Raw genomic sequence first — 72,089 nt, 5'->3', positions numbered from 1 at the left:
ATTGATACAGTTGAACAATAGCTAATGAAGGAGTTTTGCTGAGGGGCCCAGAAACATTATTTCAACTTAGATTCTTTCTGTCTATAATTTCCCGAATTTCTTTTCCTCTAATTTTATTCTGTTAGAAGTCCCTAATATTACTAAGCAGCATAAGATCGAGTCTAATGAATCCTCCTATTATCATTTTACTGTAACTTAATTACATTCACTTATTTAAATTTTTTTTTTTTTAACAATTAGAATGTTTTCAAAATACAGGAACTACTACCATGCTAAGATTTGACATTAAGTGTTTTGGCGGATCTTTTATCATTATTATAAAGGTTTTAGATCAGTTCAGTTCAGTCACTCATGTGTGTCCGATTCTTCGTGACTCCATGGATTGCAGCATGCTGGGCTTCCCTGTCTGTCACCAACTTCTGGAGCTTGCTCAAGCTCATGTCTGTTGAGTCGGTGATGCCATCCAATCATCTCATCCTCTATCATCACCTTCTCCTCCTGCCTTCAATCTTTCCCAGCATCAAGGTCTTTGCCAATGAATCAGTTCTTTGCATCAAGTGGTCAAAGTACTGGACTTTCAGCTTCAGCATCAGTACTTCCAATGAATATTCAACACTGATTTCCTTTAGAATTGACTGATTGATCTTGCCATCCAAGGGACTCTCAAGAGTCTTCTTCAACACCACAGCATCTTTTTATTTCATGGCTTCAGTCACTATCTGCAGTGATTCTAGAGCCTAAGAAAATAAAGTCTGTCACTCTTTCCATTGTTTCCCCATTTATTTGCCATGAAGTGATAGGACTGGATGCCATGATCTTAGTTTTTTGAATGTTGAGTTTTAAGCCAGCTTTTGATTGTAAATAATATACCAATAGACATAGGTATGAAAAAACAATCATCCCAAAACTCAATGTCTAGAGGTATGATGTTTATGTACTTTTCAGTTTGAAATCCTTCTTTCTTCTGAGACTGTGAGTGCACACATTCTACTTTTCATCCCACATACATTCACACATACAAAGTGAAATCTAAGTTATTTTATTAAAATATTTTATGCATAGTGGTGGAGAGGTAAATAATGTATAAAAAAACATGAAAGTGAAAGTGTTAGTTGCTCAGTGGTGTCTGACTCTTTGCAACTCCAAGGACTGCAGCCCACTAGGTTTTTCTGTCCATGGGTTTCTCCAGGCAAGAATACTGGAGTGGGTTGCTGTTCCCTTCACCAGGGGATCTTCCCGCCCCAAGGTTTGAACCCAGTTCTCCTGCATTGTAGGTAGATTCTTCACTGTCTGAGACACTAGGGAAGCTATATACAAGAAATATAATAATATATAAAGAATAATAAAGCATTCACTGCTGGATCTACTACTTTATTGAAGAAATAAAACTACCCATATTGTTGAAGTCCCCTGTGTGAATCTTCACAGTTTAATTTCTGTCTCTAACCCCAGGGTTAAGAACTATTAAGAATTTGTGGATATTATTCTCTTGGCTTATATTTTTAATCAGGATACTGTCTAGAATCTGTAGCTAAACTTCATTTATTTTCCATGTCCTTGGATGCTATTGTATAATTACTCCACAGTCTACTTATCCATTCTCCCATTTCCTTGCTGATTTTGTTTGTAGGACAGTGGATTTTTTAGTTTATTCTTTCAGTGACTATGTAGCTTTATGCAGTCTGCTTTCATATAGAATCTCAGGCTCAGCCAGTTACATTATAGGAATTCTAGGCCTGGTGATCATTTCTGCACCAGGTCATGAGTAGTTGGAGCTCCAGAGTCTTTGGTTTACTTCTCACCTGAGGGACGCCCTACTCTCCATAGTTACCAGTGCCACAGTGAATGGTCATGCAGATTGCAGGTATCATACAGCTCCATGAGATGTCATACACAAAGGTGCCTGAAAGTCAAAGTCCTTCAGTGATGTCCGATTCTTTGTGACCCTATGGACTGTACAGTCCATGGAATTCTCCAGGCCAGAATACTGGAGTGGGTAGCCTTTCCCTTCTCCAAAGGATCATCCCAACCCAGGAATCAAACCCAGGTCTCCCGCATTGCAGACAGATTTTTAACCAGCTGAGCCACAAGGGAAGCTCAGGAATACTGGAGTGGATAGCCAACCTCTCCTCCAGTGGATCTTCCAACCAAGGAATCAAAATGGAATCTCTTTTATTGCAGGTGGATTCTTTACCAATTGAGCTATCAGGGAAGCCCAAATGTGCTTACTAAACTTTAGTGATCTTCTATTTTTTGGTCCTTGACATCCTTGGGACTTCAGCAATACATTTAAAATAGCACTTTGTGTTTATCTGGTTAAAAGTCAGTTCACAGCAAGAAATTCGAGAGTATCTAATCTTTATGGCCTGATGTGATGTTATTTTGTTCTGCTTTCCAATTCACAAATTTTTTGAACATCCTTTTGTGACATAAGTCTGTTTCTACTGTTTATCTTCAATTGTTTAAGTGCATTGCACAGATACAGTCTTTTAATATAACCAGCGTCATACTCTCAGATCACACACATGGGATTTCTAAATTTTGTTTATTGTCATAATTTTACAAAAATTCACAATTACTTAGGATAAATTACCAGATTATCTTCTGGAAACTTTTAAACAAAGTTTTAACATTAAATTAATTAAACATTAGAATGAAATTTAACTATTCTAAACTCTGACCAACTATATATGAAAGATTTTCCCCTAACCTTCCCCCACACTTTATATTGTCAATCTTGTCAATAATTATGCAGGTATCAGTTCAGTTCAGTTCAGTTCAGTTGCTCAGTCGTGCCCAACTCTTTGCGACCCCATGAATCGCAGCATGCCAGGCCTCCCTGTCCATCACCATCTCCTGGAGTTCACTTAGACTCATGTCCATCGAGTCCGTGATGCCATCCAGCCATCCCTTCCTCGGTCGTCCCCTTCTCCTCCTGCCCCCAATACCTCCCAGCATCAGAGTCTTTTCCAATGAGTCAACTCTTCGCATGAGGTGGCCAAAGTACTGAAGTTTCAGCCTCAGCATCATTCCCTCCAAAGAAATCCCAGGTTTGATCTCCTTCAGAATGGACTGGTTGGATCTCCTTGCAGTCCAAGAGACTCTCAAGAGTCTTCTCCAGTACCACAGTTCAAAAGCATCAATTCTTCGGCGCTCAGCCTTCTTCACAGTCCAACTCTCACATCCAGACATGACCACAGGAAAAAACACAGCCTTGACTAGACGGACCTTAGTCGGGAAAGTAATGTCCCTGCTTTTGAATATGCTATCTAGGTTGGTCATAACTTTTCTTCCAAGGAGTAAGCGTCTTTTAATTTCATGGCTGCAGTCACCATCTGCAGTGATTTTGGAGTCCCCCAAAATAAAGTCTGATGCTGTTTCCACTGTTTCCCCATCTATTTCCCATGAAGTGATGGGACCGGATGCCATGATCTTCATTTTCTGAATGTTTAGTTTTAAGCCAACTTTTTCTTTCTCCTCTTTCACTTTCATCAAGAGGCTTTTTAGCTCCTCTTCACTTTCTGCTATAAGGGTGGTGTCATCTGCATATCTGAGGTGATTGATATTTCTCCTGGCAATCTTGATTCCAGCTTGTGTTTCTTCCAACCCAGCATTTCTCATGATGTACTCTGCATAGAAGTTAAATAACCATGGTGACAATATACAACCTTGACATACTCCTTTTCCTATTTGGAACCAGTCTGTTGTTCCATGTCCAGTTCTAACTGTTGCTTCCTACCTGCATACAGGTTTCTCAAGAGGCAGGTCAGGTGGTCTGGTATTCCCATCTCTCTCAGAATTTTCCACAGTTTATTGTGATCCACACCGTCAAAGGCTTTGGCATAGTCAATAAAGCAGAAATAGATGTTTTTCTGGAACTCTCTTGCTTTTTTGATGATCCAGCAGATGTTGGCAATTTGATCTCTGGTTCCTCTGCCTTTTCTAAAACCAGCTTGAACATCAGGAAGTTCACGGTACACATGAACTGAAGACTGGCTTGGAGAATTTTGTGCATTCCTTTACTAGCATGTGAGATGAGTGCAATTGTGTGGTAGTTTGAGCATTCTTTGGCTTGCCTTTCTTTGGGATTGGAATGAAAACTGACCTTTTCCAGCCCTGTGGCCACTGCTGAGTTTTCCAAATTTGCTGGCATATTGAGTGCAGCACTTTCACAGCATCATCTTTCAGGATTTGAAGCAGCTCAACTGGAATTCCATCACCTCCACTAGCTTTGTTCATAGTGATGCTTTCTAAGGCCCACTTGACTTCACATTCCAGGATGTCTGGCTCTAGATGAGTGATCACATCATCATGATTATCTGGGTCGTGAAGATCTCTTTTGTACAGTTCTTCCATGTATTCTTGCCAACTCTTCTTAATATCTTCTGCTTCTGTCAGGTCCAGACCATTTCTTTCCTTTATTGAGCCCATCTTTGCATGAAATGTTCCCTTGGTATCTGTAATTTTCTTGAAGAGATCTCTAGTCTTTCCCATTCTGTTGTTTTTCTCTATTTCTTTGCATTGATCGCTGAAGAAGGCTTTCTTATCTCTTCTTGCTATACTTTGGAACTCTGCATTCAGATGCTTATATCTTTCCTTTTCTCCTTTGTTTTTTGCCTCTCTCCTTTTCACAGCTATTTGTAAGGCCTCCCCAGACAGCCATTTTGCTTTTATGCATTTCTTTTCCATGGGGATGATCTTGGTCCCTGTCTCCTGTACAATGTCACGAACCTCATTCCATAGTTCATCAGGCAGTCTATATATCAGATCTAGGCCCTTAAATCTATTTCTCACTTCCACTGTATAATCATAAGAGATTTGATTTAGGTCATACCTGAATGGTCTAGCGGTTTTTCCTACTTTCTTCAATTTCATTCTGAATTTGGTAATAAGGAGTTCATGATCTGAGCCACAGTCAGCTCCTGGTCTTATTTTTGCTAACTGTATAGAGCTTCTCCATTTTTGGCTGCAGAGAATATAACCAATCTGATTTCGGTGTTGACCATCTGGTGATGTCCATGTGTAGAGTCTTCTCTTGTGTTGTTGGAAAAGGGTGTTTGCTATGACCAGTGCGTTTTCTTGGCAAAACTCTATTAGTCTTTGCCCTGCTTCATTCCTCATTCCAAGGCCAAATTTGCCTGTTACTCCAGGTGTTTCTTGACTTCCTACTTTTGCATTCCAGTCCCCTATAATGAAAAGGACATCTTTGTTGGGTGTTAGTTCTAAAAGGTCTTGTAGGTCTTCATAGAACCGTTCAACTTCAGCTTCTTCACCGTTACTGGTTGGGGCATAGACTTGGATAACTGTGATATTGAATGGTTTGCCTTGGAAACGAACAGAGATCATTCTGTCGTTTTTGAGAATGCATCCAAGTACTGCATTTTGGACTCTTTTGTTGACCATGATGGCTACTCCATTTCTTCTGAGAGATTCCTGCCCACAGTAGTAGATATAATGGTCATCTGAGTTAAATTCACCCATTCCAGTCCATTTTAGTTCACTGATGCCTAGAATGTTGATGTTCACCCTTGCCATCTCTTGTTTGGCCACTTCCAGTTTGCCTTGATTCATGGACCTGACATTTCAGGTTCCTATGCAATATTGCTCTTTACAGCACCAGATCTTGCTTCTATCACCAGTCACATGCACAACTGGGTATTGTTTTTGTTTCTGCTCCATCCCTTCATTCTTTCTGGAGTTACTTCTCCACTGATCTCCAGTAGCAAATTGGGCACCTAATGACCTGGGGAGTTCCTCTTTTGGTATCCTATCATTTTGCCTATTCATGCTCTTCATGGGGTTCTCAAGGCAAGAATACTGAAGTGGCTTGCCATTCCCTTCTCCAGTGGACCACATTCTGTCAGACCTCTCCACCATGACCCGCCCATCTTGGGTTGCCCACAGGCATGGCTTGATTTCATTGAGTTAGACAAGGCTGTGGTCCTAGTGTGATTAGATTGACTAGTTTTCTGTGAGTATGATTTCAGTGTGTCTGCCCTCTGATGCCCTCTTGCAACACCTACCATCTTACTTGGGTTTCTCTTACCTTGGGCATGGGGTATCTCTTCACAGCTGCTCCAGCTAAGCACAGCCGCTGCTCCTTACCTTGGACAAGGGATATCTCCTTACCGCCACTGTTCCTAAAATATTCTGTTGTATACATAAGTCACATTTCCTTATATATATGTACAAGGAATGTGTGTGTGAATGTATGGATGCACTAATAATATTCAGCTTTTATATTTACTTTTTAATAATTTATATTTTTTCTCATTGAATTATATTAATATCTTTACCAGGTTTTCTACTGATATTTTTATCTTTCTCTGTAAAAAAATAGTTCTTGTACATAAAATATAATTATAACTCCTTATCTCATTTGTAGTTGCCATATTTATCTTGATCTTGATTACACAGGAATTTAATTTTTTCTGGGCAGTTCTATTAAATTTTGCCACTATGTGCTCAGAATTGGTTCTTCTATTAACTAGCTGTTTATTGAGACTAGCTTTCTATGTCTAGAAAGGTGCTAAGTGTGAGATGCTGGGTTGGAATAAAGTAGATACAAAGTATTTTTTTCTGCATGCCAATATTTCACACAGTTCATTTACATTTAATCTATTATTTTCTGTCATATTTTAATAAATTTATATATTGCCACTATACTTTGATCTTTAATCCATATTTAATTTATTTTGGTATAAAGCATAAAATAACCACCAGAGTTATTTTCCCCCATAATCATATCTAGTTGTCCCAGTAATATTTACTTTTTGATTATTTTCCTATCCATTTAATGCCTCAATTTTAAAATATTCTTAGATTTGCCATTGGAGTGTCCATGTTATCAAATAGGTTTATCAATCAGTTCTTCCACCATCATCAAATTAATTTCATTATGTAACAACATAATAGCTTTTATTTCTTATAGAGCAAATAGCCCCTGTTCCACTATTCGTTTTTTAGAATTATCCAAGTTGTTCACATCATATGTTTATTATTCTAGATGAACTTCAGAATCATCTTCAAGTTAAAAACCCATGGGACTTAATTGGCTTTATGTTACATTTAGAAACTATGTTGTGGTTAATTTATCATTTGTGCAATACAGTCTCCCTTTGCCTCCCAAGATCCAATCTTCCTCTTTTTCTGTTGTATTACACACCCTAGAGACTGACCTCTGTGAACTACATCCAACCCTAAGGTCCATTTCAAACGTGTTTAGGTGGTGGAAGATGCTAGCAAGATGTCAGAAAGCAAGGAATGAGTGCGCTCTGGTTATCTCTCCCCTCCTTTCCTTTCCCTCAGGCCATCACGTGCTGATGGCTACATCTCTTAATCCTCATTGGACAACCCTTTCCTGCTTTCCAATCTACCTTCATATAATTGCTTCTTCCTCTTGGCCCTTCAAGGCTATGGGAGCTGATGGCTCTGTCCTTGCTAAACCCAGGGTGATTCATTTGCTCTAATCTGGTCCTTTTAATGTTACCCTCAGTCCTTTCAGTTATCTCTTTAAATGTGCCTTCTGATTCTTGTCAGGACCCTGCTTGATACCTCATTCAAAAACAGATGTTTTCCCACTTTCATTTCATTTTTATCTTGTGTTCCTCAGCAGAATTATAGTTTTTATTGATAAATTTGTACACTTTTTCTCAAATTTAAGATTTCTTTAAATATGGAAGCTGCTGCATGAATACTGCTCGACAGTCACTGCTTCCTATGACTTCCTGTTTTGAAAGGTGGTCAGCTACGTATTTGGGAATATTCACATGTGGTTCTCAAAACCATGAGTGATTTACCAGATAGAAGAAACAGATAAGGAGAAAGGTATTCTAATAAGAATGAGAAGAAGGAAAATCTAATATTGTGAGTGTAGCTTAGATATTATATTTTGCATTACTTCATCTAAGCAGATGATTCATTGAACACTCCTCTTTTTTGAATACTAGAATGGTGATAATCAAATGCCCAAAATTTTAAATTGAAAAATGGAAGCTTCCTCATTGACCTGGCCTGGCACATGTTAGGAAATGATTTTCTTTCTGCAACTCTGGCTGTTCCTCTGTCCCCTGTACTGTATTCTTTACCTACTCAACATCTAATCATTAAAGTTCTTCACAGTTAGCTCTCACCTCTCTTACTTAGTGACTTTCCTGGTGGTTCAGATGGTAAAGAATCTGCCTGCAATGTGGGAGATCTGGGTTCAGTCCCTGGGTGAGGAAGATTCCCTGGAGAAGGAAATGGCAATCCACTCCAGTATTCTTGCTTGGAGAATTTCATGGATAGAGGAGACTGGCAGGCTACAGTTCATGGGATCACAAAGAGTTGGATACGACCGAGTGACTAACACACACTCTCTTAGTAGCATTCTCTTATGACCTACCTTACTTCCTTACTTCTGATTTCAGCTATGATCATGCTGCAGAAACAACCTCAACTTTACTTTCTTCCCTGAGACTTTTCCTGACCTTGTTGTGGCGACCTGCCCATTAAGCACTGAAGGTCAACCTGGATATTTCGGTAAGTAACATTTCATCCTTTCCAGGGAGCCTCAGCTTCTGGAGGACAGGAGCTGATGGATAAAGTTTTCTCCCAGTCAACCAGTCCTCAGATAGGACAGCACTGTGAAGCATTTGAAACGATTTTCAGAAGGCTCTAGTAGATCATCTGATTGCATAAATTCTCCTTGCCTAAGCCAGGCACTAGTGAAAGTGAAAGTGAAGTTGCTCAGTCATGTCCGACTTTTTGCGACCCCATGGATGGTAACCTACCAGGCTCCACGGGCCATGGGATTTTCCAGGCAAGAATACTGGAGTGGGCTGCCATTTCCTTCTCCAGGGGATCTTCCCAATCCAGGGATCGAAACCGGGTCTCCTGCATTGCAGACAGATGCTTTGCCATCAGAGCCACTGAAGCCAGGCACTAACTCTATAAAATGAGGCAGTATTGGCTTTTCTTCCTTCCTTTTGCTCTCCATGAGCTTCCATCCTACTCATGGAGACTCCCTCTTGAATAAACCACTTGTCCATAAATCCTAGTTTCAGGCTCTTTTCAGGGGAACCCAGACTCAGACCAGACAGTGCTTTCAAGCAATTGCATGAATTAAGTATTATTTAAAAGCTGATAAATTCCAAATGTGTGAATGCTCATTGTGTGCTTGGTTGTGGCTGGACCAGACAGTGATTTCAAGCAATTGCATGAATTAAGTATTATTTAAAAGGCGATAAATTCCAAGTGTGTGAATGCTCATTGCGTGCTTGGTTGTGGCTGACTCTTTGAGACCCCTTGGACTGTGGCCCTCCAGACTGCTCTGTCCATGGAGTTTTCCAGGCAAGAATACTGGAGTAGGTTGCCATTTCCTCCTCCAGGGGATCTTTCTAACCCAGGGATTGAACCCAAGTCTCTTGTGTCTCCTGCATTGGTAGGTGGATTGTTTACCATTGCACCACCTGGGTTTTTCTACTCAAAACCTTCCCCTTAGACGCACATTTGTGTATTTAACTTCTTACTGGACATTTCCACTTGGATATCTAGTTGTTCCACTCAGGCTTATGAGTACCAGGGGAAAAATACTTTTGCATGCACAGTACACATCAATGAAAAATAATAAGAAAAGTTACTGAAACCACTATGAGAGCAGGAGGGCTAATAGCATAATACAAATCTTCGTAACATCAAAGGGAATTTTTCACTTGGGACAGACTTGGGCAAAGACTTTGCCTTTTATGAATTTTCCAGATGAAGTTAAAGAGAACAGATGCCCCCAAACAAATGGTCCTCTTTTTCCTATTTGACAGAAAGATTTGCTTTGTAATAAAGCCAAATATCATTCCAACTTCCTGCCTTGGTGGAAATTTGGTGTGTATCAGAGTCTTAATGAATGTTTGTCACCACTCGCAAGAGTTGACCTTGACAGTTTAAGTATCAGTTTAGCATATCAATATGCAATTCATAATTATGACTATAATAACATCATTACAGTGTTGCTTTATATCTTAGTATCTAATTAAGGAATGTGACAAAGTAAGTTTTGCATTATTCAAAAACAGATAGTGGTTAATTAGCAACACAAGTGCCTGGACTTCAGAGGGTATAGTGAAGGTTTAATGAAACATAGGTCATTAAATAGTTGGAGAGGCTCTACCTTACAAAAATGTTGTAATGCAACAATTCCAAGAAAATTTAACTCAGAGCATATCAATAGATCTATATTATCACAGAACAAAGTTTAAATCTCTAGCTTTCTATATGCATGTGAGTGAATATAAAATTTTTTTCATAATGCAGTTAAATTTTCCTTAATATGTAAGAATAACAAAAAGCATGCAATATTAAAGTTTTAACAGTAGGAGAGTTTGTCTGATTTATAATTTTAGTCACCTACATAAAAGCAATAATAAAAATTTAAAAATCAAGGCTATTTTTCATGTTGTATTATGAGTCTGTTGACTGTGATATTCCCAAATATCATATGTGTATGCTTTTATATACACATATCCACACACACTAGCAGTATAATTTATCTTTCCTGTGTTAGAAAATGCAATGAAAGGAACTGACACTTTGGACTTAATTTTCACCAATAATGATGATAAACTAGTTAGTGAGGTGAAACTATTGGAAAATGTAAGAAAAATCATGTTGCCGTGGTAGACATTTGAAATAATAAATAAGATTTTACACATTCAGATATTTTAGTTTTACATGAAAATTTCTTGGAAATTTTATAGAAAAAAAGAGATTTGGTTACAGACTGTAAAGTAAAACATGGCACAAGAATTAAGGGACTTTTAATAAAACACTTTGGTAACACAGGTGATTCCAATAAGAATGAAAATGGGAGAATTACAAATATGTATTTTCTAGGGAGTTGATGATGGACAGGGAGGCCTGGTGTGCTGTGATTCATGGGGTCGCAAAGAGTTGGACATGACTGAGTGACTGAACTGAACTGAATGACAATTAATAAAAGGACAAATAATATCATAAGAAAATGACCAAAAATAGTCTATACAAGTCAAAAAAATGAAAACGTGAAAAGTTTTAGGAAAATATCTATATGCAGCAAGACTAAACTTGCTAGGAGTTGGTGGCAGTAATATCAATTAGGCAATTCTATTGAACTTAAGCTTTTCTTAATAGAAAATTATCAACTAGAAGACTATGACTAAAAAACGAATGTAAATCAAGCTGTTCTAAAGTACTTCAGGTCTGCATTAAATTCATCAGAGGAAACCAAAGAGTTTGGTGATTCAATTATTTAACAAATGACATATCCTGGTTGGTGGACATTGTGACATGGAAAGCCAGGTGACACTTGACATTTGCCACAGAGTCTTGAACTCTGGGGCAACATAAGCAGAACCTAATGCTTTCAGGACCTGGGCTAAACACAATGTTCCAACAGGCTGATTTGACTAAAAATTTATCATGTTCTGCAATAAGCCTTATTTTCTTTTCTTTCTGGCAGGAAAATCTTGACTTGATGAATTCTGTCTCAAACCTACTGAAATGTGAGAGAATCAGAATGATCATTCATGAATATTTCTGAACCACTTCTGAAAGTTCAGAAAAATCTATTAATAGAATGAAATGTCAAAAAAGAAAAAAAGACCAACAGCAGTCATCTCTTCATCCCTCTTCAATATCTATAAATAACACTACTTGATTTGAAAATTAGCTTCATTTCAGTGAGCTATAGAACATGCCTTACCTTTATAACACTATATCTTTGGAAAGCTTGAAATATTCTTTCCAAATAAAGGGACTAATTGAATGTAAAGTGAGAATATAGAAAAATGAGAGTTTTTTTTCTTAAAAAAGACTGAAGGTTTAAAAACATTTTTTTCTTACTTAAAAGTTTAGAACCTTAGTGGGATAAAAACTCTAAGAATGGATTTCAAAAATAAACATTAATAATTGTCAACAACTATCTCAGAAGACTGTGGCCTGACACACAGCTGTGTGTGTGTGTGTGTGTGTGTGTGTGCATTCAGTCATGTCCAACACTTTGAGACCCCTTGGACTGTAGTCCACCAGGCTCCTCTGTCCATAGAATTTTCCATGCAAGAATACTGGAGTGGTTTGCCATTTCCTCCTACAGGGGATCCTCCAGATCCAGGAATCAAACCCACATCTCTTGTGTCCCCTGCATTGGCAGGCAGATTCTTTCCCACTGCACCACCTGGGAAGCCCTGACAGGTACATATATCTAAACAAATACTCCACCTTAAGGTTTAAACAAGGACAGTTAAAACAAGTAAGACTGACTGCTAGAGAAGGAAGGACATTTTATTTTTCAATGAGCTCCAGCTTTTTTTCAAGACATTCCTCTTTTGTGCCACTCTTTCCCATCATAGGCGGAGAATCTAGATGAAACTTATTTCTCTTTCTTTTTTTATCACTCTATTCCTTCCGCCCACTTCTCCTCTCTTTTCCTTCCTCTGCCTTCTCTTTCTCCTCTCCTGCCCCTCTCCCTATTGCTTCGCCCTTCCCCCATCCTTTCCCCTTCTCCTCTTCCCTACTTACCTTTCCTCCTCTCTTTTCTTCTCTTTTTGATAAATCTGTTGAAAGACATTCTTTCATTTGGATGACACTTACTTCTGCACCCTCACTCCCTCTTAGGGACTTTGCTTCCTCCTTACCACATTCTGGCAGTGAAGGTAGGCAAGACCCCCTCCACCCACTCCCACACGATTTTGAAGTGCCCATGCTTCTCTCTGTCACATCAAAAAGTCACTAAGAAGAACTTTAATTTGGGAGTGAAAAAGTTGGCTTAAAACTCAACATTCAGAAATCCAAGATTATGGCAACTGGTCCCATCACTTCATGGCAAATAGATGGGGAAATAGTGGAAACAGTGACAGAGTTTATTTTGCAGGGCTTCAAAATCACTGCAGATGGTGACTACAGCCATGAAGTTAAAAGACGCTTATTCCTTGGACGGAAAGTTATGACCAACATAGACAGCATATTAAAAGGCAGAGACATTACTTTACCAACAAAGGTCTGTCTAGTCAAGGCTATGGTTTTTCCAGTGGTCATGTATGGATGTGAGAGCTGGACTGTGAAGAAAGCTGAGCATCGAAGAATTGATGCTTTTAAGCTGTGGTGTTGGAGAAGACTCTGGAGAGTCCCTTGGACTGCAAGGAGATCCAACCAGTCCATCCTAAAGGAAATCAGTCCTGAATATTCATTGGAAAGACTGATGCTGAAACGGATGCTCCAATACTTTGGCCACCTGATGCGAAGAACTGACTCATTTGAAAAGACCGTGATGCTGGGAAAGATTGAAGGTGGGAGGAGAAGGGGACGACAGAGGATGAGATGGTTGGTTGGTATCACTGATTCAATAGACATGAGTTTGAGCACGTTCTGGGAGTTGGTGATGGAGAGGGAAGCCTGGTGTGCTGTGGTCCATGGGGTTGCAAAAACTCAGACACGACTGAGTGACTGAATTGAACATCGTCAAATGTCATTTTTCTGGTTAGGAAACATTTTTTTTTTCTTCTTTGTCTTTGAATGATTGTGTCAGCATCATTATTAAAATGGGTTTGTGCTCAGGGAAGGGAGCAGCACGTGTGGGAGTATATAGGATAACCTCTGACTCTATAGTTGAGAACTTCCAATGACTACCTACCCAACGACTGTCTCTGTGGAGGTACTTACATACCTGAGGATTTTCCCAGGTTCCCCAGAGCAGCCCAGCTGCCTGGGCTATTGTCTAAAGGGGAATGAATGATATCTGAACCCTGAGAGTATAACAACTGGCTTCATGCCTGAAAGGTACTATGTGCAATTGCCTTTCCTAACCTCATGATATGTTATTTTGTTGTTGTTAATCTCTGAGGAATGCCATCAATTGCAGAGTAATAGAAAACAACATTCATCTTACTTTTCTTTCTTTACTGCTGGCTAGTTTACTTTTGTGTAAATACATCTTTCCAAACAAAGACCAGTTATATTCTGTCCAGAGAATGTTAGTTCTCCTTAGACAAATGCATAACAGAGGCTTGAAAGTATCATCCATCTCAGCAGCAGAGTCTTGATAAAACACTTGTGGTGGCAGGTTTGTGGTTGCTGCCCATTCCTCAAGCCTCCTGTTTTTTCATTTAACTCCTCATATTATTCCAATAAATTATACTTAAGCCAGAATCATATTTTGTTGCTCAAACCTAAGCAGTTATGTTAGAAACTATGCTTCAATTGGAAATTTGACTTGCATCAAATTATACGAACCCCTTACCATCTATACTGAGCTTTTATCATGTGAATATAAATTGTATGTCATTAAATATTATGCTGTCTGAATTTTCCTGGATTCAAAATTATACTTTATAGCTTGGTCATCTGGTAGTCAGTTCAGTCAGTTCAGTCGCTCAGTCGTGTCTGATTCTTTGTGACCCCATGAATCACAGCTCATCAGGCCTCCCTGTCTATCACCAATTCCCGGAGTTCATCCAAACTCATGTGCATCGAGTCGATGATGCCATCGAGCCATCTCATCCTCTGTTGTCCCTTTCTCCTCCTGCCCCCAATCCCTCCCAGCATCAAGGTCTTTTCCAATGAGTCAACTCTTCCCATGAGGTGGCCAAAGTATTGGAGTCTCAGCCTCAGCATCAGACCTTCCAGTGAACACCCAGGACTGATCTCATTTAGGATGGACTGGTTGGACCTCCTTGCAGTCCAAAATAACTCTCAAGAGTCTACCCCAACACCGCAGTTTGAAAGCATTAATTCGTCAGTGCTCAGCTTTCTTCACAGTTCAACTCTCACATCCAGACATGACCACTGGAAAAAACAGCCTTGACTAGATGAACCTTTGTTGGCAAAGGAACGTCTCTGCTTTTTAATATGCTATCTAGGTTGATCATAACTTTCCTTCCAAAGAGTAAGCATCTTTTAATTTCATGGCTGCAATCACCATCAGTAGTGATTTTGGATCCCTGAAAAATAAAGTCTGATGCTGTTTCCACTGTTTCCCCATCAGTTCCCCATGAAGTAATAGGACTAGGTGCCATGATCTTAGTTTTATGAATGTTGAGCTTTAAGCCAACTTTTTCACTCTCTTCTTTCCTTTTCATCAAGAGGCTTTTTAGTTCCTCTTCACTTTCTGCCATAAGGGTGGTGTCATCTGCATATCTGAGGTTATTGATATTTCTCCCAGCAATCTTGATTCCAATTTGTGATTCTTCCAGCCCAGGGTTTCTCATGATGTACTCTGCATATCAGTTAAATGAGCAGGGTGACAATATACAGCCTTGACGCACTCCTTTTTCTATTTGGAACCAGTCTGTTGTCCCATGTCCAGTTCTAACTGTTGCTTCCTGGCCTGCATATAGGTTTCTCAAGAGGCAGGTCAGGTGGTCTGGTATTCCCATCTCTTTCAGAATTTCCCACAGTTTATTGTGATCCACATAGTCAAAGGCTTTGGCATAGTCAATAAAGCAGAAATGGATGTTTTTCTTGAACTCTCTTGCTTTTTTGATGATCCAGTGGATGTTGGCAGTCTGATCTCTGGTTCCTCTGCCTTTTCTAAAACCAGCTTGAACATCAGGAAGTTCATGGTTCACGTACTGCTGAAGCCTGGCTTGGAGAATTTTGTGCATTACTTTACTAGCATGTGAGATGAGAGCAATTGTGCAGTAGTTTGAGCATTCTTTGGCATTGCCTTTCTTTGGGATTGGAATGAAAACTGACCTTTTCCAGTCCTGTGGCCACTGATGAGTTTTCCGAATTTGCTGGCATATTGAATACAGCACTTTCACAGCACTGTCTTTCAGGATTTGAAATAGCTTAGCTGGAATTCCATCTCCTCCACTAGCGTTGTTTGTAGTGATTTTTTCTAAGGCCCACTTGACTTCACATTCCAGGATGTCTGGCTCTAGGTGAGCTATCACATCATCATGATTATCTGGGTCATGAAGCTCTTTTTTGTACAGTTCTTCTGTGTATTCTTGCCACCTTCTTAATATCTTCTGCTTCTGTTAGGTCTATACAATTTCTGTCCTTTATCAAGCCCATCTTTGCAAGAAATGTTCCCTTGGTATCTGTAATTTTTTGAAGAGATTTCTAGTCTTTCCCACTGTGTTGTTTTCCTTTATTTTTTTGCATTCATCACTGAGGAAGGATTTCTTATCTTTCCTTGCTATTCTTTGGAACTCTGCATTCAAATGGGAATAACTTTCTTTTTCTCTTTTGCTTTTTGCTTCTCTGCTTTTCACAGCTATTTGAAAGGCCTCTCCAGATAACCATTTTGCTTTTTCTCATTTCTTTTTCATGGGGATGGTCTTGATCCCTGTCTCTTGTACAATGTCACAAACCTCCGTCCATAGTTCATCAGGCATTCTGTCTATCAGGTCTAGTCCCTTAAATCTATTTCTCACTTCCACTGTATAATCATCAGGTATTTTATTTAGGTCATACTTGAATGGTCTAGTGGTTTTCCCTACTTTCTTCAGTTTCAGTCTGAATTTGTCAATAAGGAGTTCATGATCTGAGCCACAGTCAGCTCCCAGTCTTGTTTTTGCTGACTGTATAGAGCTTCTCCATCTTTGGCTGCAAAGAATATAATAAATCTGATTTTGGTGTTGACCATCTGGTGATGTCCATGTGTAGAGTCTTCTCTTGTGTTGTGGGAAGAGGGTGTTTGCTATATCCAGTGCATTCTCTTGGAAAACTGTATTCGCTTTGCCCTGCTTCATTCCTCATTCCAAGGCCAAATTTGCCTGTTACTCCAGGTGTTTCTTGACTTCCTACTTTTGTATTCCAGTCCCCTATAGTGAAAAGGACATCTTTTTTGGGTTTTAGTTCTAAAAGGTCTTGTAGTCTTCATAGAACCGTTCAACTTCAGCTTCTTCAGCATTACTGGTTGGGGCATAGACTTGGATTACTGTGATATTGAATGGTTTCCCTTGGAAATGAACAGAGCTCATTCTGTCGTTTTTGAGAATGCATCCAAGTACTGCATATTGGACTCTTTTGTTGACCATGATGGCTATTCAATTTATTCTAAGGGATTCCTGCCTGCAGTAGTAGATATAATGGTCATCTGAGTCAAATTCACCCATTCCAATCCATTTTACTTTGCTGATTCCTAGAATGTTGACATTCACTCTTGCCATCTCCTGTTTGACCATTTCCAATTTGCCTTGATTCATTGACTTAACAGTCAATGTTCCTATGCAATATTCATGGAGCACTGGCTGCATGGGCATAGGAGAGCTGAGAGGAGCTACTCCATGTTCAAAGTCAAGAGGGGTGACCTCATCCAAGGTTAGGAGCAGTGGCTGATTTTTGCTGGAGCAGCCGTGAAGAGATATCCCACGTCCAAGGTAAGAGAAATCCAAGTAAGATGGTAGGTGCTGCGAGAGGGCATCAGAGGGCAAACACACTGAAATCATACTCACAGAAAACTAGCTAATCTGATCACACAGACCACAGCCTTGTCTAACTCAATGAAACTAAGCCATGAGGTATGGGGCCACTCAAGATGGACGGGTCATGGTGGAGAGGTCTGACAGAATGTGGTCCACTGGAGAAGGGAGTGGCAAACCACTTCAGTATTCTTGTCTTGAGAACCCCATGAACAGTATGAAAAGGCCCAATATGCTACTAGAGATCAGTGGAGAAATAACTCCAGAAAGAATGAAGGGATGGAGCCAAAGCAAAAACAATACCCAGCTGTGGATGGAACTGGTGATAGAAGCAAGGTCCAATGCTGCAAAGAACATTATTGCATACGAACCTGGAATGTTAGGTCTATGAATCAAGGCAAATTGAAAGTGGTCGTCTGGTAATAACAACATAAATACAGTGGATACCTTCAGATACTAGTATCTTGGATGAAGTTGTGCAGGGGAAAATGAAGTCAGTTTTTTTACAGGCTTCAAGCATAGGACACAGTTTTCATTCTGGGGTAGAGAACAATTATTTTTGACTTTATTTAGGTCTTCAAACTCTTCATTATAGTTAGTTAAATCATCTGTATGGCCAGTTTATAAAATTTGGGAGAAATAACTGACATAGAAATTATTTAACTTTACAAAAGTAGTAATTATTCTCTGTGGTATTTTAGCCTGTGACATTTATTTTCCTTGCTTAATAATCTAATATTCTTTACTCAATGACATCATTTTGATATGTTCTATGGAGCTATCCTAACTACTTCATGAAATAAAATTAAAATGGAAATTCATGATTTCTCAGCAGTACACAGTTCTTCTGCATTCTTGATGTATCTTGGGGCTTCAACACAATGCAGACATTGGCTGATATATTTCAGTGAATAACTGTATGTGTACAAATGGACACCGAATTGAAACTGTTAAAGACACTCTCCACTCTTGATGATCAATCTTTGAAAGAAATTGCTTTGAAAAAAGAAGATGTGGCTACCGAGATCAAATTGCCGACATCTGCTGGATCATTGAAAAAGCAAGAGAGTTCCAAAAAAACATCTATTTCTGCTTTATTGACTATGCCAAAGCCTTTGACTGTGTAGATCACAATAAACTGTGGAAAATTCTGAGAGAGATGGAAATACCAGGCCACCTGACCTGTCTCTTGAGAAATCTGTATGCAGGCCAGGAAGCAACAGTTAGAACTGGACATGGGACAACAGACTGGTTCCAAATAGGAAAAGGAGTACATCAAGGCCTTACATTGTCACCCTGCTTATTTAACTTCTATGCAGAGTACATCATGAGAAACGCTGGGCTGGAAGAAACACAAGCTGGAATCAAGATTGCGAGGAGAAATATCAATAACCTCAGATATGCAGATGACACCACCCTTATGGCAGAAAGTGAAGAGGAACTAAAAAACCTCTTGATGAAAGTGAAAGAGGAGAGTGAAAAAGTTGGCTTAAAGCTCAACATTCAGAAAATGAAGATCATGGCATCTGGTCCCATCACTTCATGGCAAATAGATGGGGAAACAGTGGAAACAGTGTCAGACTTTATTTTTATTGGCTCCAAAGTCACTGCAGATGGTGACTGCAGCCATGGAATCAAAAGACACTTACTTCTTGGAAGAAAAGTTATGACCAACCTAGATAGCATATTCAGAAGCAGAGACTTGAGTTTGCCAACTAAGGTCCGTCTAGTCAAGGCTATGGTTTTTCCACTAGTCACATATGGATGTGAGAGTTGGACTGTGAAGAAGGCTGAGTGCTGAAGGATTGATGCTTTTGAACTGTGGTGTTGGAGAAGACTCTTGAGAGTCCCTTGGACTGCAAGGAGATCCAACCAGTCCATTCTGAAGGAGATCAGCCCTGGGATTTCTTTGGAAGGAATGATGTTAAAGCTGAAACTCCAGTACTTTGGCCACCTCATGTGAAGAGTTGACTCATTGGAAAAGACTTTGATGTTGGGAGGGATCGGGGGAAGGAGAAGAAAGGGATGACAGAGGATGAGATGGCTGGATCGCATTACAGACTCGATGGACATGAGTCTGAGTGAACTCCGAAAGTTGGTGATGGATAGGGAGGCCTGGCGTGCTGCAATTCATGGGGTCGCAAAGAGTCGGACACTACTCAGCGACTGAACTGAACTGAACTGAAGATATATTCATACGTGATTTTCTCTGGTGCCTCAATTATGGATATGTGATGGAGAATCAAAAGGCTCTAGATTTTGAAGGGATCTCCTATGGATATAGTCATACAATTCATTGTTCTACTTTCAGTTAAGTTTTACTTAAATGATTGGTATAGTTAGGCGGTTGTTTTTGGTTATGAAAGAGCTGTGATAATTTGTTTTAAATCTTAAATTATTTGTAATTATTCTAAAGAGTTTCCTTGACAAGCTCAATTCATTTTTTTTTCATTTTTAAGAATAGTGCTTTATTGGATAAGTTTTTAGTCACAGAAAAATAAGCTTTAATCTATGATGACTGCCAGATTATACAGTAGAAAGCAATTGTCTTAGTTTCCATAATGATGGAAAGGTTTCTACTAAGTGAAAACAGCCATAAAATTATATTCACAAATATAGTACTCTATCTCACACATTTCACGTGATTATTTACAACACTATTACAATGACATAAGAATCAGTCATTCTGTCCGGTTAGATATTAAGTATAAAGGTAATGCAAAATCTTCTAACAAAAATTACATTAAAGCCTTTGTTACATCAAATGAAAATGCAAATTTGTTGCTAAGTATAAACAGAAGACAAAATATATTTACATAGTCATTTTACATGATACACAAGAAGAATGTAGTAAATGCAAAAAAATCTATATGCATTTCTGCAAACTTTAGACTTCAAAATAGAATCTTAGCACTGAAACAATGTAGTATTGTACAATTTGAAGCCATATGTATTTAAGATTGTCCTACTGTATTAGTTATAAAGTGTCATTTAATATGTAGTGAATGTTATGGTATAGAATAAAGAATAGTTGAAAAAATAAACATTTGAGACCTCCCTGGAGGGGTAGCTTGAAGTTTTTCACCATCAAACTATGCCCCAGTCTGGGCTATCACTAATTAGTTATATAGCTTTGAACACATCATTTCACCATTGAGCCTCAGATGGTTCATCTTAAAACAAGGGGGATGAATTAGATACTCTCTAAGGTCACTTCTAGCTCTGACATCCTATGACTCTGTTGTGCTGCAAGTGAAATTCACATTGTGCTAAGTTTATAAGTCAAACTGAAACTGATTATAAAAGTGGGACTAAGCCAATTGTTTCTATTAGAAAAGCTCAACTAAATTTGGTAAGAATATTGTTTCAAGCTTTTAAAAAAGGAATTTAAATATTTTTAAGGATTTGACCTACTTGTGTACTGCACTTTGCATCTTAACTATGACAAACAACGAGAAAGATGAATTAAGAGTCAGTGAAAGAGTTATTATCTAAGTTTTAGCCCTAATTTCCAGAGTCAAGGCTAATCCATGGAAGCAAAAAAGTGTTAGGAAGGGAATTAACATTTATAACAAGTATTTTACACATACGGTCACCTCAACTCTTATAATTTTGTAAGACAGGTACTATTTGCATTTCATAGATGAAGAAATGGTTACCTCTTTTCTAAACTAGATGTAGCTAAAAACTATATCTGTCAAATATTCAGTCCCATTTTCTTCTTTCTCTAATGGAAACGATATACAACCTATCCTATTTCTCCAACCCCTCCACCCCTTTTCCCTGTATTCAACCAACTGGGTAATCAGGAAATAAAACAATGATTTCAGTCTAAAGGATACAATACGTGGAACTCATGCTGTGGTGGTAGTCTCCATTCAGAGTTCAAAATACCAATTTTATCCACTAAAATGAAAACCAGGAAGAAAACTACCAACATTTAAGTGAAAAAACAACAAAAGATTCTAATACACAGGGCCAAATCACATCACATACATTCACTACACCCTACTCCATCTTAGCCCCTAACACAAGGGAAAATAAACAAAAATCTAGCAGGAAAGGTAATACAAAGCCATTACTTAATAAACTGGAATTTACTTTATAAACACTAAACTCATTTCTCAAAAATTAAGACAAGGCTTTTGATTAGCATACCAGATTATTATGAAAAAAGACAATTATTTATTACAAAACAGCTTAACTCTTCACATGACTAAAATGTAGTAAAATAGGCAGTGCCTTTGAAATCTTAGAGTGAACTTTATACAGAAAAGGAAGTCTACATGGAGATACTGAGAACTATTTTGGGAAGGGGGAGGCAGAGATTTGGATCTGGCTATATTTTTGACCTTGCAAGTGATCATTCTTTGCACAAATAGATGAGAAGGATCCAGTGCTTTTTTTTTTTTTTTTTAGTCTCTCTCCCTCGTGCTTTATTTTTCAAGGCTAGGGATCATTTGGAAAATCCCATGGACGGAGAAGCCTGGTAGGCTGCAGTCCATGGGGTCGCTGAGAGTTAGACACGACTCAGTGACTTCACTTTCCCTTTTCACTTTCATGCATTGGAGAAGGAAATGGCAACCCACTCCAGTGTTCTTGCCTGGAGAATCCCAGGGACAGCGGAGCCTGGTGGGCTGCCGTCTATGGAGTCGCACAGAGTCGGACACAACTGAAGTGACTTAGCAGCAGCAGTAGCAGCAGGGATCATCTGGAGTTATTTCTTTTTTGTTAGATTTTTAAAATATAAATTTATTTATTTTAATTGGAGGTTTTTAGTGCAAACACAGGCAAACATTGATAAGTAAGTCTTTAAAAATTTGATTAGAAGTTGGAGTGCTGAGTGATTTAAGAACCTGAAGCAACAGCATTTCTAAACAATTCTTAAAATAAACTTGTTAGCCACATCAGCTTCATACATTAAATTTCACAACTGATGGGGAGAAAAAAGGTCTTACCTAAGTCTAAACATACACGTTTTAAGAGTTTTAAAGAACTGAGGCTCCCAGAACTGGAAAACCTTATGTTAAAACAATTCAGTCCTTGGACAACTAGATTGAACCAACTACCTGACTTGGAGCTGACGTGTCCTGGAAAACACATTTTTAAACCTTTAACACTTTTCTCCCCTTGTAATTTAAGTTTAAATTTAAAGCTTAGCTTATACATATAAAATTTAACTTTTAATGAATATATAACTAAATCTAAGTGGAAGAAAGTGCAAAAGTAAAGAACTGAGGATTTACATTGTACAACAAAAACAGGGTGGTCATTATTTGACTTTAAAAATTCTCATTTAAATTTGCAATGCTTTAAATGAATATCAAAGTAGTAATTAATAGAGGTTAAGAGAACATAACAATACTCTTTCTCTTAGAAAATACAACAAAAATATAACTTCTGACAGTTTTACTCTCAACCTTTTCTGTACAGTAAAATGCCTCACTCACCTCTACAACAGGTTGTTGTGAGGATCTTTGCCTGGGTGTTCTATGAAGCATTTTTAAACTTTTATCTTTTTAACCTATATTGATTCTTACCCTCTTTAATATTCAAAAAACTATTCTTCTTTTCTTGTCAGTATTTTATAATTTCCAAGAAGTTTTTAAGGATCTTGGGAGAACATTCCAGAAGTATCTGCTATTATTACTAGACAAGAAAACAAAAAACTTAGGTGAAGACTTGACATTTTATCCTATATACATCTTAAACATCCTAACGGTAAAAATTCACATGAAACTTTAAGATACAAGATAAGAGAATCTCAACATGGAAAGCTGTTACTATAACTACGAGCAGTGTACAAACATGCTTCTACTTTTACCTACATAAGCTGACATGTTTAAAATACTGGGTTAACAAAGATCTTTTAGTAAAGTGACTTAGGCAGGCTTAAACTAGCAAGGATTAAAGATGAATCCTTACTAATTAATTGGAAGATCTGAGACATATTTTATATTTCATTTTACAAAATCAGGAATATTATTTTTAAACAAGAGAAGACATGGTCTACCTGTCAGAAAACTACCACTCAGAAATATTTTTCATTCACAAAGCAGGAAAAACATATAAACATTTAAATTTCACATTGGCACCAAAAAGGTTAACTGCCCTGCCTTCTTGGATTAGGAAAAGTAAAGCTGAGCAATAAGTAGTTTTGCAGGTGTTTGAACATGCCTAAGCCTTTAAATCAGTAAAATACTTTCTAAAAATTTTGATTACAAAAGTAATAATACTTATAAAAAAATTCAAACAGAACAAAATGAAAAAAGTAGAAAGTGAAAGGCCCCTATAAAGCCCCTCTGGGACCCATCCCCCCGCCCCCTTTCAAGAGAAACCACATTTAACAGTTTGGTGCCTAGCTTTCCAATCTTCTATTCTACACGTATATAAAATACACACACCTTCACTTGGCTCATTCTACACATAGTGTTCTGCCATTTGATTTTACACTTAATACACCTCTGATGTCTTTTTATGTCAGTACATGTAGGCTAAATGGTATTCAATCATTAAATACCCTTTTAACAATGGCAAAATCATTAAAAAAAAAAAAACATCCACCCAAGTACATGTGTATAATTTAAAAGAAAATGGACAAAATCCTAAAACACAAACATCTAAAAATCATCTCCATCTTTCCACCAATGTGGAACAGTTCATTCCTTTTTCACACAAAACAAATTATGTGATTGGGGAGATTAACTCTAATCTCCATTCATACAGAATGCTCTATTTGTTAAGCCTATCCAAAATGAATGAAAAATTCAATTGATTAATTCACTTACATTTAGAAAACTAAGTCAGTGTACTATAAAACACACATTGTGATCAGTTACAATATGATGCTTCTTAGTCTAGGGTTTCAATTAAATAACAGTGGGAGAAAAATAGAACAGCTAATACAGTTAACATCCTGAAAAATCCAGAAATTCAAATTTTAGACTGCCAACTATAACATCGCAGTTTACACTTTCTTCCTACTTGGCAGCAAATGCTAATGGAATTCAATGCTGATTTCTTCAAGTCGGTTCACATCACACATTCAATCATGGTAATAAGAACATAAGACGCCTACTGTAGTTAGATTACGACATGAAAATTTTTTGCTTGGAAGTAATGACTGTGTAGCACATGGGACACTTGTCAACTGCTTCAGCACACTGTTTACAAGTGACCAGATGTCCACAAGGAATAAAGACGACAGCAATATTTCTATCCATACAGATTTTGCAAAGCTTCTCCTCTCGTAGAAGCCTTAGCTGCTCTTCAGTACTAATGTCTTTCTGTAATGAAGTCTGACTTGATTCACCTTGTGTATTGTCTTTCTGAGCACTCACTAGATCTGCAACCAGAACCTCAAGTGATTTGTAGTTGCTCCCAGATGTCTGAATTTTCCCCTCCATTGTTTTCTTAATGTCCTTGAAACTGAATCCCATTCGTATAGCTTCTTGTACCATAGGATTTTGGACTATTTTATCATCAATTCTTTCAGTTAACCAGGGTGCTTTTTCAGCAGTTCTCGCCAAAGACTCCTCAATTGAATGGGTTAAATGAATATTGTTTACATATTCTTGCCCTTTCTCTTCTAACAGATATTTACAGCCTGGAAACCACGTAGCATGTTGTTCCCAAGGGTCTTCACTGGGTTTCCAATCATTTAGCCCTCCTCCACAGGGAAAACACTGTACTTTATCACCTTCACCTAAAGCGTAAAATCCAGCTCTTGCAAGCTGCTCCTTGTTAACTGAGTACATCCACGTCCCAAATGTAATGATCCGTGCTTCGTAATCTGCCACGGCTGGATTTCTTGGAGCATTTGTTGAATTTGGGAAATTTCTATCAGAACTCACGATAGTGGATTCACTTTGCATATTAATATTCCGGCCCAAAACAAAGAAGCAATTAGGAAAGTGTCGCCTGGGTTCTGACCATGCACGATCACAAGGTTCCCAATTTTTCAACTTCCCACCACAACAAAAGCACTCTACTTGATCGTCAATACCTGTGTAGTAGAGTCCAGCACGAGCTAACTCTCTTGGGGTTAAGTGGGCATAGTTTGGCCAGTTGTGAAATGACTTTAATCTAGCTTCTTCACTACACATGACAGGGGTCCTTGGGTATACAGTGTCTGATAAATCTACAACTTGTCCAGTTCTCAAAAGATAGTGTGCATGAGTCTCAGATGGCCTTTCTAAAACAAAATGATTTCTGTTTCCCAGATAGTTTTCAGCTTTGTACTGACCATTTTGGACACCAGAATATGTAGGCTGTGCAGCATTGTTTTCCAAATAAAAGCCATTGATAAATCTGCAATTTGGGGATACTTGCCTGTGTCTTCCAATTGCTGAGTCTCCATATCGCCATCTATCTACTGCTGCATGACAACTAAAGCACCGCACAGTGTCTTCTTCCCCAGTATACAGAAAACCAGCTCGTGCTAGTGCTGATGCTGAAACAGGACTACTACTTGGAAAATTAGCAAAAGTTTTTAATCTATTAAGCTCTTCTACAAATTCTTCATCCTTATCGATGTCTGTAGGTACACAAGTTTTAGATCCTTCAAAACTGTTAAGTCATCTTCTCTTGAAAATAGGACTTGTCCACCTTTTCGCGCCAGGAGAGCCGGCCTAGTTCGCCCGAGGCGCCCCGCGCGGTGCTGAGGGGAGGGTCCTGGAGGAGGGGCGGCCCAAGCCCCAATCTGGAAGTGCCAACTCCTCTCGGCGGCCAGGCCCCAGCCCCTCCAGCCCTCGATTTGCGCTGAGCCAGCCCGCCTGCGGCTCCGCCGAGGTCCCGCCACTCCCTCAGGCTACCGGGGGCAACCGTCACCAACGAAGCCCTATTTACCCCACCTGCCCCTCCCCCCCCCCCCCGCCCCGACCGCCTGGAAACCAGAACCTGACCAACAAGCTCAATTCAATTTAAAATTTTTGTTACTGAGAAGCTACTATATTTTTGAAAATACTTTAGTCATTACAGTCTGTGTGTATGCGTTGAAAGAAGAAGGGATTCTTAGACAATATTGTAAACTAATTAACCTCTAATTAAAATAAATAAATTTATATTTTAAAAAATGTGTATCTTCTTCTCACTGCTGTCTGAAGGCTACTTTAATTTTATTTCTTATGTATTTGATTCCAGACAGTTTTAAATTTCTCAAAATTTAAAAAGACATTATGTAAAGGCAATATTTATCAATGCTGTACTTCAACTTGAAAATACTTACAATGACATTGAATGGACTTAATATCTTCAGTATTTGCTAGCCTTTAGGCTAATCCTCCATATGTATAAACAAACTTGCTTTTTAAATGTTCAGGATGAATATGGTTCAGGATATATTCCTAATCTGAGTTTCCCCGGTTGCTCAGACAGTAAAAAATCTACCTGCAATGTGGAAGACCCAGGTTTTATCCCTGGGTCAAGAAGATCCCCTGGAGAAGGGAATGGCAACCAACTGCAGTATTCTTGCCTGGAAAATCCCATGGACAGAGGAGCCTGGTGGGCTACAGTCCATGATTGGCAAAGAGTTGGATATGACTGAGTGACTAACACATATCAGACACATCATATTCCTAAAATAGGCGGTTCACTACCTTTTATGTTAATGCTATCAGATAATCTGTGATAGTTTGGTTGAGCATTGAATTTTAGGTTTAAAACAGTTTAATTGTAGAATTTTAGAGATAGAATCTTATTGCCTTCTACTTCTGATTGTGGCTGATGAAATTTTGATAACTTACTGTTTTGTTGAACTCTCTTTTATCCTGGAATTCTAAACTTTTCTACCTTATCCCTGGAATTCTTGAAATTTTATCATGGTATGGGTTTTATTTACTTATTCATTTTTAGTGAAATCTCCTTGGCACTCTCAGAGGGTTCCATTTAAAGAATCAAGTTTTCTTTCAGTTGCAAAAAAAAAAAGTTTTATATCTTTTCTATAATTGCAATGTCTCTTTATGGTCTAAAAATGTGATGACCCAGCAATCCCACTGCTGGGCATACACACCGAGGAAACCAGAATTGAAAGAGACACGTGTACCCCAATGTTCATCGCAGCACTGTTTATAATAGCCAGGACATGGAAGCAACCCAGATGTCCATCAGCAGACGAAGGGATAAGAAAGCTGTGGTACATATACACTATGGAGTATTACTCAGTCATTAAAAAGAATAGATTTGAATCAGTTCTAATGAGGTGGATGAAACTGGAGCCAATTATACAGAGTAAAGTAAGCCAGAAAGAAAAACACCAATACAGCATACTAAAACATATATATGGAATTTAGAAAGATGGTAATGATAACCCTGTATGCGAGACAGCAAAAGGGACACAGATGTAAAGAACAGACTTTTGGACTCTGTGGGAGAGGGAGAGGGTGGGATGATTTGGGAGAATGGCATTGAAACATGTATACTATCATGTAAGAAATGAATCACTAGTCTAGGTTCGATACAGGACACAGGATGCTTGGGGCTGGTGCACTTGGACGACCCAGAGAGATGATATGGGGAGAGTGGTGGGAGGGGGGTTCAGGGTTGGGAACTCATGTACACCTGTGGTGGAATCATGTCAATGTATGGCAAAACCAATACAGTATTGTAAAGTAAAAAACTAAAATTTAAAAAAAATTGTGATCTAAGAAGTTCTTTGAGATGGACTACTTCTTGGAATTTGCACTGTCAAGACATAGTACCCTATGTTTTCTTTCACATTGCTTTTTAACTTGTGATAAATTCATGTGCCATTTTTTGTAATTTTAACATTCTCCTTTCTAAAGCCTCTATCTTAAGAAATTAAACTCAGGGCTAATGTTCCTGTACCTGCTGAGAACTCAGCTGAACTGAATCAATCAACACTTCAGTTAATAAAATTTTATCACCGCAAGGCTAACTTCACATCTTCATGCTTGATTTATTCTGGGTTTAGATTTTTTTCTGGAGTTTTTAATTCTATAGTGTCATGGTCTCTACCTTTTACTTGATTCTCTATCAGTTCAATTTAACATTTCCTTGTACAGGATTTCTTAAAATGTTAGGCTTTCTAGTGGCACCATTTGTTATATTCTAAGTTGTAAAATATTTATCTTTTTCAAAATATCTTTTCTGTATTTGGGGACAATTTCTGCCAAATCTTTGTAAGAATAGGCCCTAGTAGATGTGTTCTGTTTGTTATTTGGAATAAACCTCAGTTTAATCATATATTACCCTACAAACTAGGCATTATTATCCTCATTTGATAGAAAACTAGTGACAAAGTTCAGACCTAACACTTTTGGACATCTCATTATATATTTTTAAATTAAGTTGTCGTTTTGTTAGGCATTGCACTAGGAATGTCCTTTGCTTGTGTATAATTGAATAATCTTCTAGCTAAATAATATGAAAAGGGAGTTAATGGAAGAATATAAGGTAGCCTGAAGAATCAGAGGAACAAGATTAAGATCCAGTCTCTAAAAGGTGAGATAAGAGAAGTGCAGGGGTTTATATGCTCAGTCACTCAGTCATGTACGATTCTTGGTGACACCATGGACTGTAGGCCACCAGGCTCCTTTGTCCGTGGGATTCTCTAGGCAAGAATACTGGAGTGGGTTGCCATTTCCTTTATCAGGGGATCTTCCTGACCGAGGAAAAGAACCCTTGTCTCCTGCACTGGCAGGCAGATTCTTTTGCCACAAGCTAATTGACAGTCTTAGTAGAATGTTTTAACTGAGAAGAAAAGACATCTGTTCTTTACAGATTCTGTATTATTTTGCTAAAGATGCAAATTCCAGGGAGACAGATTCTGACTGACTTAGCTTGGTTTGAGGGTACCATCTAACCATCTGCAGGGGAGTGTTGTGCCTGTCTGCCAAGAATGATTCAAGTTGGGAGCAAAGCAGAGCATCAAAGAAAAAATCAGGATGATATTATCAGAAGAGGGAATTGATGCTGGGTAGGCAAAAGCAACAGATGCTCACTACGTACATAAACCCCTTGAAGTCCAGGGCTTGCTTAATTACTTAACATGCATTCTCAGAACTAGAGCTGTTATTGACATACTTTGAGTAAATCAATAGTCACTGAACAAGGCTGCCCTAATTTGTAGAGTCACATATTGTCTTTCTGCACTTATCCTTATTCCTGTTTCCTACTATTATCTCACTCCTTTCTATTAGCGGTCCCTGATATTTTTGGCACCAGGGACCGGTTTCTTGGGAGAAAATTGTTCAACAGATATGATGGAGAATGGTTTCTGGATAATTCAAGTACACTAAGTTTACTGTGCAGTTTATTTCTATTATTATTAAATTGCAATTATGCAATAATGTGAGTGATGTGAGTGGCCTTAAATACAGATGGAGCTTCACTTTCCTGCATCCCACTTACCTCCTGCTATGTGAGCCAGTTCCTAAAAGGGCATGGACCAGTGCTGGTCTATGGCCTGAGGGTTGGGGACTCCTGCTTTATATGACGGCTCAAAGATTGCTTTCTTGGATTGTTAAGCAATAGTCAGCTAAGATTTTAACTCTATTTTCCTATTTATCTTGAAGATGGTGACAGAATAAATGATGTAGCAAAGTAACTCATAAAGCAAAATTTCTGTAATTAAGACTATTTCTGGAAAGGTCAGTCTAAATTAGAGCTGTCTGTATTATGGACTATTTTCATTCTAAATATCTACTGTAATTAGAAAGACTACCGGTAAGAAACTCTTGCCAAATAGAATCTTTTAAGGTCAGTTTTAATTGGAGATGTTTTTGTAATTAACATATTCTAAATAGAGCTGCCAAAGTCCCAAGGACATTTAGCCACTTTATTCTTTTAAGAAAGTCACATACCCTATAATATCAGTATTAATTTGCTTTAAATTTTTTTCCCAGAATTTACGCATAAATTTCTGTCTGTATCAGGTTGATTTATCACGAACTTTAGTTGATATTTTCTGACTAAATGAATTTTTACCATACTGAACAAGAATTATGTACAACATAAATAAATGGAATAATGTAGCAAATGAATAATGAACATTTATTGTGTATTAGACACTCTTCTAATATTGAGGATGGTATAATAGTTAATAGGATGACATAATCTGACTTCATGGATGTTAGAGTTTAAGGGGAAACTATTTCTCTACACAACTTTCTTCTTGAATTTAGAGTTTGATGCTACTAAAGAAACTGTTTTTATATCTTTAGAAACTATTCTATTACATAAAAAAGTCTACATGTTATTAGCAGCATAAAATATTAAACTATCTCTATACTAACCAGTCTTATCCAATATATGTTTGTACGTTTATGGAAATGTTCTTTTGGATGTGTTGCTTAATAACATCACCACTAGCCAAATGTGGCTGTTGAACATGGGAAATGTAGCTAGTGCAAGAAGAGTTGAATTTTAAATTTTACTTAATTTTAGTTGGTTTAAATTTAAATAGCCACAAGACTAGTGACCACTATATTGGACAGAACAGCTTCACATATTTACTATAACTTGGTCCTTGACAATGCATTCACAAAACAAAATTTGCTAGTCTCAACTTTGTCACACATGCTTATAAAGCCATGAATGATACATACAATTTTAGTTTTCAGATAGGCCCATCCATTTTAGCTAAGTGAAAGATGTCTGCATCATGCTTGATTGGGTTTGGGAAAATACTACTTTACTTTTGTAATTCCTCTGCCTCCCATACATATGAATGGGTCCAATAAAATGAATGTGATAATTTTAAGAATTGTTTTTTATTAACTGATAATTATGTACTTTTAATCTTCTAATTATTTATGTGGATCCAAAGAAAATCTAAGGATTTTCTATCATTACTCAAATATATCCATCAATCTGAATTCTTCCCTTATATTGTGGATATCTGTATCTTTTTAAAATTAATTTGATTTCTTCCTTAACAAATAGCTTTCATCTGATAACCTACAACTCTTCTTTTGACAGCATTTGAGAGTTTTGGACTAATACATTATTATATGCTGTGAAAACTTTCATATCTTTTAAAAAACTATTTAATTGAAATTAATTAGACTTTACCTAGTACTTGAATTTTAAGATACTTATACATGAAAACACACATACACACACAAATACACATGCTGGTGTGATATTTCACCTCTGAAACATAAGATCTGTTTGTCTAAGAATACAGGAAAGCTTAGTGATGGTTTGCCACTTGTTGATAAACAAACCCACTCTTAGTATTTGAAGTACTAACTCTGATCCTGTTGCTTAAAATTTAGCAGTGTCAAATCACTTGGTTTCCACAAACAGAAAAAGACGGTATAGTGCGCAAATGATACCTGCACTTCATGTAGCTTTCCACGTATTTCTTTTTTCCGTGGTAAATATTTAGGAGAGATTGCCTGTACATATTGTTAGTTGCTGAGTCATGTCCAACTCTTTGTGACCCCATGGGCTCTAGCCCTCCAGGCTCCTCTGTCATGGGATTCTCCAGGTAAGAATACTGGAGTGGGTAGCTCTTTCCTCCTCCAGGGGATCTTCCTGACCCAGAGATTGAACCCAGGTCTCTGGCATTGCAGGCAGTTTCTTCACCCTCTGAGCCACCAGGGAAGCCCTTCTGTACATAGGAGAGGATATTTTTAAAATTGTCTATTCATACTTTTTCTATTTTCTGTTTCTCTCCATCTCCCTTTCTGTCTCTCTGTTTCTCATACTCATATGAGCACATATATGCTTAGTGTAAAGCTTTATAGATCTAGATTTTAGTGAAATAAAAGTGAATTCATGCCCTCTGAGGCAAAAGGAGTTAGCACCAAATATGATGCTATATAAAATGATGCAAACTAAAGTATGTTTTGTCATAAAACTAAACAGAATAATAAGGACATCTTGAAATATTTATAATTACTATGAGATTAAATCTAAGTAATGTATGTCTAAGTAATGTATATTTCAAAATAATTTTGGTCCTTTAAATTTTAGTTTCTTTTCAGTAAAAAAAATTCTGGAAAAATGTTATTTATTTTTGTAAGCTCTACTTCTTGTCACTGTTTTCAACTTTATTATGCATTCAGTAATATATGGAAATGATCAAACTTCTTGGAATTATGAGCTACAGAGCTGACAAAGCTCTAAGCATCATCTCATTATACATAAGAAAATTGAGATGTAGGGAAATTAAGTAACTTGCTTGAAATCTTATATTAAAAATAAGACAAGCTTCTGGGTGTTAAGAATTTCACTCTATGTCTCTTCATTAGAGGTGTATATTATAGAGTTTAGTTCATGATTTTCCAACTTTTTGGCCTCTAACCTATAGGATGTTTTATAATTTTCTTTGAGTTGATAAACTAAATATGTTTTAAAACTTAGCTTGGTTATTTTCTCTTGACCCTCCCAATATTATTAATAGTTAATCTAAAACAACATAAACACTGAAAAACAAGCAATGATTATGACTAGGGGAAAAGCAGTTTAATTTTAAAAATTTTTTGGATTTAGGGGTTTTAAGGGGTTTGGTTGTGATATTTAAGGAACTGAAAAGAAAATGCAATAGTTTGTCCATAGCTTTCAGTTCCTAAGAGTCACACATTTTCAGTGGCAATTATATTATGTAACTGAAAGTACAGCAAATCAGTCAATTATCCCGTATGAAAAGATAGCTTGAAGAGAGAGGCACAAATGATTTAACTTTGCAGTCAAATACTAAGAGTGTTCAAGAAATGTAGATGATTCACTTGTGAACAGATCAGAAAAAAATGAGATCTAAAGGACTGTTATTATACAGTTTCTCATTTTGCCTTTAAAAAAGATAATCATGCAGGTTATTTATGGGACAGTGCTAACCACACTATGACCAGCTGGGAAACAGATGCAACTGAATGCACTGATTCCTGGTATGTGTCAAGGTTAATGGCCTCACATGGCAATTTGACCTCTGTGATAGTAATGATATGATTGGAGATCAGGACGTTTGGCCTTGCCACCAACTAGGAGAGCCTGCCTGAACAATCAAGTACAACACAGTCTTAATGTCAGACATCTGACAGTTGGTGACATGAAATATTTAGAAGGGGGCTTGACATGTATTTGTCCAAAGTCTCTGCCTCACTGGTGAGTAGGCCAATATCTGGGGAAAGAAATAATGTGATTTGGATGAGAGGACAAACTGGAGGAATTCTGAAATTCAGTGAGAACCATGAATTACCTTCTTAACCATTTGGACTTAGTTGTAGGGGATTTGTATTCTAATTTCACATTGTGACACACCACTTAGTGACCAATACAATACTGTGTGTGTGTGTTCAGTTTCTTAATCTTGTCAGACTCTTTGCGACCCCATGGACTGTAACCTGCCAGGCTCCTCTATCCATGGAATTCTCCAGGCAAGAATACAGGAGTGGGTTGCCACGCCTCCCTCCAGGGGATCTTCCCTACTCAGGGATTGAAACTGCGTCTCCCTCATCTCCTGCATTGCAGGCCTAGTGTTTACCGCTGAGCCACACCAGGGAAGCCCCGTACAATACGTGCAGTTATAGCAAAGAAGGGAGGGCCAGACCTTGAAACAACACATCACTCAGGTTTTATCTAGGTTCTTTCACTTTTTAACTGTGTGTCATTGATGACTGATCTTTCTAAAATATAGTTTAATCATCTATCAGTTGTAATAATAGCATACATGTTGGATCTACTGTGAAGAATGCATATAAAGTGTGTAACACTCCAGAACTGCAGAAATCCTTAGTTGACTGTGACCATAGGGGCATGACTTTAAATTTTTTTCTTCTTTACTATCCTGTAACTTTCTCACTTCTCAAGTGGAAGTTATTATCAGATTTTTATTATTAGTGGCAATTTGTACTATATGGCTATATTTTAATTAAATAATAAATTGATTAAAAAGTTTGCATTGAAGCAACCTAAATGTCCATCAACAGATGGCTAGATAAATATGATATGGTACAAATACACAGTAGAATATTACTCAGTCATAAAAAGAAATGAAATTGTGCCATTTTCTGAGATGTGGGTGGACCTAGAGACTGTCATATAGAGTGAAATAAGTCAGAAAGAGAAAAATATCATATAATATCACTTACATGTGGAATCTCGGAAACTGTTGCAGATGAGCTTATTTACAAAACAGAAATCTTAGGTCAGGTCAGCACCTGCCAACAAGAGCTGTGTCATCTGGGTAATACAATTTTTGTTATTAAAATGGTAAGGTGGTTAGAATCAGTCCAACTATCAGCCCTTAAAAACATTTAGAGGAATTTTTTTCAACCCACAGTTTTATAAGGACAATGAGACAATTAATTGAGAAGACTTATGATACAAGCTTTTTAAAAAAATAAGTTTTATTTTTAATAAAATAAAATATTCCCTCCTGAGATATCAAGGAGGGAAGGGGGGGAGTGAGATGAACTGGGAGATTGAGATTGACATATATACATTATTATGTATCATAAAATAGATAAGTAATGAGAAGCTGCTGAATAGCACAGAGAACTCTGAGAACTCTACTCAGCGCTCTGTGGGGACCTAAATGAAAAGGAAATCTAAAAATGAGAGGATAGATGTATACCTGATTCACTTTACTGTACAGCAGAATCTGAGACAACATTGTAAAGCAACTATTCTCAAAAAAATTTGATTAAAAATAAAACATTTTTTAAAAAAGCTTGTGTCATAAGTCTTCTCAATTAATTGTCTCATTGTCCTTATAAAACTGTGGGTTGAAAAAAAATTCCTCTAAATATTTTTAAGGGCAGATAGTTGGACTGATTCCAACCACCTTACCATTTTAATAACAAAAACTGTATTACCCAGACGACACAGCTCTTGTTGGCAGTATACCCATCACAAATGAAATAGAGTGGGGCTGATCGCTTTTAGGGGTTACTGCTGCGATTGTGGTTTAGTCACTAAGTTGTGTCCGACTCTTATGACTCCACGGACTGTAGTCCCCCTGGTTCCTCTGTCCATGGGATTTCCCAGGCAAGAATACTGCAGCAGTGGGTTGCCATTTCCTTCTCCAGGGGATCTTCCCAACCTGGGGATTGAACCCAGGTCTCCTGCATTGCAGGTGGATTCTTTATCAAATGAGCCACCAGGGAAGCCTGTTGGCAAATCATCCTGATTTACTGAGCACTCTTACAACTGCTTCCGTTTTGGAGGTAGCATAGTGATGACCATACTATAATAGCTTAGGAATTTATTAGATTGACTTATTCTGCTACTTCCTGGCTGTGTGAGCTGGCAAGAGGTACTTCACATCTCCAGGTTTTGGTTTTCTCAGCTATAAAAAAACTGTTCTGGAAAATAAGTTTATGTGTATAAACTCCCTCATATAATCTTTGACACATAGTAAGTGCTCAGTAAATGAGTGCCTATTTTAAATATCTTTGTTGAGATAAAAATGACATATCACAGAATTGACCCTTTTGAAACATGCATTCTAGTTGATTTTAGTATCTTAACTGAGTTAGGCAACCATCACCACAATTCATTTTAGATCATTTTCATCAGCCCTAAAAGAGTTGACTCATTGGAAAAGACTTTGATGCTGGGAGGGATTGGGGGCAGGAGGAGAAGGGGATGACAGAGCATGAGATGACTGGATGGCATCACTGACTCGATGGACGTGAATCTGAGTGAACTCCGGGAGTTGGTGATGGACAGGGAGGCCTGGCGTGCTGCGATTCATGGGGTCACAAAGAGTCGGACACGACGGAGCGACTGAACTGAACTGAAAAGAACTGCCATACCCATTAGCAATTAATCCCCACATTCCTCATTAGGGATCTGTTCTCCTCCTCTCTCCAAGGTCTAAGCAATCATTATTTTCTGTCCGGATAGAACCACACATTCTAAACTTTTCAGTATAGTGTATGCTCTTTTGTGACAAACTTCTTTCAATTAGCAAAATGTTTTCAAGGCTCCTCATGTTGTACCATGTGTCAGTACTTCATTTCTCTTTATTCCCCAACACTACTCTATTTTATGGATATGCACTATTTTGTTCATTTGTCAGTTTATGAACATTTGGGTTGGTTTCTACTTTATGGCTGATATAAAAAAATGGTGCTATGAACATTCCTGTACACATTTTTGTATGGACACATGCTTTTATTTCTCTTATGTAATTAGAAGCAGAATTTCTGAGAATATGGTAGTTCTTTGTTTAACATTTTGATGCTTGCTCAGTTGTGTCCAACTCTTTGCAGCCCTATGGACTGTAGCCTGCCAGTTTCTTCTTTTTTTCTGGGCACAGTTACTGGAGTGGATTGCCATTTCCTACTCCAGGGAATCTTCCCTACTCAGGGATTGAACTTGTGTCCCCTGCATTGCAGATTCTTTACCACTGAGCCACTGAGTAAAAATATTATTTTGAGGAACTTCCAAATTGCTGTCCAACATGGCTGCAACGTTGTCACCCACTTTTGATATGTTGATGATCATAGTCAATTCTCAGAATAAACTTAGGATTGTCCCAGGTTTGAGGTACTTCGATAGCTGGGGTAAGAGATGTATCCTTAGACATCATTTGGGAGATTCTTGTCTTCCTAATACCTTTCTCTATACCAGGGGGCTTGGTGGAACTGAACTGCTACTAAGTTCTTTTGCTCTTTTATCTCTATCTCCTAGAGAGCTCAGAACATCAACCCTTAATGAAACAGTTTTAGAGTCAGTGGAATATTACTGGCTTTGAAGAAAATTAGACTATCTGATACTTTTTATTATTTACTTGTAACATCAGGGAGACATTGGAAAGCTAAAACATGTAATTGAATTTTATTAAAATACGAACCACTAAGGTGGCAAAATAGCATTTCAGAAATGACCATTTGGTTGCTATAGTACCAAATGAAATAAAAATTCCAAAAGTTTTTAGCAAAACCAGCACAATGATAGTAGTCTATGGGGATTTAGACACAGAAATATGCTGCCAAGAAACAATGCAATGGGGACAAACCTTCTCATCCTTAAGTAATTTAAATAGTAATTAAATTACCAGAGATGCCTTACACTTAAAGTAGGGGTTACTGGGTCAAATGCTATCCATGCCATTTTCAGTCTCAGTTTGCTCAGCAGTCTGGCACTAAGATGGGGCATTCCTTCTCAGATAAGTCATTTCCCCAATGACTTATTTGGGGAGGTTTGTTAATTAAGTGAAAGTCACTTAGATTTAAATATACTTACTTAGAGAAATTGTGCTTTCTAAAATTGTCTTTAAATTAGAAATCAGCCAACATTGCTTTATTGGCGTATTGTTGCTTCACAACGTTATGTTAATTTCTGCTGTGCAACAAAGTGGATCAGCCATATGTACACATATGTCGCCTGTCTCTTGGGCCTCCTTCCCACCACTCTCCCCGCATCCCATCATCACAGAGCTTCCTGTGCTTCATCTCAGTTTCCTGCTAGCTACCTAGTTTACACACGACACTGTTTGTATGTCAATGCTACTCTCCCCACTCACCCCACCCCCCTCTTCCCTCTCTGGGTGCACATGTCCGCTCTCAACATCCACGTTTCTATTCCTGCCCTGGAAATAGGTTCATTTGTACCATTTTTAAGGGTGCTGTGTTATTTACTTTACTTGAGAATAACTGTTCTAATCTAGTTCACTGCTTGGTATTAACTCTCAAAAAAACCAAAAACTTCATTGAGTGGAAATGGTGTGAAAATAAGATGAAATTCAAGCCAGAAATCAGACAGGGTAAGAACTGGGTGAAAATCTTCCACACTCCCTCTTCTCATTATATCAGCCTGACAAAGTGAGTCAGGTGCTCACTGTGATCTAATGGTCATTGGACACTTTCACTCAATTTTTTTCTTTATAAAGAAAAATGTGCTTGTGAACAACTTTAATGCATTCTACAAAGAATTGCTAGTAGAATCTGAAGCAGAAGAAATCATACCATTTATTTTTATTTTGGAACCAACAAACTGAGCGTGGTACAGTGAAAATAACGGGATAAATGAGTGCACACGCTCGTTTAAGCTGCAACGAAGCCTGCTGTTTCTCTGGGTGTGTCATCCATCAAAGTTGGGCAGATCTGGTTGAAGTGAGTGTTTGTATTTAATAAGGAAAACAGTTTACAGACCAAGCAATCCATTAATGTCATGGAACACAAGAAAATTTTATTCTCTGCACAAAGTATTTCTGAAAAGGCAATCTAGGTCACAAACAATTTTGCAAATCTGTTAAACATTTCAGAGATTTTTTTTTTTCCATCTTACATGCTATGGCTGTGGCTACACATTAGTCATTGGTATAGAAGAAAGCACTCTAGCAATGATTAAGCACAAACATTTTAAGATGCTAAAGCATGCCTCAAGAGAGGCTGGTAAGATGGAAATATATGAATATGTCACCACTTCTGAGGTCGATGTTTTTAATTAAAACCCCATGTAGTGACTGGGATACAATGACTTGCATAAGGTCCAGGACTCTAACAATGACACCATCAAATTAAAAGAGGAAGGTCAATATTATTATATTCTATTGGGTATCAGGGAAAGCAGAACAATAATGAAAAGCTTTAGAAAAGATTCTGAGTTTGGAGGCTAACTGCCTACTTTAGACCTCCTTTAGTAGGTCTTTTTTCCCTTTACATTGTTGATGGAATACTAATTCAAAGATATCAAAACATGACTATCAGAATTCCCATCACATGTCAGTCCTCCACATTCAGGTTCTATTATAATGTAGCTTGCAAGCAGGAACAGGTTTGTGCATTTAAATCTGTGCAATACTGACAGCTGTAGAACTACACTATATCGTAGTTTTAGCACTTGAGAAATCAGAGGCAACTTACCGCATCCTTCATGTGGTAAATGGGCTGAGTGTCAGGCAATGTCACAGAGTGCCGCTCCAAGGAGTTCTGTTAGAGATGCTTTCCATGGTCTTGCTGCGAGTGTCTCCTGGGGGAATAATTTGAAAATTGAATAACATATGATGGGCACTAATTCTACCTCTATTCTTCATGTCCTATGACATAAAACCTGAGTTCTCAATTATAGTGTTTCAAACACATTCTTGGTTCTGCCTGCAGTGTAGGAGACCCGAGTTTGATCCCTGCTTTGGGGAGATTCCTTGGAGAAAGGAATGGAAACACTCTAGTATTCTTGCCTGGAGGATTCTATGGACAGAGGACCCTGGCAGGCTATAGTCCATGCGGTTGCATAGAGTTGGACACGACTGAGTGACTGAGTGTGTGTGTGCGTGCACACACACACACACACAGACACACACACAAACCACATTCTATTAATGCTTGTAGAGCATTTGGAACAGTGACTGACATAACATATGCTATACATGTATTTGTTCAATGAGAACAAAATGATTTCAGTTTCATAATTCCCAGAAAATAATGAATGTCTGTATTATAAAGGTGATATGAGTAGCAGGATCATGGAATGCAGTCCATTGTTTATCAGACCCTCTAATAAATACTGAGAAGTGGTCACTTGACAAGCCATCATGACTTAACACTGTTTGGAATTGGAGATGGCATGTTACACAGCAGAACACTTGGCAGGTGCAGCTGGCAAATTTCCTTTAACAATTTGCTTCAGGACATTCTTTGTACTCTGCACTAATCTTTAATCATAACCATTTAATTCAGGGTGACAAAGCATGATATTGGCTGCTTGGATCAATGTCCTGTTCACAAATCCCTTATCTTTATCTGAGATATTCAGAGTCATTGTTGCAAACGGTAGTCTCTGGAAATTCATGCTTCATGAACAGTACATGCCAAGCTGTTTGTGTTAAAGGTTTATTTTTCTTTTTAAATTTTTATTCAAATATAGTTGATTTACAGTGTGTGTTAGCCTCAGCTGTACACCAAAATGATTCAGTTATATATATATATATATGTGTGTGTGTGTGTGTGTGTGTGTGCACATGCACATGCACATGTGTGTGATGGTGGTGGTTGAGTCACCAAGTAATGTCTGACTCTTTGTATCCCTATTCACACATATGTGCTTAATTGCTCAGTTGTGTCCAACTCTTTGAGACCCCATGGACTGTAGCTTGCCAGGCTCCTCTGTCCTTGGGGACTCTCTAGGCAAGAATACTGGAGTGGGTTGCCATTCTCTCCTCCAGGGAATCTTCCCAACCCAGGGATTGAACCCAGGTCTCCTGCATTGCAGGCAGATTCTTTACCATCTGAGCCACCAGGGAAGCCCATACATATATATATATACATATATTAATATATATATATTTAATACTTTTCCATTATCAGTTATTAAGGATATTAAGCAGCTCTCTGTACTATACAGTAGGTCCTTGTTGGTTATCTATTTTATGTAGTATGTATACTTTAATCCCAAACTCCTAATTTATCCCTCCCTCCACATCCCCTTTGGTAATTATAAGTTTGTTTTCTATCTCAACAAGTCTATCTCTGTTTTGTAAATAAGTTCATTTATGCCATTTTAAAAAATGAGGTTCTACTTATAAGCAATGTCATGTGATATTTGTCTTTGTCTGTCTGGCTTACTTCCCTTAGCATGATAATCTCTGGGTTCATCCATATTGCTGTAATTAGCATTATTTCATTCTTTTTTATGGCTGAGTAGTATTCCTGTGCATATAAGTACCACATCTTCTGTATCCATTCATATGTCAAAGGGAATTTAGGTTGCTTCCACTTGGCTACTGTAAATAGTGTTGCTATGGACATTGGGGTGCATGTATATTTCTGAATTAGAGCTTTCTATGGATATATGCCCAGGAGTTTGGTGGTAATGGTTTAAAATGGATGTGTGAGTCTTATGAAGCAGTTTTAGATGAACTCTCTTGCAGTTAAGAAGTTTCTCCTCTAAAATATTCTTACAGATTATAGCAGAATTTATAACATAGTTTCCTTTTTTGCATCTCGTGGTATCTCATGAAATAGCACCCTAAGTCACCTGGAGAGAGTGGTCTAGAACTCACTGATCTGGAATTCTGGATCTGATTGCAGTTGAAATCCCTTAATCATAGTGCAATTTGATTTCAGCTTAAATAGCACCCACCATGGAATCTTGTACATTTGGTATAGTTTACTGAGTTTATTTTTGATGGATTTAAATAGCTTAAATATCACTTTAGAAGTTTTAGTATATGAATGCCAGATAGTATGCTGACTGATAAAAACTTATTCAGCAATTCCCAGATGGCCACAAGGTTTGCTGAAGTCCTACAATGGAAGTTCTCTTTTTGGTGTTGAACCAGCAGTCTTTTAAAGTGTCTTAATCTTCTCATGGTTTTCATTTTTTTGTGTGTGTGTGTGGGAGTGAATCTCATTAAGATTAAAAAAAAAGTGATTACAGAAAAGGAGTCAGTGGAATTTATATAATATCTTTATTTGGAAATAAACAAATTAAAAATCACTACAGATAAATAAAAAAATTTTCTATAAGAGTCTGTATACTTTATGTTAGAAGAAAACTAATGTTGAACCATACAGTACCTTTTTATATAAATGCATCCCCCAAACTGTTGTTGCTTTACCAAGGTAGCTTGTTGTTGTTCAGTTGCTAAGTCATATGCAACTCTTACCAACCTCATGGACTGCAGAATGCCTGGCTTCCCTGTCCTTCACTATCTCTCAAAGTTTGCTCAAGTTCATGTCCATCGAGTTGGTGATACTGTCTATCCATCTCATCCTCTGCTGCCTCATTCTTCTTTTGCCTTCAGTATTTCCCAGCATCAGGGTTTTTTCCAATGAGAAGGCTCCTCATGAAGGGGGCCAAAGTATTGGAGCTTCAGCTTCAGCATCAGTTCTTTTAACAAATATTCGGGATTGATTTCCTTTAGGCTTGACTGGTTTTATCTCCTTGCTGTCCAAGGGACTCTCAAGAGTCTTCCCCAGCACCACAGTCATATCCATACATGACTACTGGAAAAAAGCATAGCCTTGACTATAGGGACTTTTGTTGGCAAAGTGATGCTTTTTAATACATTGTCTAGGTTTGTCATGACTTTCCTTCCAAGGAGCAAGTGTCTTTTATTTTCATGGCTGCAGTCACCATCCACAGTGATTTTGGAGACCAAGAAAAGAAAATCTGTCCCTCCTTCCACTTTTTCCTCTTCTATTTACTGTGAAGTGATGGGACCAGAGGCCTTGATCTTAGTTTCTGAATACTGAGTTTTAAGCCTACCAACATAGGTTAGAATCTGCATATTATCTCATCTGTCTCATGAATGGCAAATATAAAACGAAAATGTGAATTCAAGTCAGGCAAAGCAGAACAGACGCAGTTTGGTAAGCACTTGTTTCCACTGTTGCCAGAACTTTAGTACATCCTTTAAAAAAAAAAAAAAAGAAAGAAATGATCTGGTGGTCACATCTATCGTGTCATTGATTTCAGAAGTCATCAAGACAATCTTACCAGTGGGTGCTCATTTCGTGTTCTCTGACAGCTTCGTGTGAAGGTCCCCAGAAGCTTAGAATTTTGTTCAAGAACATAATCCACTGTGACAGAAAAGTTGTTACCCTTCCTTGTGGAAATCCACTTTTTGTAATAGCTACCTAGATGAGTTTACCATATAATGGTGCCATTGTTACAGTGAGCAATACCCATGCCAGTAACTCATCAACATGTTCTTCACTCAAATAAATACTGAGTGAGCACTGATGTATATCAGGTCCTTTGCCATGCGCTAGAGGTTCAATAGAGAACAATGAGGTCACAGTCTCTATGTAGGTTATTTAAGAGCTTACAATTTCATGGAGAGTACAGACATTAATCAAATAGCACATAAACAAGGATATGATTAAATGTATGACAAGTTCTGTCAAAGAAAAATGCAGGAAGCTAAGAATGTCTACAATAAGGAGTTCTGACCTAGTTTGGCACAGTGTATGGCAGAGAGAAGGGATGGGTCAAGATCAGGGAAAAATCCCCAGAGGGAGTGATGATTGAGCTAAAAGCTGAATGATGAGAAGTATTTAAGAGTGGATATTGTGATATTCTGCCCAAATCCTCTCCCCAGAGCTGAGGCTTCCATTCCCCAGTTGCTGAGAATAGTGGCTGTCGTTTGCTCTTAGCTCGTCCTTCACTGGAAATTGCCCCTGCCCTCATCCTTACAGCTTCCTTCTCTTCCAGTGTTAGAGGCAGAAATACTAAGGTCCCACCCGTGAGTGCTAAGTCACTTCAGTCCTGTCTATGGATTGTAGCCTGCTGGACTCCTCAGTCCATGGGATTTTTCCAGGCAAGAATATCAGAGTGGGTTGCCATTTCCTTCTCCAGGGATCTTTACTTCTGTTTGGGACAACTCTGAAGGATCTTCCTGCCTCCAGATCTTCTGTTCGGATTGTGAAAGAGGGAAATACCCACACATTTCCAGTACTCTGAGGACCGAGTCTGAATTCACAGTGATAATCAAGGACAAAACTACTGATATTACTAGCCCCTTGTTTGAGTGAGGGCATGTAGAATTCAGGTAATACATGGACTGCTGGCCCAAGTCCAACTCACAATGAATACACTGGGTTTATAGAATTTTTAAATTTTCATTTTCATGGTCCTTCCCATATGGCACTGGTGCTAAAGAACCCTCCAGCCAATGCAGGAGATGCAAAAGATGCTGGTTGAATCCCTGGGTTAGGAAGATCCTCTGGAGGTGGGCATGGCAAGCCACTCCAGTATTTTTGCCTAGGAAATCCCATGGACAGAGGAGTCTGGCAGGCTACAGTCCATAGTGTCACAGAGTCAGACAGGACTGAAGTGACTTAGCACGTAAACATGAGTGGATAATTGGAATGAATGTCGTTGTTGGTTTAGTCGCCAAGTCGTGTTGGACTCTCGCGACCGCATGGACTATAGCCTCCAGGAAAGAATACTGGAGTGGGTTGCCCTTTTCTTCTCCAGGGGCTCTTACTATCCCAGGAGTCGAACCCAGGTCTCCTTCACTGGAGGTAGATTCTTTACTGCTGAGCTATGAGGGAAGCCCATGAATATCGTTGGTAGCTGGCAAAACCCTCTTGTTTCCTTGCCCAGAGCTGGGGATGGAGTGAAAGCCCTATTATAATGTCTTGAAAATGATCCACTTTCTGAGAAAAATAGCATATTGGATACAGTATTGCATTCCCTGGGGACTAGGTAAGATCAACAGTATTTTGAACAATTTGAAGGATGCATGAATAAGAGTCACTGTCATATTCTCATTTAAATTCATTGGTCTGGGCTCTATTCAGGTTGGATGGATAATGGCCGCTAATGATGGAAAAATTTCACTACATAGTATCTTGAATTGAAGTTGCTGTGCCAGGTATGGTAATTTCACTAGAGTAGGTGACAGTCTGTGATAGATGGCAAATGGCTCTCTTAGTGATGCATTTCTTTATGTGCTATCAGAAAGAAGAATTGAAATTTTCTCTGTTAATGTCCTGGATAGTTGGTCTGGAGCCTGGAAGGAGAAAGATCAGAAGTTAAGAAGCAAGGTGATCAGAGGAAGAGGCACATGACTGGACCTATTCTGAGTGGGCACAGACTGACATCAGTATCACAGGTTGATGCTCATTGGAGGTACTACATGACTGAAGCCTCCAGTGTACTAGTCACTTCTCGTTCATTTGGGGCAGTGGTATACACCAAAAATCAATGACTTATCAGCCAGGCTGTACCGATTGGCCACAGTGCTAACAAAATAGACACATAAATGGAGCAGCTATCATGGCAGAGATGGAATCTAAAACCTAATTGCATCAATTTTCACTCAACAAAGATGTCTTTGCTATGGCTGGTGCCCAAGTTCAACTTGCAAGTATCACAGACCAACACTTAGCCCTTAAGATGCCCCATGCCAACGTGTGCCAACTTAATAGAAAGCTGACAGTTTTCAGATCTCCTTTACTCTTGGAAAGGACATGATTCGTCATTAATGCGATTGACACACAGATTGTGGATGGGTTTTCTTCTTCTATACGAGGATCTTGACCAGGATCACTATCTGAAGATTTCTAGAGATTGATCTGTGAGCATGAGATAACCTCTCCCTAGACAAAATGATAAGCAGACTGACACACAGTCTCCGTCTCTTTGCAGGGAACTCTACTGAAACACACAAGAACATGTGTCAGAGACTATCTGGCCATATGAGTCTTGAGCTCCAAGAAGGACTTTGGAGCATACAGTTTTGCAACTAGTTTTAGACTGAAAGTTCTGGCAATAATTTTAAAGGGACAGACTTTTAAAGGTATGTTTTATGACCTCATTTGAAATCTTAAAAATTTCCTCTCATTTGAAGAGGAAAGAAGTGCCCTGGCTACCTATAAACTCTCCCATCTCAGAACCAACCATCATAGAGCCTTAAATGCAGAGGGAGGAGGAAGAGTGGAAGAGAATTAAAATTTAAAAAAAAGATAAAGGGAGACCGTGGAAAAGAAAAGATTTAAAAAGATATCAAGAAGAAATTGAAACAAAATTTTCTGCTTTACAGCATCTGTTCACAAACCAAGGAGAAACACTGAAGCCACACGTATATTGAAGAGTTCTGACAGTAACACCCCTGCAACACACACACAAACATACTCCTGTGTTTCCATACATCCATTTATCCTTGTTCTTCTAGTGCAACCACTTTGTCCTTCAGGATATTTTAATATCTTTTCTAGTTTGAAGCAGAAACAAGGGGAACCCTTCTTTATTTGACTTTATTTTCATATTTCTGAATGCAGAATGGAATATGTTGGTTTTGATGAATGCATGCCAACACTATGCCCACAGCAATACTCTGGGAAACAGGTCCCTTAAGAGAAATGGCCAGGGTCTATAATTCAATATTGATTTGAGAGAACCATTTCAATATTGATGATCTTTTTGCAATAGGAAACACCTTTAAATCTGTCCCTCCACTCCACATTAATTCATTTCAAAATGATCCCAAGTTAAAAAAAAAAAAAGCGCTCATGTGTTTTTTCTAAAATGAATTTAAATTACACATGTGGGTAATAAAAAGTTATAAAAGATGGGTTCAAGTTTTAAGCAATATTCTACTGTGTGCAAAACCTTTCCTCTTCATCCATAAAATTCATTCTTCATGGACAAGGTAGTTTAATTCTCCTTGCAGCTACTGCCAAATAATGAATATTGAGTTTAATGGTTTTCCACTTGCTTTGGGATTTAAGAGAAGTATTATATTTTTTTCAGGAGTCTTATTTTAATCTCTCAGGTTGAAAAATATGTTATATCCAAATGTAGGCTCTAAAAAGCACTGTTTTAATGAATACCTGTAGTTTCAGATTTTTCTGGCTGGTATTTCAGGAAAGACAGCTACTTTTAGCATCTCAAAATTTTCTTTCTGTTAGGATGTGCCTTAAACCAGTGTCCTCAACATTCTGGCACCAGGGACTGGTTTCCTGAAAGGCGATTTTTCCACGTTCTGGGAACAGGAGTGGTTTCAGGATGATTCAAGTTCATTACATTTATTGTGCACTGTCTTTCTATTATTATTACATCATCCCCACATCAGATCATCAGGCATTAGATCCCAGAGTTTGGGGACCTCTGCCTTAAACCTAAAGCTGTATGCTTAGGATAAAACACCCTTTAGAGCAACAACTAGATTTTGCTTTTTTCTCCCTGGAACATCACACACTGTGATAGGTACACAATAACTAATTGTGCAATTAGAACTGATTGCTTTTATTTTGTCTTTTCTCTGAAATAATTTACTCTGATATAACATCTAGTAGTCGTGTATGGATGTGAGAGTTGGACCATAAAGAAAGCTGAGGGCAGAAGAATTGGTGCTTTTGAACTGTGGTGTTGGAGAAGACTCTTGAGAGTCGCTTGGACTGCAAGGATATCAAACCAGTCAATCCTAAAAGAAATAAGTCCTGAATATTCATTGGAAAGACTGATGCTGAAACTGAAAGCCAATACTTTGGCCACTTGATGCAAAGAACTGACTCATTAGAAAAGATCCTGATGCTAGGAAAGATTGAAGGCAGGAGGAGAAGGGGACGACAGAGGATGGAATGGTTGGATGGCCATCACCGATGCAATGGACATGAGTCTGAGTAAACTCCAGGAGTAGGTGATGGACAAGGAGGCCTGGTGTGCTGCAGTCCATGGGGTCACAAAGAGTCAGACACGACTGAGTGACTGAACTGATTTAACTAGAAAACTCCCACTTTTGCTGTCCTTCTGTTTCTTCTACATGTTTTGGTACTTTTTCCCCTGTGAGTTCTGAAATCAATCTGGAGCCCAAATTTAGGCAGCCTCAAGGTCTTCCCAGGCTTTAAATTATACTTTTCAGTTCAGCTCAGTCACTCAGTTGTGTCCGACTCTTTGCGACCCCATGAATCGCAGCATACCAGGCCTCCTTGTTCATCACCAACTCCTGGAGTTCACCCAAACTCATGTTCATTGAGTCCGTGATACCATCCAGCCATCTCATCCTCTGTCGTCCCCTTCTCCTCCTGCCCCCAATCCCTCTCAGCATCAGAGTCTTTTCCAATGAGTCAGCTCTTCACATGAGGTGGCCAAAGTATTGGAGTTTCAGCCTCAACATCATTCCTTCCAATGAACACCCGGGACTGATCTCCTTCAGAATGGATTGGTTGGATCTCCTTGCAGTCCAAGGGACTCTCAAGAGTCTTTTCCTACACCACAGTTCAAAAGCATTGATTCTTTGGCACTCAGCTTTCTTCACAGTCCAACTCTCACATCCATACATAACCACTGGAAAAACCATAGCCTTGCCTAGATGGACCTTTGTTGCCAAAGTAATGTCTCTGCTTTTTAATATGCTGTCTAGGTTGGTCATAAGTTTCCTTCCAAGGAGGAAGAATCTTCTAATTTCATTGCTGCAATCACCATCTGCAGTGATTTGGGAGCCCCCCAAAATAAAGTCTGACACTATTTCCACTGTTTCCCTATCTATTTCCCATGAAGTGATGGGACCGGATGCCATGATCTTCGTTTTCTGAATGTTGAGCTTTAGGCCAACTTTTTCACTCTCCACTTTCACTTTCATCAAGAGGCTTTTTAGTTCCTCTTCACTTTCTGCCATAAGGGTGGTGTCATCTGCATATTTGAGGTTATTGATATTTCTCCCGGCAATCTGGATTCCAGCTTGTGTTTCTTCCAGTCCAGTGTTTCTCATGATGTACTCTGCATATAAGTTAAATAAGCAGGGTGACAATATACAGCCTTGATGTACTCCTTTTCCTATTTGGAACCAGTCTGTTGTTCCATGTCCAGTTCTAACTGTTGCTCCTGACCTGCATATAAGTTTCTTTATTTTCGTAAAATTAGTTTGACCTCACTCAATTCCGTGACAATGAGCCACATAGTAAATATTATTGAGCAATTTCTAAATGAGTAACAGCACACTAGATGACATGTTCAAAATAGATGCTTTATTTTGAAGCTATTTTACAGCCAGAGATGTTTTAACATTATATATAAAATGTGTTTCTTTTTCCTCCAGCTATTTTCTAATCCTGGGTATGGACACACATTAGTGTCCTAGGCTAGCAGTGCTTCAGAGCAATTTCTTCTCTACTAAGTAGTCACCATTTTTACTAGAAAATGAGAAAATACATTGAGCCTGTCCTCAAAACTTCATCACCTCACTTGTGGAAGAAAAACTCACTAGTATTCAACATTGTGTTCTTCATAGTTACAGATAAATCTCCTCTTGGAAACCTTTAATAAATCCAAAATGAAAATGTTTCATTTCCTAGGAGGATCTCTTACTGCCAGGGGGTTGAGGTTGTTGGTAATTTCTTTTGACAATATATCTCTCTCCAAGCTACTTTCTAACCCAGGTGCTAGAAGATTTCCCTGGGGATTTAGGTCATCTTGTTTATATAGGGATAAAGTCTAATTCTGGATAAATTAATATATTTATGTGTTCCTCTGTGGGTAATGTATTTACTCTCTGAGGCTTAGTTTTTGCAAACTATTTCCTTCGTAATGTTACTTAATGATGCCTTCTTCATGGATTATTTTGAAAAAATAAATGAAATAACATAGGTGTGATTGACTGATATGGGAATTTGTGCATGGATGATGCCCATATTATGCTGAATTTTTATAGTGTTTCCATATAAATCTATCACAAGGAATGCAATGGAATTTGTTAGGAGGAGGATGTAGCTGCTGGTTTCTTCCTGCCGAATGCATGCTCCATAACGTGGGGACACACAGAGCAGGAAGATGGGCAAAACAGCCTAGAAATAGGCTAGATAATTTTTCAAATTTTGGCAACACTGTTTTACCCAATATTCTCCTTTAAGTATAATGCTTAAAAATATGAATTATTCTTTGCTATTATCCCTCCAAATGTGTCCCTTCTCTACAACATCAGGCCTCAAAACCACCCAAGTATCTTTGAGCTCTTCCTGTTCTACCGTATACTGTTCAACAGTATGTCAGCCTAGAAGGTTTTACCTCATACTGATATTATCAAAGATTTATTTCCTAACACCAGGATGGAGGATTTTAAGGAGATTTAGAGGAATAATTTTTTAATATAAAACAGGCTATTCAGAAAACCTATATGCATGAAATTTTCAGTCATAAAGGACCTGTTTTGATCCACTTCAATTATGAGCCTAAGGGATTAGATGCTGCTTTAAAGCAGAGAGAGTTGGCTGATAATTCTGCTGACAAATTTTGTTGCATTTTGCAGGGAATATACATTTGGACACATTAAAGGTAAAGCAGACAATTTTTCTGGAGACCAAAGAATGCTAGCCCAGAATGCTGACCATAGGTTTCTGAGACACTGAAGGACTCCAGCCTTGTTTCAAGATCATTTTTTTTAATTTGCTTATCATTTTTTAATTTGGTTTCTGCCTTAGGGGAAATGTATTGCTTGACTGTGGGTGCTGTTCAATAACACCAGTACAGTAAGAAACAGCACAGACAGGGCCAATTACCCCAATAATTTTTTGATTTCAGGATTTCATCTTTTTTGGCCACTTTATTGCTCTGCCTACAGGATGTACTGGTGTTTCCATGCTAAGGAGCTGTCAGTTATATGGCTCATTTTATTAATATTATTGTTTCACCATCAAACATCTATGAAAATAACCTTTAAACCCAAGACCATTATGTAATGTGTTTTGATTTATTTTTTACAAAAGTACAGTGGGTGGCTTTAGAGTGGTGGCAGTGTTATCAGGGACATCTGTGTGCTGTTTATACCTAATGTCTCATCCAGGCTCACCAGGAACAACAAGAAACCCTCTATTCCTGTGAGTTTATATTAACTGCCTGTTTTTTTTTTTTTTTTCCTTTCCCAGCAAATTACCTGCACAGGAACATAAGAATATATTAGTTTTTCCAGAGTGAAGCTATATTCCTCTATAAACAGATGACCTAAATCCTCAGTGGAAGTTTCCAGCACATGGGTTAGAAGGTATCTTAGGAACAGATACAGTGGCAAAGGAAGTTGCCAACAGCCCTACCTCTGCCTGTAACTCATTCAAAGTTATGTAACTGCTAGATGCCTGAATCAATATTTGAATCCAGATCTTTCCAAGAAACATGATGTTTCCATGATTATTTGTTGATAATTAGTTTGCCATTTTAGTATTTGCACCTTGGTAAGCATAATGCAATTCACATTAAGATTATGTAAAGCCCATTGACCTTAATGCACTCTACATGCTTACCTGTAGCGATAGTCTCAAGTACCATCATCCAATGGGTGTATCCTGAAACAAACAGAGGTCAGGGCTCAGCAGAAGCAAATTCCTTTTCAGTACCTTCACCACCCTGTTCTCGATGCACTTTGCTACAAGATCATGTTTCCATGAAGTAGCAGCCCTACTTCTGAAGAGCCATTTAAAAAGCACTCAGAATCCTCTACTTCAGAGGTGATCAGTCATAGAGTAGGGCTTTGCAAATGAACCATCTCACGGCAGCAATATGATACCATCAGAGGCAAAGATGCGGAGCATAAGCCATAGAGAGTGATTGGTATCTCAGAGTGGTGGTTGGTGACCTTGTAAAAGAGTATTATTAAATATTTTGCAGAGGGCCTGCCACCCTTTTTTGATATACATGATTTTCTCTGAACTTGGTCTTTCCAATCACACTAGGATATGGGTGGACGTGTCAGATATTGGGTCAGAACAGGGAGGGATGAAGTAGTGTGGAGTCCCAAGAGGTCAATATAGGGGCCTGATTTACTGATACTGCCGAAAATTGGAAGTCCAGAGTCAGAGACCAATAGACAGGCAGGAAAAGAGTAGACTTACTGTGAAATTTGTCTTTCTCCCCCATTTCTTCCATCACTTCCTAATCTGTGGCCTTCCTTTCTTCTCTATGATTGAAACTTTTTGAAAACTGTTCTCCTTGCCTTAAGTTTCACAACATCCAATATATTGGAACATGTTATAGGGTCACTCCTCTGTCTAAAATTCTGTATTGGTTTCCTATATCTTAATGTAGTAAATGAGGACCTATATAATTTGGCTTCCATAGACCTTACCATTGTCTCCAGCCACACTCAAGCATGGTTTCTTTGCCAAATTGTAATTAGCTATTTTATCTTATTTTGACTTACTATGCCTAATGTTATTCTATGGTCATTAGATTTTCTCATGCTTGTCCTTTTTTATGGACTCTGTTACATTTTTCTGAGCTAGTTCTCCTGATAAATTTGTATTTATACTTTAAGAATCAGCCTTAGTGTAATATCTTGTTTCAAGTGTTCCCTCACTGTTTAAGTTATAATTGAACATAACTCCTCTACTCTTTCCCTCAAATACCTAATACAGATTTTTAGCGCTTTTTAGTACTTTATTCATATGTATCTGTTTATAAGCCTATTTCTATCATTTAGTCTTTACATTCTTTTAAAAACAAGAACTTTTTTTGTTTTTTTAAAAAAACATGTTTTTTAATGTGGATGTTTTTATTTCCAAATAAGAGAAGTAAAGTAAAACCGACCTGGGATAAGGAAATGTGTGTGAAGGATGGGGAAAGGTGTATTAGCACATATCCTTCAGAAATCCAAGGGGAGAAAGAGAATCTATCTTCTTACCAGAAGACCCAGGCTTTCAGACTATTTTGTACATTCTCACTCTTTCATCTCTTTCTCCATCTCTATCTTTATCTGTCTATATCTCCTGGATTTGTTTGTCTTTGCTTAAATTTACCCAAGGTCAGACTCTCCTTAGAAATGAGAAGATAACTGCCAATAGCCTTGAATTTACATCATCTTTATGACTTAAAAAACAGAGGAAGAGAGAGGCTTTCCCCTTCCAAAGATTTTTAGAGTAAATCCCGTGGAGAAAGTGAGAGGCCAGGGTCAGGTTCTAAATTTACTCCCATTGTTAGGGTTTGGTGTTACATTATATATAATAGTTCACCTGAACTATATAAATTAGGAGAGTGGCTGTTCTTCAAAGAAAGAGAAACTGAACAAGAGAACAGAAAATGTGTAGTATATAGAAACACGCAAGTTAAAGGATTTGTTGAATGGATGCATAAGTAGATGTCAGTAATTTTTAGTCTGACACAGAGAAATACATGGATTAACAAATGGGGGTTAAGGGATGGTAAAGGGAAAAGTTGTTCCTGAATGATCAGACACAGCCTGTAAGTTGTATGACGATGATGATAATTTTACCATTCACTGATTGTATGTCACGAAGTTGTGCAGTCATCACCACTATGTAATTCCAGTGCATTTTCATTATTTCAAAAGCAAGTCCTTAGCCATTTGCAGTGTACATGCTTTATAATGAGGGATTCCCTGGTGGCTCAGATGGTAAAGCATCTGCCAGCAATGCGGGAGAACCGGGTTTGATCCCCGGGTTGGGAAGATCTCCTGGAGAAGGAAATGGCAACCCACTCCAGTACTCTTGCCTAGAAAATTCCCTGGATGGATGGAAGTGCCTGGTGGGCTACAGTCCACGGGGTTGCAAAGAGTCAGAGACGACTGAGCGACTTCACTTCACTTGCTTTCTAATGAGATCTTGCAGTGCATGCCTTTCTATACTGCCCCACTAGAAACTGGGTAGTATAAGCAATGAGGGATTATTAATCAAAACGAATGGGGGGGAATGAAATGATTTTGCTGCTTGTGTCCCGTTCCTTAGGTCTAAAAAATGTGATCATGTGGAAGGGTTCACTGAATGACTAACTGTGATAAAAATGAAACAGTCCTTTTGAATGCTGACTCCATTTCTTGAGAATCCATCTTCCTGTACTTTGAGGCTTTAAAAACATATTTTTCTCTAGGCTTGTCAGAGAAAATTGTTTAAGAATTCATCTTCAGTTCAGTTCAGTTCAGTCGCTCAGTTGTGTCCGACTCTTTCGACCCCATGAATCGCAGCACACCAGGCCTCCCTGTCCATCACCAATTCCCGATGTTCACCCAAACTCATGTCCGTTGAGTCATTGATGCCATCTAGCCATCTCATCCTGTGTCATCCCCTTCTCCTCCTGCCCTCAATCCCTTCCAGAATCAGGGTCTTTTCCAATGAGTCAACTCTTCGCATGAGGTGGCCAAAGTACTGGAGTTTCAGCTTTAGCATCATTCCTTCCAAAGAAATCCCAGGGCTTATCTCCTTCAGAATGGACTGGGTGGATCTCCTTGCAGTCCAAGGGACTCTCAAGAGTCTTCTCCAACACCACAGTTCAAAAGCATCAATTCTTCGGTGCTCAGCTTTCTTCACAGTCCAACTTTCACACCCATACCTGACCACTGGAAAAACCATAGCCTTGACTAGATGGACCTAATCATATCTAATTTAAAACATAAACTCTTGCCAGTTAGCAAAATTAGCGCATTACAATAATTTATTGGTGTCTGATAATGAATAGTTATAGTTTTAGACAGTGGAGAAATGTTAGAACAAATAGCGTGCTCTCTTGCTGGAATGCAGTGAAACATGGACAGCTTTGCACAGGACCCCAAGTCTGTTTCACTAGATTCAGGAGTCATTTCTGGGGGCCCTTCCTGGTGGCTGGTGCTCTCCTGTTTCTCAGCTTCCCTTTCATATGAGTAGGATCCAGCTATGCCCTTTCCACTTGGTTGCTTTCACTTAACCTAAGCTCAGAGCAAAAGCAACCAGTGGAGAAACTAAATTATAGTTCGTAGTACAGCGAGAGGAGAGATGCGAATTATACTTTCAGCGTCTTCAAAGGAAATTTCTGCTCAAACATACAGTATGGGTCCCACAGAAGATAATTTAGCCATAATTTCTTATTTAATATCACATGCTCTCTTTCGAAAACTTGAAATTGTAGGATAATTCAACAGACACCAGTTAAAGTATTGAAGGAAAATGAGTGCCTCTATCAAGTACATAAAAAAGCAGAATGACATACCAAGTAGGGCAAAGGAGTTGTTTCAGTGCTTCCACTAAATAGTTTTGTGATCTTTAGCAATCTACTTGTTCTCTTTTGGCCTCAGTTGTGAAGGGACATAGTCATATACAGAGAACATGAGGAACTTCCTATGCTTTCCCAGCAGGCAGTGAAAGACTATCAGTTGTAAGTTACAGGGGACACATATATGGAAGACATGTAACATATTGCTTTGATTTATGGGGGAACATAAAGATGACTTGCTTAATAATTAGAATTGCTTAACAAAATAAAATGAAGACATTAACTCTTAGAAATGTTCAAGTATGGTTTATATAGCTACTAAGCCAAAGCCTTTGACTGTGTGGATCACAATAAACTGTGGAAAATTCTGAAAGAGATGGGAATTCCAGACCACTTTACCTGCCTCTTGAGAAACCTATATGCAAGTCAGAAAGCAATAGTTAGAACTGGCATGGAAAAACAGACTGGTTCCAAATAGGACAAGGAGTACGTCAAGGCTGTATATTGTCACCCTGCTTATTTAACTTATCTGCAGAGTACATCATGAGAAACGCTGGGCTGGAAGAAACACAAGCTGGAATCAAGATTGCTGGGAGAGATATCAATCACCTCAGATATGCAGATGACACCACCCTTATGGCAGAAAGTGAAGAGGAACTAAAAAGCCTCTTGATGACAGTGAAAGACGAGAGTGAAAAAGTTGGCTGAAAGCTCAACATTCAGAAAATGAAGATCATGGCATCTGGTCCCATCACTTCATGGGAAGTAGATGGGTAAACAATGGAAACAGTGTCAGACTTTATTTTTTGGGGCTCCCAAATCACTGCAGATGGTGACTGCAGCCATGAAATTAAAAGACACTCCTCGGAAGCTAAGTTATGACCAACCTAAATAGCATATTGAAAAGCAGAGACATTACTTTGGCAACAAAGGTCTGTCTAGTCAAGGCTATGGTTTTTCCAGTGGTTATGTTTGGATGTGAGTTGGACTGTGATGAAAGCTGAGCACCGAAGAATCGATGCTTTTGAATTGTGGTATTGGAGAAGACTCTTGAGAGTCCCTTGGACTACAAGGAAATCTAACCAGTCCATCCTAAAGGAGATCAGTTCTGGGTGTTCTTTGGAAAGACTGATGCTAAAGCTGAAACTCCAATACTTTGGCCACTTCATGCAAAGAGTTAACTCATTGGAAAAGACCCTGATGCTGGGAGGGATTGTGGGCAGGAGGAGAAGGGGATGACGGAGGATGAGATGGCTGGATGGCATCACAGATTCGATGGACATGAGTTTGAGTGAAGTCCGGGAGATGGTGATGGACAGGGAGGCCTGGCGTGCTGCAATTCATGAGGTCGCAAAGAGTTGGACACAACTGAGCAACTGAACTGAACTGAGCTGAGGCATATTTACCTGGAGACACTACTTGTAGGAAATTACCAGAGATGATAGAGTTTAAATAATTCATGTTAAAGTCATTATTGAAAAACTTTAATGATTTTAAAGTTACCACAAATAACAATTATAACAGAGAGTCCATACATACATAATAAACATGATAGAAAAATGAAGAAGATCTTGCTTTTGTCAAAGAGCTGGGTGTCATTTAATGCCTACACAGCAGTCATTTTTCTTGACAAGTTTCTTGAAAATGGAACCCCAGTATTCATTTGATCCTGGGCAACCAACTGCTTCAGCCTGATTTTTCTAAGATGAGCATATGAATTCCAGTCCCCTTGGTGATAATTGGTTCAGTAAAGGACACATGATAACAACACATCATATAAAAGATGAACATAACTTATTTAGAAGATTTATTGCTGTTGAAATGGGCCATGGGGAAAGGATATACACTCTTCTGCTTTGGCTTTGATGTAAATAGGTGAGACATTCATGCCTAAAGCCTGTTTTAGGTTACCTCCTTTTGCCTATGCCATGGGTGTTGTAATAGTTAATTTTTTGTCAACTTAACTGGGCCGTGGCTGCCTACATAATTGGTCAAAAATTGTTCTGGGTGTTTCTACAAGGGTCTTTTTGGAGGCATTTAAATCAGTAGACTGAGTAGAGAGATTGCCCTCCATAAAGCAGGTTGCCCTCATTCAATCAACTGAAGGCCTGAATATGACAAAACACTGATTCCGAGTAGGAGGGAACTCTCCCACATGATGGTCTTTGATCTGAGACATTGGCTTTTACTGGATTTAAGTTAGCTTCTGGCCTTTGGGCTTGAACTGGAATACCTGCAGATTTGGGGCTTATTAACTTCATATGAGCAAACGTCCTTCTCACACATCTCTATATGTGCACATCCTATTGGTTTCATTTGTTTGGAGAACCCTGACTAATAATACAGGTATATTACACAAGGATGATGAGCAAAAGAGAGAAAATGCCTGGTCCTTTGATAATATCATTGGTAAATGAATTAACCAACTCTAACAGCAGGTTATATTCACAGTTCTTGTTATGTTATGGAAAGAGAAGGAGAAAGAGAGGAGATATTTGATTCATTTAAAATTAGATCTTTTGTTACTTGTTACTTACAGTCAAAAACACAACCTAACTATTTCAGTCATGGAAACTTTGTACTAGGTGTTCTCTATATTCTCTTTTTAATCTAAAATTCTATAATTTATCTGCTTCACAAAGTCATGAACATAAAATGAAGTATTATGTATGGGAAAATACATAGAACTGCATAAAATATGGTGAAATTATCAGGATATATTATAATTCATTTTGTGATAAGGCTAAAATATATTCCAAGGCTCCTAAATAGACAACATTCAATGTTTGGAAAAAACCCTCAAATGTCTGTAGTAATGAAACAGTGCAGGTACACATGAAGTAAAAGATGAGCTGAAATTCAGCAAAGGTATATTAGGTATACTAGGAAAAAGTATTCTTTGACGCTAATGAGTTAGAATTTTGGCTAGAAGGGAGATAACTTCCGTGAAGGAAAAAGTCCCATTGCGGAGATTGAAAGTCAAAGTGAAAGTCACTTAGTTGTGTCTGACTCTTTGGGACCCCTGGACTATATAGTTCATGGCATTTTCCAGGCCAGAATACTGGAGTGGGTAGCCAGTCCCTTCTCCTTGGAATCTGCCCAACCCAGGAATTGAACCGGGGTCTCCTGCACTGCAGGTGAATTCTTTATCAGTTGAGCTACCAGAGAAGCCCATTATTCTATAACTAAAGTAACTAGGTCATCTAAGTTGGAAAAAAGATTAAGAGAGAGAGACAAAAAGAGTGTGACCAAAGGCAGCAGAAACTCTGTCACTGATGAAAAAAAAAAAGAAAAGAAAAGCAAAACCAAAAAATCTTACACTGAGCTTACCACTGAGCTTTCTCTAAGATTGTTCTGTCTAAATGACACTGATTTTTTTTTTCCCGCAAGTTGAATGAAGTGAACTCTGAAATGATTCTTAGTAGTTCATGCCCCATAAGATAATGCCATCCCTGATGTTTTTAGGTGCTAGGTTAGCCAGGGTCAGCTGATTTTGTCATTTTTTTTTTGGTTGTTGTATTTTTATTTCTGTTGCCTTAAATATGATTTCCCCACATTTTCTGCTCTAGAATGTCCCTGTAAATGTGTGTGTGTGTGTGTGTGTGTGTGTATATATATATATATATATATATATATATAATATATGCACTTCTACTGCTTGTTTCCAGTTATTATTCACTTCCCTCTCATTTTTTTCCTGGACAGAAACAGGAAGAGCACATGTAAGTCAGCTTTTAACCTGCTCAGTTTTAAATGTTGACAGAAGTGCAGCTACACTTAAAATATTATGTTGATGACAAGAAAAGATGGTTAATTAATTCCAACCTATAAATAGTCTGAGGTATATGACAATGAAATGGCAGTGTATTTTTCCCTTACTTAGAGATGATTGGGCACAGTATTTTAACAGCTTGTGATAAATTAAAAATACAATGTCAGCATTAAATACTTTTCAAAGGGATTTTGTGAAGCATCACAGATTGAAAATATGCCTTGGAGTTGAATGCTTTATGTGACAAAATGTAGAGTTTATCATGTGCAAAGAAAGCACAAACCTGTCACAACTGAATAAATCTACTGAAGGTGCAGTAGAAGCTAATATTCATCATTGCCTCTTATTCCAGGTGCAGAGTTTGGTACTGACATGCACCAATTAGTGTCCAGTCAATAGATAGAAATCACACAGCTATTTAAGTACAGATAGTTTCATATAAAGAATTGTAAAGTGGATATTAAAGAACTAAAAAGCAGAAATGGGAGGCTTAGATATTATGGAAGTAAAAATTAAGACTCCTAGGGCTGAAAGGGCATAGAGAAAAGGATTGAAATTTTTGAAATAAAGAAGGTTGGAGGTGGCACACAAGTTGAACCTTTGACCTCTGAGGAGGGAATCCTGCTCTGTGTACAGCATCTCTAACAAGGCACTAAGGATCTGGTTTTGAAAGGGTTAGAAAAATTCCAGTCTGAAATCAACTGTTACTAGTAAAAATGAATTGCCATCATTCAGTTGAAGAAATTTGCTAGGGTGATTCTAATAAGTTCAGCCAACAAAAAAGGAGCAAGAAAGAACTAGGGGAAAATTTGTCCATTCTCTCCCTCAAGCTTCCCTGTCTCTCCCTGTCCCCACCTCCTCTCTAACAGGGAGCCAAAGGGCAAAGAAGTGTGACACGCAGAGTCCCACCTCCTGTACTACTTGCAGAGCATGGAGGGTGAGTTTGAAGCTGAGAGGCCATATCTGAATAACTGGCACATGAAGAAATAAAGATTAGCAAGATGTTTACCTTGTCTTCAAGGGATTCTCACTTTTGTAGGAGAAGGATATGCATAATCCAATAGTTGCAGTAAGAAGTACCAAAAAATCTACAGAAAGATATTTATACATATATATTTTGAATGATAAATTTGAAAATATATGCAATTTTGTTTTGATATTGGTGTGTTTCCTTTTATCAGGAAAACATATAATGCAATATATAATATATATTTAATATGATAATTCTGGAGATTAAGTCTGGAATGGACCTTAAGAAATAATTTGATCCTGCTCAACACCTTCATCCAGATAGGGTATTTTGTAGATGATTTCAGCTCAGATATAGTGATGAGCCTCCCTAGGGTCACTTATTGGTAAACTGGGAGAGATGGGACTCCTCTCTTCCACCTCTCAGCACAATGCTTTGTCTACCATTTCATGTTGTGCCTTTCAAGCTCGGTAGAAAATGACACCTTATTTCAGATTTTAATATGAAAACCAATAGTCCCACCAAATATTCCTAATACAGTGCCATCTTACACATGAATGACAGGGTTTTAAGCTGGACATCCAGAGCTGCTGGTTTTTAAATCTTTATATCTCTCTGACAAGATAGTTCTACTAGCGCCACTCTATTTGACGTTCGGATCACCCTAACCCCCCACTCTCTCTTTAGTTTAAATCTGACTGTAACTGAAGCACATAAATATGTCATAATTTTGTCAAAAGGTGAATCCTAGAATATTTTATCATAAAGTATCAATTGCTGGTAAGTGTATATATATATATATATATATATATATATATATACACATATATATGTATGTATAATCTATCATCTATCTATCTATGAATCCGTCTATCACCAATATTCTATTCTATGTCTTTTTCCTTTCACAGAGTCTATGACATTCCCTGAACACTGTATTATATATATTTGAAAAACAGTGTGTTTCTGCTTAAGTGCATGGATACTGGTATACAAGAAATCTAGCGGGACTGTCAAAACGCACTAGCTCTTCTATGATGTTGACTATCTAAAGCTTGTTCAAGCCTTTCCTCTAGACAGCTTTCTGATTAGTTCATTCATACATGTGTATTTATTTAATTTCAATGGTAATATAAATACTTGATATTCTTCAAAAATGTTTCAGTTGAATGGATTTATTTATTCATAGCTATAAGATTGTAGTTTTGCTTTTCTGTTACTTCATTGTGTCTTTTCTGTGTTTTGAGCATGCATTAGAATTCAATGCATTCAACTCAATAAGAATTCAAGCTTTTTATAAAAATAGCAAAATGATAAGACACTTTAAGTTGAACAAATAACCTCATACAAGGAGACGAATTGAGCTTGTCAATGACTCTATTCTAATGTTCTCATCTTTAGGACTTTGGAAGCCAGGAATTGGGATACTTCAGGGTCTCTAGTCTGTTGTTGTTTTGGGTGGCTTAGGAAAAGAGAGCATGCATCTATTATGAGACCTGGAGCTACTCTCAGAAGGGGCTTCCTGTGTTTCTTACCTGAGAAAAAGAAAATAGTGAGGACTAAAACAAAATATCATACAGGGGATTTTTAACAACTCCAAAAAAATAGGAATAACAAAACTACATAGTGCTTACCACGTGGCAGGCATTATTTGTATTCATTAACTCATTTAATCCTTAGGAAAATCCTTTGAGGTTGATATTATTAGTATCAACTTTATTATATATATAAGGGAACTGAGACTCAAAGGTTAAAATATGCAGCTGACAATTGCAAAACCAGGATTCAAACCCAAGAGACTTGGCTCCAGCATTTGTATCCTTCCTCATATACACTATTGCTTTTAAAAAGACACAGATGTGTATAGCGGACTTTGGGACTCAGAGGGAGAGGGAGAGGGTGGGATGATTTGGGAGAATGGCGTTGAAACATGTATACTATCACGTAAGGATCGAATCACCAGTCTGTCTGATGCAGGATACAGCATGCTTGGGGCGGGTGCATGGGGATGACCCAGAGGGATGTTGTGGGGAGGGAGGTGGGAGGGGGGTTCATGTTGGGATCGCATGTACACCCGTGGTGGATTCAGGTCAATGTATGTCGAAACCAATACAGTATTGTAAAGTAAAATAAAGTAAAAATAAAAATTAAAAAAAAAATTACTACTATATTGCTCAGTACAGATCTTCCCTGCAGCTCAGACAGTAAAGAATCTGCCCACAATGCAGGAGACCTGGGTTTGATCCCTGGATTGGGAAGATCCCCTGGAGAAGGGAATGGCAACTCATTCCAGTGTTCTTGGAGAATCCCAAGCACAGAGAAGCCAGGCAGGCTATAGCCTGTAGGATCACTTAGAGTCAGGCACGACTAAGCGACTAGCACTACTACACTAAATCCATGAATCAAGTTATCAATCAGTTACTTAAAAAGGAAAAAGGGATGTGGGATACAAAACACTCTGGATCCCCCCTCCCTTTTTCCTTCTTAAATTACTACTGTGTTGAGCTCAAGGAGCTCAGCCTGGTGCTCTGTGACAACCTAGAGGGGTGGGATGGGGTGGGAGGTGGGACGGAGGTTCCAGAGGGAGGGGGTGTGTATACCTATGGCTGATTCATGCTAATGTATGGCAGAAACCAACAGAACGTTGTAAAGCAATTAGCCTCCAATTGAAAATAAATAAATTATATAAAAAAGAAATCGAATAATTAAAGATAAAATAAAATAAAATACTAGAAAAATATATCAACATTTCCTGTTTCTCAGGTTCAATGTTTATGTGCCTAATATGTTATTTTATTGATTTCCTGAGATTCAAGTTAATATAATCAAACAATATAAGTAACATCTCCATTTTACAAATGAAGAAATGAAAGAACACAGAAGCAAAGTTTTATTTTCAAGTTTGCAAGACTTGTCAGTGTGGACCTGGTGCTAGATCCTTTGTTCAGAAATATTGAATCAGAATTTTTGATGGTAGATCCTAGGAACTGGTATTTTATCATTAATTTTGAGCAACTTTTGTAGATACTAAATGTTTTAAAATCACTGCTTTATGGGCCAAGATTCTTATAATTTAGAATTATTGCTAAGCATTTTATCTTATATTAGAATAACACTATTTACATATGTAGAACACTTTTAATCAATTAGTTAATTAACTTAACAAACTTTTAATGAACACCTGCCATCTCTCAAGTACTCCACTCAACTCCTGAGCTAGAAAGTTTAATAAGAAATTGTCCTTGCTGTCAAGACCATCAGAAATGAGTAGGAGAGGAAGACAGAAAGATATGAACTTGCAACAGAGCATAGAGATACTAATATACAGTTATTATATATTATATATATTATAACTTAGTTTGATTAAAATTCCAGGTGATCAAAGAGAAGGGAATGCCTAATTCTTCTGAAAGAATCCAGGAAAAGTTACAAATAGGATCACATTCTAGCTGAATCTTTAAAAAAAGATAAGATTAAAAAGAAAAGAAAGGTCTTTCTGGGGAGAGTGGAAACCATGCGCAAGAGTATGGAAATATGAAAGAATGTAATGTGTTTAAATTATTTGGAGATATTCAACAAGGACAGTTGTATGAGAATGTGTTTAAAATTGGGATAGAGGAATGAAAGCATTTTTTATGAGACCATTTTTGTTTTGTACTAGCAAATGTTTGCTACAAATAATGATAAACATGACTCAAAATGGTAACATGAAGATAAAGTTATTTATTATATCACACATCTGGAAATTTTATAGTAAGTATTGATTGCTTGTGCTGCTGCTGTTAAGTTGCTTCAGTCATGTCCGACTCTGTGCAACCCCATAGCCAGCAGCCCACCAGGCTCCCCCGTCCCTGGGATTTTCCAGGCAAGAACACTGGAGTGGATTGCTATTTCCTTCTCCAATGCATGAAAGTGAAAAGTCAAAGTGAAGTCACTCAGTCATGTCCAACTCTTAATGACCCCATGGACTGTAGCCTTCCAGGCTCCTCCAGCCATGGGATGTTCCAGGCAAGAGTACTGGAGTGGGGTGCCATTGCCTTCTCCATTGATTGATTCTACGGCTCAACAATGTCATCAGAGTCCCAGTTTCTGTCTCCTCACCCTCCAATCCAGTGTTTGCTTCATCCTAAGTCTGTTTTTTCTCTCATGGTCATAGCTAACCACAATCAGTGTTACGATCTCATATTGTGGAGAACTAGGTCCTTCTAAATTGGCAGACCAGGAAAACATTCTAAAATTTATACTTGTTAGAGTAGCTATTAGAGATTGGTTATCTATTGCCATGTAACAAGTAACCTAAAAACTTATCATCTTAAAACAATACATATTTATTATCCTGCAGAGATTCTACAAGTCAGGAATGTATTGTGGCTTAAGATATATTAATATATAAGTGGTTTGGATCAGAAACTCTGGCTTAAGGTTGCTCATGGAGCTGCAGTTAAGATGGTGACTGGAGCTGCAGACACCTAAAAACCTGACTGGGGTTAAAGGATCAGATTCCAAGATAAGATCTCCTGAGTGGATGACAAGTTTGATGTGGACAGGAGGATTCATCTTCCTATTAAATGCTTCTTTTTCTACTGGGATGTTAGTTATTATTTTACTTCTTATTTATTTGTAAGAGCACTTCTTATTAAAATGCTAGATATTTTTGCATTAATTTTACAAGCATTCTTAACCTTTTAATATATCTTTTATTTATATTTATGAATTTTTTGAAGGAATGCTTAATTCTAATTTGTCATAACCTATTTATCTGTATTTTGCTTTGCAATATTTTTGCCCTTGATCACATACATATTCTAGCAAAATTTCAAAAAACTTGTTAGACATCATCAGTTCAGTTGTTCAGTCATGTCCGACCCCATGGATTGCAGCATGCCAGGCTCCCCTGTCCATCACCAACTCTCAGAGCTTGCTCAACTGATCATCTATATCAGTTACATTTATTTATCTTTTTATATTTAAATGGGCATCCCTGATGGCTCAGATGGTAAGAGTCTGCATGCAATGCAGGAGACCTGGGTTCAATCCTTGGAGAAGGGAATGGCTACCCACTCCAGTATTCTTGCCTAGAGAATCCCATGGACAGAGGAGCCTGGCAGGCTACAGTCCATAGGGTCACAAAGAGTCAGACACAACTGACTGACTAACCACACACACACACACACATTTAAATCAACAATGCCATTGGATTCACACTGAGGAAACCAGAATTGAAAGAGACATGTGTGCCCCAATGTTCATCACAGCACTGTTTATAATAGCCAGGACATGGAAGCAACCTAGATGTCCATCAGCAGATGAATGGATAAGAAAGCTGTGGTACATATACACAATGGAGTATTACTCAGCCACTAAAAAGAATACATTTGAATCAGTTCTAATGAGGTGGATGAAACTGGAGCCTATTATACAGAGTGAAGTAAGCCAGAAAGAAAAACACCAATGCAGTATACTAATGTATATATATGGAATTTAGAAAGATGGTAATGATAACCCTGTATGGGAGATAGCAAAAGAAACACAGATGTATAGAAGTCTTTTGGACTCTGTGGGAGAGGGAGAGAGTGGGATGACTTGGGAGAATGGCATTGAAACATGTATAATATCATATATGAAATGATATGTTGGTCCAGGTTTGATGCATGATACAGGATTCTTGGGGCCAGTGCACTGGGATGACCCAGAGGGATGGTGTGGGGAGGGAGGTGGGAGGGGCATTCAGGATGGGGAACATGTGTACACGCATGGCAGATTCATGTTGATATATGGCAAAACCAATACAATATTGTAAAGTAATTAGCCTCCAATTAAAATAAATAAATTTATATTAAAAAAATGCCATTGGAATTTTTTGGGGGGAGGTGGGTAATGTGAGTTAAGGAGAAGGCAATGGCACCCCACTCCAGTACTCTTGCCTGGAAAATCCCATGGATGGAGGAGCCTGGTAGGCTGCAGTCCATGGGGTCGCTAAGAGTCGGACACGACTGAGCAACTTCACTTTCACTTTTCACTTTGATGCATTGGAGAAGGAAATGGCAACCCACTCCAGTGTTCTTGCTTGGAGAATCCCAGGGACGGGGAAGCCTGGTGGGCTACCATCTGTGGGGTCGCACAGAGTCAGACATGACTGAAATGACTTTAAAAAATGTGAGTTAAACACATATATTTTTCCAACACAGGTAAATTTTTATTATGTACATAAGCAAGTATGTATAAACTTTTTGTATAAGAAGCATTTGAGGTCAGTAATCTGGCTTCTTTGTCTTCTTATTCTTTAGTCTTTGTAATTCTATGTAGCTTTATTTTAAGGAAGTAACAGATACAGTTGATACATGTGATTTTTTTTTTGTATAACATAATTTATCAATAATAAAAATTAGAAGCAGCTTCAAGGTGAAATAATAAGATTGCACAATTGGTAAATTTTAAAAAGATTGCCATAAGAATACATGTAACTATGGAAATCAGGTATGTAAATAACATTTAATTATTTTGGAAAGCTTTTCAAGATATTTAAGTAGAAATAGCAGACTACAGAGGTATGTGTGCAGCATAATCTCCCTTTCATTGGTTACATTCAAATTACATTTTATTTGAAATATATTCTGTGATTTTCAATTTTTCAACATGAATATGTACTGTTATATTACATTAAATTTAACACGATACAGATTTTTGAAAGATAAATATGTGATTATAAAATCAAAGAGAAATAGCTCTTTTCTTTTGTGTATAACTGTGTAATGATGAATTATGATCTTGTTTCTGATTCTGGATAGCTCAAGTGTACGCATCCAGGTTTAGTCACCACAATTAGCAAGCAAGCATGAGTGGCACATAATTGTAATGACAGAGCATTTATTAACTCATTAATATTTATGATGAAACAGAGGTAATTTATTAAATGATTTTCTGAGACTTCTTCAAGCAACAAGGCAATGGAGATTTTTACATTGGAAGCATCTCTAAAAAATAGCAAACTTTGGTAGCATTAGAAAGCTAGAAGATTATTCTCATGTTCAAATATAATTTGCAATTGAATTAAATTTGAGGTCTGATTTGATTTCCATGGAAAAATTTTCCCATAAGTTACTTCTAAATAATGTTTCAACTTCATATATTGCATAAAATCATTTATAGTTTTATAGTAAAAACAAATTTTAATCCTTTTTGGAACAACAACATACACGTTAGGTAGAGAGTAAGTATTAATGTATGTGAAGTCAGTGAAAGTCACTCAGTCGTGTCTGAGTCTGCAACCCCATGGACTATACAGTCCATGGAATTCTCCAGGCCAAAATACTCAAGTGGGTAGCCTTTCCCTTCTCCAGCGGGTCTTTCTGACACAGGAATCAAACCAGGATCTGCTGCATTGCAGGCAGATTCTTTACCAACTGAGCTATCAGGAAGTTATACAGAGCCAGCTTCAGAGGCTAGCAAGCAGTGTAGCTGCACAAGGCCCTATACCTAAAGGATCTCACCTTTGGTTTAATATTATGCTGTTGAGGTCTGGAACTTTTTTATAATTTTTGAGGAGGAGGCCCTACATTTTAATTTTGCACCCAACCCTGCAAATTATGTAGCGGATTCTGATGACATTGGTTAGGAAATATTTGGAGTAAGCAACAATAATTATCAAAACCTGTCAGGAGCCACATTAGGCATTACAGACAAAATGGAGGCACGGCCCCAACCCCCTCTCCTCATCTCACAGGCAAGGTCCAGGGATGAAGGAGTTAGGTTTTGTGATTCTGACTTGCTCTTTCCTTTCTCTGGTTGAATTGGCTGGAAAGAATGTTAAGATGCTTATTGTTCTTGAGAGAAGCATGAGAAAGCACAAAGCCTTCTGCAGTTATGCCCAGAAAATAATCTATTAAGTAACCAGTGACATTTGTTCAAGGATCTTTACAAAGAATGTCCCAGGATGAGCACATAGGCCACAGCTTGAGGCCAAGGGAAGGATTGTTATCCGAGACCTGTTTGTCAGGGCAATGTTTATGGCAAAGGAATTTTGCTGAGCTTAGGGTTTAGGAATAATTAAGAATAGCTAGAAGCCTTTTTTTTTTTTTTTTTTTGGACTTCCCTGATGGCTCAGACGGTAAAGCGTCTGTCTACAATGCGGGAGACTTGGGTTCGATCCCTGGGTCGGGAAGATCCGCTGGAGAAAGAAATGGCAATCCACTCCAGTACTATTGCCTGGAAAATCCCATGGACAGAGGAGCCTGGTAGGCTACAGTCCACGGGGTCGCAAAGAGTCAGACACGACTGAGCGACGTTCCTTCAGAAGCCTTTTTAGGAGATAGTGAACTTAAGATACTAGGGGCAAGCAGGATTTAGAAAGATAAGAAATAAACTGAGGAATGTGATATGCAGCCCAGACATAAAGCATGAGTTACAATGTAATCACAAGTAAACAGGATTCTGAGAGAATTGCTGAAGCAGGAACTCTGTTTGAAGGGCAACAAGGAGACAATAAATCTGGGTGAGGGGGAGCTGAAAATGTAAAACCACTGACCTAATGTAATGCTTTTGTCAAAGTGTACAAGAAGACCTGATGCTTGAAATAAACATGTAGTCCCATACCTGGAGTCAGAGGCTACATCATTCTTCACTGACACTGCTCATCCCTTCAGGCTGATTCCCTGACTGCTGGAGCTGGACTCAAACCACAACTGCACCTGGCCAAAGTCCAAAAAAGATCTTTGGAGAGGGGCATATATCACATGTTTTCAGAGAATGGATAACTTCAGATGAGTTTTTATCCAGGGCTCCCACTGTGGGGTCAATTGTACTGCTTCCATGCTGGCTTTGTTCTCAGACCCTCCAGCACTCGTGTTTTGGAAAGCACATGACTGCCAGCAGCTTCTGTGACTGTCTTTTCCATGAAGAAAGACTATCTATGCTCAAAGCATTTAACTCTAAGTTTTGGGCTTCACTCTGGTTGGCATGCCTTTGTAGATAGTGTGGAGTTGTCTGTTCCCGGAGCTGAGTGGTGCAAGAATGGATGAAACTGGGGACTCCCACCAAGAAAAAAGGAACAGGATGTGAACAGGCAAAACCTGTTTTGATGACTTTACAGAGAAATTAAAAGTTTATTTTAAAAAGAAAAAGGAATGTCATTAATTTAATTTTATTTGGGGGAACTGATTTAAATAGAGGAGAAAGGTTTGTAAGTGATTTCTGCATAAGTTTGCCTTATGTTGTTTGTTATATAGCTGAAACTCAAATATTTGATGATTAACCAACATGGGTTTAATAAGCTGGAAAGGGATGATTTTACATATGAAAAAATATAGTAAGAAAAATATGCCCCCTCACCATGAGGAGAAAAACGAAAATCTACTCACCCTTTTGAAAGAAGTTAAAATAAATATAAGATATAAGCTAACATTAGGATCACAATGAACTGTGGAAAATTCTGAAAGAGATGGGAATACCAGACCACCTAACCTGCCTCTTGAGAAATCCGTATGCAGGTCAGGAAGCAGCAGTTAGAACTGGACATGGAACAACAGACTGGTTCCAAATAGGAAAAAGAGTACATCAAGGCTGTATATTGTCACCCTGCTTATTTAACTTCTATGCAGAGTACATCATGAGAAACCCTGGGTTGGAAGAAACACAAGCTGGAATCAAGATTGCCGGGAGAAATATCAATAACCTCAGATATGCAGATGACACCACCCTTATGGCAGAAAGTGAAGAGGAGCTAAAAAGCCTCCTAATGAAAGTGAAAGAGGAGAGTGAAAAAGCTGGCCTAAAGCTCAACATTAAGAAAACGAAGGTCATGGCATCTGGTCCCATCACTTCATGGGAAATAGATGGGGAAACAGTGGAAACAGTGACAGATTTTATTTTTGCGGGCTCCAAAATCACTGCAGATGGTGACTGCAGCCATGAAATTAAAAGACGCTTACTCCTTGGAAGGAAAGTTATGACCAACCTAGATAGCATATTCAAAAGCAGAGACATTGCTTTGCCGACTAAGGTCCATCTAGTCAAGGCTATGGTTTTTCCTGTGGTCATGTATGGATGTGAGAGTTGGACTGTGAAGAAGGCTGAGTGCCGAAGAATTGATACTTTTGAACTGTGGTGTTGGGGAAGACTCTTGAGAGTCCCTTGGACTGCAAGGAGATCCAACCAGTCCATTCTGAAGGAGATCAACCCTGGGAGATCAATTCTTTCTTTGGAAAGAATGATGCTAAAGCTGAAACTCCAGTACTTTGGCCACCTCATGAGAAGAGTTGACTCATTGGAAAGAACTCTGATGCTGGGAGGTATTGGGGGCAGGAGGAGAAGGGGACGACCGAGGATGAGATGGCTGGATGGCATCACTGACTCGATGGACATGAGTCTTGGTGGACTCCGGGAGTTGGTGATGAATAGGGAGGCCTGGCGTGCTGCGATTCATGGGGTCTCAAAGAGTCGGACATGACTGAGTGACTGAACTGAACTGAACTGAACTGAACATTAGGGTAAGGTACTTGGGCAGTTGGGATATCTGTAACTTACCATAATTGAAGGCATGTCAGGTTCTCTGTAATTTGTATAGAGCAATGAAGGGTCACAATGTTGAAGCATTCTTCCTCTTGCAAACTAAAATTTGAGGAAGACTTTCTTCTTTCAACAAAATTAAATGCTATATAATTCATAAGTCAAGCATTAGTCTTACTCTTCCTAGGCTTATTAACTTTTCTTTGGATGACATTACTTCTGCTGACTATGAGGACATGGCAAGCTAAATGCAGATTAGAAGAGAGATTTCATGAAGATTGTTCTCAATATAGATTATCATCACCATTATCTGGCTGGTCAATATGTGTTTATTATCAGAAAGAAAATACAGCAATTTAAACTTACAAGACAATATCCCAAAGTAGAAAACGATCATCTTGTTTAGAAAAGTGTAATTTTAATTTTTTAAATTAGTGAAGCTCATGCTTTATTTGTGTCAATATAGTCACATTATGTTAACTTGAGAAAACAAATTCAATAGTATGACTAGTAATGGATAATAAAGAAAAGTATTCTTTTCATTACTAGCTGAATGGTCAAAATAAATAAAAAGTAATTGACAGGAGGGCGAAAGAGAAATATCAGTGATGTGTATGACTTCATATTGGAGAGAAACTGGGAGCCCTGGCAGTCGATGAACAGACTCTAGAATGGAGACAATTACCATTCCCCATGTATAAGTTGGAAAATAGCCCCAAAGTTTAATTTTCTCTTTTCATCACCACAGTATACACAAATATACCCCCACTCTTTCTTACACTTTCTGCTTTCTTTATTTGAAGTGCACTCAGTTCAAGCAAACACTTTCTCTCTGGAGAAGATAAAAGTTACAACTTCTATTTCTTATAGTCAACTCAAAACTGAAGCCCTAAATTGACCAGCAAGTGATTTGGAGTCTGGGATTCATAGTATAGGAACTCAAGGATAGTCATCTAAGGGGAAAGACCAATGTAAAACTGTACAGAAAATAAAACCTTAGTCCATGCATCGTTTGGCTATTCATTATGAGATGCAGGCTACTTTTAGGATGCCAAGCATTGTGCTAAGACATAAGCAGGGTTCCAGTCCCTAAGGAACTTTAAGTTTAGAAGAGTGAAGCAGTCATGTCAACAGTGGGAAGTTATAGATAAGATTAATATAGATTTTAGTAGAAAACAAAAGTGGAACTTACTACTTATATATGGAAATAAGTATAAAAGTTTTCAAAGAGGTTGCCCATGACACTATATTTTTGTAGGGGTTGGGGGTGTCAAATGATTAGGGGTTTGAAGGAGAGAAAAATACTTTCTGCTCCACTCACTGCTCTTAAGTAACTATTGTGTTAGTGTCAGTCACAGGAAATAAAGCTTTCAGTAAAGAGGACTCAGATATTTTCTAAAAATGTACCGTCATCACCTAGATTAAATATGTGACAAACAGGTAACACTCATAAAATAGTGAATGAATGAAGGAATGAATAAATACATTGAATACCTTTTCTTTTGAGGATCTCAGAGAGTTTAAAAGAATGATAAATCAAGTCTCATAAGACAGTTTGACAAGTGGAGCTGACTATATACAGAGAAGTTTCAGAGCATGAGTCTTCAATGCTGAGTAGCAGCTCAAAGGGTGGAGGAGTAAAGACCTTTCAGGTAGAGGGAATCATCTTATGGGGTCTTGGAGGAGAGGAAGAAAGTGGTCTGTTGGGGATTAGTGTGGTAGAGTTTAAAAGTTCATGAGGGGAGAAGAGTTGGTGATATGGTTGATTGAATTAAGAAGAAGTTTATTTCATTTGCAATATCAAGAATGAAATGAAGACCTCAAAGGAGTTATGAGAGAAAGGAGTATTCTTTGAAGCTTTTATGGATCTCATTTATCAGGCTCCAATCTGTACTCCAGAACACTCTGCTTTTTGGTTTCCACATGTTATCTCAATTCCCCCATGAAAAGGTAATGAAGTAGTTCTATTATGCCCATTTTACTAAAGAGTAAATTAAAGATTGGAGAATATAACTCCCCAAAGGTTGCACAAATTGTAAGAGGCAATATGTGAATGTGAAACAGCCAAAGTGACATTTCGGGATGCAGTGTTTTCACCTGCCTGGTCTGTGGAGCCCTGGAGTAGGTCAGAGAAGAAGGCATGCAATTGATCAAGCTTACCTTTTCTTTCCCTGCACGTTGCATTCTCAGGTCTCCT

At 38.2% G+C, this 72,089-nt stretch overlaps 1 protein-coding gene across 1 annotated transcript; it reads right to left on the bottom strand.

Annotated features, from left to right (window-relative positions):
- Positions 1 to 24,463: 24,463 nt before the first annotated feature.
- LOC138089588 (E3 ubiquitin-protein ligase XIAP-like) lies at positions 24,464 to 50,999 on the bottom strand. The gene is made up of 4 exons (XM_068984969.1): positions 50,975 to 50,999; positions 42,732 to 42,871; positions 26,006 to 26,184; positions 24,464 to 25,943 (listed from the first exon to the last, which is right to left on the bottom strand). The coding sequence occupies exons 1-4, from the start codon at positions 50,997 to 50,999 to the stop codon at positions 24,464 to 24,466; spliced, it is 1,824 nt and encodes a 607-aa protein (XP_068841070.1).
- Positions 51,000 to 72,089: the final 21,090 nt, after the last annotated feature.

This window comes from Capricornis sumatraensis, chromosome 13 (genome assembly GCF_032405125.1).
Source record: "Capricornis sumatraensis isolate serow.1 chromosome 13, serow.2, whole genome shotgun sequence".
NCBI classification, from domain to species: domain Eukaryota; kingdom Metazoa; phylum Chordata; class Mammalia; order Artiodactyla; family Bovidae; genus Capricornis; species Capricornis sumatraensis.
This window is presented reverse-complemented; position numbering and strand designations above follow the sequence as displayed.

Excerpts from the sequence above, each read along its gene's own strand:
- LOC138089588 (XM_068984969.1), bottom strand. The coding sequence starts at position 50,999 with ATGGTACTTGAGACTATCGCTACAG. Across the intron at positions 26,185-42,731 it reads CACGAAATGAGCACCCACTG|CCTGAGGGAGTGGCGGGACC; the intron begins GTAAGATTGTCT and ends TGCCCCCGGTAG. Across the intron at positions 25,944-26,005 it reads GGGCGCCTCGGGCGAACTAG|TTTTGAAGGATCTAAAACTT; the intron begins GCCGGCTCTCCT and ends ATGACTTAACAG.